This window comes from Bidens hawaiensis, unplaced genomic scaffold (genome assembly GCF_021521415.1).
Source record: "Bidens hawaiensis isolate Kalapana, Puna unplaced genomic scaffold, B.hawaiensis_p1.1 tig00024856_1, whole genome shotgun sequence".
NCBI lineage: Eukaryota > Viridiplantae > Streptophyta > Magnoliopsida > Asterales > Asteraceae > Bidens > Bidens hawaiensis.
Window position 1 is genome coordinate 79,069 of NW_027493946.1, and position 72,089 is coordinate 151,157.

Consider the following 72,089-nt stretch of genomic DNA (forward strand, 5'->3'; position numbering starts at 1 on the left):
CGCCACTCAGCAAAAGCGTCACTGAGATATTCGCCACTGAAGAGCTCCCGTGGCCAAAGCCTCCAATAATCCGACATCGTCACGATGCTGATCGGAGCAAATACTGTGACTTTCACAAGACAAAAGGCCACAACACTGAAGAATGCACCGACGTAAAAGACATGGTCGAAGCATTTGTCAGAGATGGGACGCTCGCGCACCTAGTGGCGCAGTAAAGGCTGAGCAGGCAGGTGCGTGTAGAACCCCAGCTGGGGAAAACACGATTCAAAATTACAGCTTCAATATCGAGACTACATGTTGGGTAAAGAACGAGATCCCGAACCAGGTGCGTATTGGCTCGATGGCACTCCCATCCCAACATGATGGAAGGGAGCTCATTTACACAGTTTGCATGTAAATCAATTCCAATTTGTAAAGAAAAGGGCAAGAGCCACTTCTAATGGAATTGATTCTCTTTAAGAACATCGAAGCTGATGATTTTACATTTATACTTTTCTGAACACTAATATGCCGGTTTTCACCGCATAATTACGTGAAGTCATTGCGTGGGAAGGCGGTCCTACCCGCACGAACCCAATAACGTGACAAACCTTCACGCAGGTCAGTTGAAGAGGAAAAAGTTCAGCACCCAAAAATGAAAGTGCCGGTCTATCCGCACCAATCATAACGAGGAAACTGAATAATAACCTATCAACAACCGCGCGTCGAACGGTTAAACTATGCAACACTGGTGACGGCATTCACATTACGTGAAGTCGTTGCGTGGGAAGGCGGTCATACCCGCACGAACCCAATAACATGACAAACCTTCACGCAGGTCAGTTGAAGGGGAAGAGTTCAATTATCCCATTAAATGAAAGTGCAGGTCTATCCGCATGAATCATTAAAGGAAACTGAACACTAACCTATTGACAACCGCGCGTCGAACGGTTCAAAACAAATTCCTAAAAGGATGAGGAAAACCTACACGCAGGTCAGATAAGGGTAAAGTTTTGCCATCCTACTAAGTGCAAGTGACGGTTCTACCCGCACAATCACGAAAGAGGAAGCAAAACTTCACACCTATTATCAACCACGTTCGAAGGTTAACTTATCCTCAAAGGATGAGGAAAACCTACACGCAGGTCAGATAAGGGTAAAGTTTTGCCATCCTACTAAGTGCAAGTGACGGTTCTACCCGCACAATCACGAAAGAGGAAGCAAAACTTCACACCTATTATCAACCACGTTCGAAGGTTAACTTATCCTCAAAGGATGAGGAAAACCTACACGCAGGTCAGATAAGGGTAAAGTTTTGCCATCCTACTAAGTGCAAGTGACGGTTCTACCCGCACAATCACGAAAGAGGAAGCAAAACTTCACACCTATTATCAACCACGTTCGAAGGTTAACTTATCCTCAAAGGATGAGGAAAACCTACACGCAGGTCAGATGAAGGTTAAAGTTTAGCCATCCTACTAAGTGCAAGTGACGGTCCTACCCGCACAATCACGAAAGAGGAAGCAAAACTTTAACCCATTATCAACCACGTTCAACAGGTTAACTTATTCTAAACACTTGGAAAATTGCTAATTTAAACTAAGTATGCAAGTCATAAGTTTATAAAGCAAGGAACCCAAAGAAGAAAATAACAATCTTATACGCAAAAAGATTCATATTTCACAAATGAATTATTACAATGGCCGGGTAACTACCCGCCTACGAAAAGAAAATAAATACATCCGTACAAGACTATCCTAGCAATGGGAAGGGATCTTCGGATCAAGCCTCAGGGCCGCCTCCACTTGGACCCGCTCCATCAGAAGAACGGGGCGGTGCGAGGAAGGCTTTAAGGACGGCTAACCCATCATCAGCAGCAGCTACTTGGTTCACCTTCTCCATCACTGGATGCGGGAAGGCAGCATATTGATTTACTGCTTGGTCATATATGGCTTCAGTGTCAACATTGTACAAAGGGAAGTTGGAAGGCGGGAAGCCTTTCTCAACGAACCCTAGACCAAGCAGGAAGCCAGCCCGTTCCCCATCCTCGTGAGAAGCGTTGAGGGCTGCGCTCATCGCATCGTCGTAGGATGTCTCTGAGAAGACACGATGCACAACCTACAAAGAAAATACAAGTGTCAAACACCTTTTCTATGAACAAAGGAAAGCGTGAAGACGTAAAGCTAAAATACCTGAGGCAACGCTTCTCGAAGAAGCCATTCCTTGGCAACCAGGGCTTGGGTGCAGGCGCGTTCAGCTTCGCTTTTATTGAGGTTGGCAAGTTGCACTTCCTTTGCAGCAGCCTCTTCAACGCCCTTAAGCTTCCGCTCTGTGTGGTCAAGCACGCCCCTCTGGTTCAGGATCTCTTGGAGCTTCTTGGCATCTTCCATGGCCAAGGCATCATGAGCACGTTGGAGAGCCTCTAATTGGGCCTTGAGCTCCTCGTTCTCCATGCGTAAAGGCTCAGCAACGGCTTCAGCCTTGGTAGCCCTCTCAGTCGCGTTCCTCGCAGTCTCCTTAGCCAGCCGAAGCTGTTCGTTAACAGCTTGGGCAGCCTTGGAGCGGGCCTCGAGTCGCGCTTGAACTTCAACCTCGAGGGCCTTGAAAGCCTTCTCCTTCTCCGCAGCAGCTGCGGTCAATCGTTGGTTCTCCTCCCGAAGAGCACGCGCCTGAGATACATCCTTGGCGCGAGCTGCTTTCAACTTGTCGTTTTCACGACAAATCAGCTCGACGCGCAGCTGCATCCGGGCTTGGAGAACCCGAAGCTCATTGGTTAGCCTACCTTCCTGGTAGCTAGCCATGGCTTCCCCCAACGCACCATGGGGAGCAGCGTGGCGAGCCCATTCCACGCACTCCACAGGGGTGCGAAGGGTTGTTCCTCGGCGTATGTTCCATCGCGGAACATACACTTCATTGGAATCCGACACTGCAAAAAACAAAAAAGTAGTTAGGAAAAGATGATAAAAATAAGTTAAAAAGGGCCAAAGGAACCCTACGCACCTGTAGGGTCTATAACAGGCCGATAACCGCCGAACCCATCACCTGAACCCAAAGGAAACCCATCCAAAAGGTCAGGCAGATGGGAAGGTGGCAAGGACTGGCGTGTACTCCCATGCGTACCTGATGGGCCGGCCATCGGTGCCGGTGGCGGGGGCATGGTGGCAGCCGCCGCAGTCGCTGCCGCAGAATCCGCAGCAATCGTAACCGCCGGCTCGGTGAAGGACGCCGTAAAAATCGCACTCACGGCCGGCGGTGGCATAAACTCGGCTGGAACAGTCGGCTCAGAATGAGCAACTGAACCAGCGGGACCAGGCGCAGGCGCCTGTGTCGACACCTCAGGTAGGCTGACCAAGCCTACCGTCATCGGCGGAGAGGTACTACTCGGTACTTCACCCTGGAATGCGTCAACATCCACGCCTGCACAAGAAGATAAGTGTTAATAAATTTATGAAGTGATAAATCTACAAAAAGAATGTACTTACGGGTTTTCTTGAGCCTGAACGTACGGAGGGGCGGGGACAAGCCCGATGGGGCCGGTCTCTTGACGCCGGTCACCGTCGTCGTCATTGGTTCTCCGGAGGTAACAGACGTAGCCTCCGGAGCGGTGGTCTTCTCACCACCGGGGTTCCCCGCCACCTCTTCACTATCTGACTCGGTGTCAGATAGAAGCACCGGATCAGCCGTGGAGGCCACCTTCTCCTTTCCCTTCCCTCCGGCAGCCTTCTTCTTCCGCACAAGGGGAGGACCATCTGCGGATTCCTCAGAACATGACAGGATGTAAGGATTTCCAGCAGTGGGTACAGCATTGAGGGGTTGAGGATAGAATATCGCCTTACCTGGCCGCCGGTGGCTCAGGATCTCTTGGCCCGGCGGATAGACCTCCACAAACCGATCCGCCGTTTGCTCCAGGATGGGCAACTCATTGTCGTCCAGAGCACGAGTGCCCACCCGCACGGGACTGTCAGCTTCCCGCGGGAACAGGAGCGACTCCAAATTATTCCCCTCTGAAAGAAAAAGAAACAGTTAGAAAATAAACTAATATCAGCAAGAAAGACAAGACATACCATAAGGAATAGAGTTCAAACCGTATTCGAGAAGGATAGGAAACCGAGACGCCACCTTCCATACCCGGCTCATCCCCAGCAGCACCATCCCGGACTCCGCAAACCGGTAAACCAGAGATTGGACCCGGGATATCTTCGCGAACCATTCCGCCTCCTGGTAGCTGGAAGCGTGAAGGCTCGGAAGCGCTTGACCCTTCTTGAACTTCATGGCAATGGGGATGGCGCGGGCAGAGATGTAGAAGAACTCCCGCTTCCAGGATCGGAGACTGCGCTCGGTCACGCAGATCTTCAAACCCTTAATACGGGTTGTCAGGGTGTACCACCCCTGGACGCACCTCCAAGTATAGAAGGTCATCAGGCGGTCCACGTAGGGCTCAATACCCAGAATCCGGCACACCCACTCGAAGTGCCGGATCTTGGCAATCGCCATCGGATGCACCTCGGTCAGGTGCACACCGTGCCTCTCCAGGACACGGTACATAAACTTTGTCAAGGGAAACCTAAGGTTCCCATAGACAAAGAATGCAGCATATACCCCGATCTTGCCACTGGGGGCATCGTACACAGTCTGGTGGGATTCAGGAAACTCAGGCTCAAGAGACTCAAGCATGAACTTCCTGACGATGTACTGGTACTGATCGACAGGTAGAGCACACTGGCACTCGCCAGCAGTACTCCTATCATCGGCTACAGCTTCAGCATCATGAGAAGACATTTTGCAGAAAGAGTGATTTCGGGAAAATGCTTGCCTGAAAAGGGGAGTATTTGCCGGAAATCACTAAGAAGAAGAAGAAGAAAGGTGAAAGTGTGGATTACAAAGAGGCCTCTCCCCCTTTATATACTAATCGCAATTAATGCGGTGAAATTAATGCGGAGGAGAGAGAAATCGAAGGTGCAATGAAACTATGACACGTGGCAAAAAGCAGGCTGGCAACAGCTGTTGACAGGACGTGTGCCAGTAATTTCGCGGCCACGCGCCCGAAAAATTGCGCCCACGCGCCGTAAAAAGCGTCTGGAATGACCATATAATGTCACGTCACCATAACTTCCTGCACGTCCTGACACAGTCAGAAGAAACTGTCGCACGACGTTTCAGAGGTTTGGACTGTTCCTATCTTTCCACCAACCTTTCGAATTTCAAAATTCAAAATTTAAAAATATTAAAAAGTAAGCGGGAAAATACCCCTTACCTTGGCAAACAAGTAACCGTAAGACGGATGCGGGTACAGTGTTAAGGCAAAACCCTTCACATACCTAGCACCCGCAGGGAATTGAAGCCAAGAAAACCTTGGCGAACAAGTAACCGTAAGACGGATGCGGGTACAGTGTTAAGGCAAAACCCTTCACATACCTAGCACCCGCAGGGAATTGAAGCCAAGAAAACCTTGGCGAACAAATAACCGTAAGACGGATGCGGGTACAGTGTTAAGGCAAAACCCTTCACATACCCAGCACCCGCAGGGAATTGAAGCCAAGTACCTCGGCAACCAAGTAACTATAAGACGGGTGCGGGTACAGTGTAAAGGCAAAACCCTTCACATACCTAGCACCCGCAGGGAATTGACGCCAGGAATACCTTGGAAGTAAAGTAACCGTAAGACGAGCGCAGGTACAGTGTAAAGGCAAAACCCTTCACATACCTAGCGCTCCGCTGGGAATTGAAACCAGGAAGGATCTTCTGGGCAATGCTTGCGGAAACGGAAATAACATCCCCGCATAGCGGGAACGTCGAGAACTACGTTGTTTGAAGCTCTAGGATGGAATTGGTGGTTTTAACATAATTGATCACTATGTTCAAAACTACCAAAACCTCATGGAGAATCCACACAAGTGGGACTCAACGCTCCTGACTTGCGAGGAGGTTACAGCCTACCCGCATCATACCCAAAGACCAAGCAGGAAACTCGGGAATTTCTGCAAGTGACAAGGACTTCCGCGGGAAGAATCCCCATGGAAAACCTTAAAAAACCCTTTTCAAAACCCTCTGCTTAAAGTCCAAAAGTTCACCTCACTTTATTAAACACTCATGAGAAGAACATTGGACTGGGGGGACTTGAAGAGGTAGGTCCCAGCAGAGCCTAGTTGGACCCGCAAGACTCACCTTGAAGAGGGACGTCTGCGCAGAAACCAACTGGATCCGCAGGACCAACCATGCTCAGAGACGTGACGTCCTTACGCGCAGTACGCAAGCTGGTCCCGCAGGATATGCCTCCCGATGGTGAAGGACTCCGCCTGTCCCCGCAGCCTCGGATACAAGCCATCAGGGAAGGCCACCCGCGCAGCAGGGCTACACGCACAAGGCACTTAGCTCTCAATCACTCAGTGTCACATGAAGGAATGAGCGAAGCCGGGAACTATCCCGCACAAGGGCGGGAGGGGGAATACTCCCGCCCAAATAAGCCAGTCCGTACGATACAGGAAGATCTTCTGTACTGTACCTGACGAGGTATGGGAAAAAGATCTGACTAAAGATATGACAGCTTATTGACAACAGTATGGCGAGCAGCATGCTCCTGCACTGTATGTCACTATTAGCCGCTGCCTACTCACCAACTACTGCCATACCACGTGCGTAGCCGCCAGTTGGTGGAACAGGAATAGTATACAGCAGGCCTGGTCACTATCAGCCGCTACCTACCCACCAACTACCAGCAGGGCACGTGCGTAGGCTACTGTTGGTGGAACAGGAACACTGTTGCAGCCGGCCATACCTCTTTGGAAACCTACCTTCGGCTATAAATACCACAAATGGTATGACTATCTCATCTTATCATATCTTACGACATTATCATCATATTATACCTGATATCTGCTCTAGCAATCTCTTAATATACTTTTATATTTAAAGAGCAATCTAGTCTGATTCTCACGCCGGAGGGTGGTCACAAGGAGGAACCCCCCCCTTCTCAGTGACGAGCTCACGGTGTCTGTTTTGCAGGTTATCAGAAGAACCATCTTTCAAGGGCCTAACCCCTCGTGGGAAACATCTCTCCAACCCCCAGGTTACCAGTAATCTGTCCGGGGTCCGGTTAGTGTTTCTTCAACAATATTACCATCTTTGAACATCAAAAGAGCCATTGCATCTGATCCTTTTTCAGAAAGTCTTTTGACTTTTCTTCAAATCACCCAGGGCATTAAAGCTGACTTGGACCCTTCACAAGCGTGAAGGATGCGGGGTCTCTTCACACGCTACTAACTGAAAAAGGCATGAAAAGGGTGAAATTATTTTCTCGGTTTAGCGAGTGGGTGAAACAGGTAAGATGAAGTTAATAAGCGTATACCCAATAACCTTACATGTAAATCACCATCATATTAACTAACATTGAAGAGGGACGTCTGCGCAAATACCAACTGGAAAGGCTACCCGCAAGACTCACCTTGAAGAGGGACTGGGGGGACTTGAAGAGGTAGGTCCCAGCAGAGCCCAGTTGGACCCGCAAGACTCACCTTGAAGAGGGACGTCTGCGCAAAGACCAACTGGTTCCGCAGGACCCACCATGCTCAGAGATGAAGACCTTACGCGCAGTACGCCAGCTGTTTGCGCAGGGAAAGCCTCCCAATGGTGAAGTACCCCGCCTGTCCCCGCAGCTGCGGATACAAGCCATCAGGGAAGGCTACCCGCACTAATAGCAAGGCTACACGCACAAGGCACTAACTCTCAATAATTCAGTGTCACCTGAAGGAATGAGCAAGGCGGGAACACTCCCGCCCAAATGAGCCAGTCCGTATGCTTCTGGAAGATCTTTTGTACTATACCTGCCAAGGTATGGACAAAATAGACAAGATCTGACCAAAGCAGCCCATGAACCAATCACAGGGTGACAGCTCACCGACAACAGTACGAGGAGGAGCATGCTCTAGTACTGTTTGTCACTATTAGCCGCTGCCTACTCACCAACCCTTGTCGTGGCACGCACATAGCCTGCAGTTGGTGGAAACGGAACAGTACACAGCCGGCCTTGTCACTATCAGCCGCTGCCTACCCACCAACCAGCATGGCACGTGCGTAGCCCATAGTTGGTAGAACAGGAATATTATACAGCTGGCTGTACCTGCTTGGAAACCTACCTTCGGCTATAAATACTCCAACACCTTGGAACGGTATGATCATCTTGTATCTTACCTTCACTAGCTATTTCTCTCAATATATACTTATATTCAGAGCAATCTAGTCTGATTCTCACGCCGGAGGGTGGTCACAAGGAGGAACCCCCCCTTCTTAGTGACGAGCTCACGGTGTCTGTTTTGCAAGTCATCTGAAGAACATCCTTCTTTGCCGGACCTAACCCTCGTGGGAAACATTACTTAACCCCCAGATTATTCATAATCTGCCCGGGGTCACTTAGTGTTTCTTCATTGGCGCCATCCGTGCATAAAAGCTAGAAATAATTCTCAGTTTTTTCAAAACTTCTGAAAAAATGGTTAACGTTACTCCGGTTCCAAGGCCAGTAAGTGACCAAGAAACCCCGGTAACCACAACCCCAGTTACTGGGGGGGACACCGGTGGTTACACAAATTTTACGAACACTACCCCGGTTACCCAAGCCGGGGCAAGTGCAGTAAACAATATTTCACTGGGTTCACTGATGCCCAGTTGGAGAAACAGACGAGGCTTCCTCGCCAAACACTCGATCAAGTTAAGGCGTGGGCCGAAGCACGTCAGAAGGAATTCCAAGCTGAGTTGGATGAACGCTTGCGTTCCCTCCAACAGGCTGACGAATTCGGAAGCACTCGACAACAGCTCAACATGAACAGTGAGTGCGAGTACTCGGACGATGATCGGGAGGAATCCGACACTGACGCGAACCCTCGCCATAGGGCGAAAGGGAAGCGTAAAGAAACGGACTTCCAACCAAGAAGGAATTTCGGAGAAACCTTCAAACCAAGGAACGCGGGGGGAAACCCATGCGACTTCTCCAAAACCTTTAGACCAACTGCTGCAAATGCGGGAACATCCAAGTTTGCAAGGGACATTGCGGAAGCAATCGCTCCGAGAAGTGCCAAACAGATGTCCAACATCGGCACTTATGATGGTCTATCCGACCCAGATGATCACTTGAACAGATTCATTGCGGGGGCAACCGTCAGTAACTGGACGGAACCCACGTGGTGTTATATGTTCCAGATGACGCTGGTTGGAGCGGCCAGGGCGTGGTTTGATCGTTTACCGGTCCACCACATCTATGATTGGGCGGACTTTCAACACAAGTTCAGCCAACACTTCAGTCAACAGAGGAAATATACTGAAGAGCAGTGGACGATCCTCAACTGCGTGAGAGAGGAAGATGAATCTTTACTAGACTTCATCACTCGCTTCAACTCCAAAAAGCTGAGTCTGGGCAACATAAGTGAAGATCTTGTTCGCGCCGCTTTCATCCAGGGCGCCGAATACCCAGAGCTTATCCGCACGTTGACGGGTAAGGACGGCATGCCATCCACATGGGATGCCATCATGACGGCGGCCAAGCGCTTTGCCGAGACGGAGAAGCAACTGGGTAGGGATCTTCCCCAGAGTACACACCTCTACACGCAGAGGACCAGAGAAAACAATGTTCGGATCGCCCGGCAGAACAAAAAGAGGAAGCTAGGTATTTGGCAGTCAAGGGTAAACTTTGACACCTCATCCAGCTCTCGCCCTCTTGTTGGCGGAAGGGATAACACGCACCCTTCAAGCCGAAAACACCGGTGGACGCCACTCACCAAAAGCGTCACGGAGATATTTGCCACCGAAAAACTCCCATGGCCAAAAGCTCCAATGATCCGGCAGCGACCTAATGCGGATCAGAGCAAATCCTGTGACTTCCACGGGACAAAGGGTCACAATACAGAGGAGTGTACATCCTTGAAGGATATTGTTGAAACATTCGTCAAGGATGGAAGACTTGCACACCTTGTGGCATCAATCAAGAATGGAGGAAGGAATGATAACCGGTATAAAGGCAACGGACGAAAGCCCATTAACATCAGCATCCACATGGTTCATGGCAACATCAGAGGAAGAAAACGACGAACGACAGAACCATGCGAATGGAAAGAAGCTGAGGTGCGCTTCCCGCGAGTGCCTGGAGGACCCAGCATGGAAGGCCCTATCGTCATCCAAAGCCAGCTGGGGCATTACATAACTTCCCGCAATCTTGCTGACAACGGCGCCTCGTCAACGGTTATGTACAGGCGGTTCTTCGACAAGCTAGACGACGAAGACAAAGAACGCCTGGAAACGGTTTACGCCTCAATGGAAGGGTTCGACGGCAGCACAAACACTCCCCTGGGTATCCTATCTTTCCCCGTCATTCTCACGGACGGGAAATACTCCCGCACAGAAGACGTGGACTTCGTCGTGATGAGGAAGCCACACATACGACATTCTCTTCGGGAGAGACGGGATGGCAAGATTCAACGCCGTGGTATCTTTAGTCCACGGCATGATGGGATGGCCAACTGCTGAGGGTGTAGCGATGATCACTGGTATCCCCCAGGTATGCATCGCATCTGTCTCATCTAACCCAAACCAAAGATGGCTAAACCAACCATCACCGAACCAGAAAAATGGGCCCTCAATGGCAAATACCCTGACCAGGCTGTTACCATTGGCCCAACAATCACTGATCCTACGTGCACCTTACTCAAACGCATACTACAGAGAAACGCTGACATCTTCGCGTGGACACCAGCTGACATGACTGGTGTACCTCGAAGTAAAGCAGAGCATAAGCTCAAGTGTGACCCGGCTTTTACGCCAGTCATACAAAAGCGCAGAGTAATGGGTCGGAACAGGCTAACGCGTGTAGAACCCAAGTCAAGGAACTCCTTGACGCGGGCATCGTACGCGTTAGTAGATATCAAACATGGGTTGCAAATCCCGTTATGGTACCGAAGGCTAACAAACAATGGCGCATGTGCATAGATTTCAAAAATTTAAACAAAGCATGCCCCAAAGATTGTTACCCGTTACCCGAAATTGACCACAAAGTGGATTCATTAGCACCGTTTCGCCTTAAATGCTTCCTTGACGCATATAAGGGGTACCATCAAATCCACATGGCTGTAGATGATCAGGACAAAACCGCATTTCGGACGCCCGATGGCACATTTTGTTATCAAATGATGCAATTCGGACTTAAGAATGCAGGGTCCACATACCAACGCCTGATGGACAAAGAGTTTCATGCCCAAATTGGGAGAAACTTGGAAGTCTACATAGATGATTTGGTCATCAAAAGCCCTGAGCCAGAAGCGATGTTGAAAGACATCGAAGAAACTTTCAACACTCTCAGAAGGATAAACATGAAGCTCAACCCGAGCAAGTGTTCCTTTGGGATGGAAGAAGGGAAGTTCTTGGGAGTCATTGTTACTAAAGATGGCTTCAGAGCGAACCCTGAAAAGGTCGAAGCCATTATCAAAATGGAGTCACCTACTACCATCAAGCAAGCCCAGACACTGAATGGACGCCTAGTCGCACTTAACCGCTTTTTGTCAAACCATGCGGATAGGTCGTTCCCATTCGTGTCAACATTGAGAAACTGTTTAAAGAAAACGCACTTCCGCTGGACACCAGAAGCGGAAGCAGCTTTTCAGGAAATTCGGTCACGCTTGATCGAACTCCCAACGCTCACAGCACCAGAAGCGGGGGAGGAATTAATCATATATCTTTCTGCCACAGATAGAGCAACCGGGGCAGTCCTGCTAGTAGAGCGAAAAGGTATCCAGATGCCTATTTACTATGTTAGACGTGTCCTAACAGACGTAGAAACCCGGTACTCCACCCTGGAAAAACTAGTCTTAGCACTTGTACAGGCTTCACGCAGGCTAAGACGATATTTCCAAGGTCACCCAATCACCATTCTCACCAACTTCAAACTTGCAAACGTTCTAGGCAAACCCGAGTTATCGGGACGTCTAGCCAAATGGGCAATTGAGTTGGGGGAATATGCGATAAAGTACAAGCTAAGACCAGCCATAAAAGGCCAGGTCTTGGCCGACTTTATTGCAGAAGTCCCCGCTTCGCGGGAGAAAGAGTGCCAGGAGGAGGCTCAACCCTCCCCAGCACAAGACATCAATGATGTCTGGCAACTCTACACTGATGGAGCAGCCAGCAACGAGGGTTCAGGCGCAGGGTTGAAACTAACCAACCCAGCAGGCCAAGAATACACTTACGCTATTCGACTGGATTTTCCAAGTACGAATAACTAAGCCGAGTATGAAGCATTCTTGGCCGGGCTGAGAATTGCGCGTAAAATGGGAGTGAAAAACTTGGACGCCCACGTGGATTCCATGTTAGTAGCTAACCAAATAAACGGAACGTACACGGCCGTGAACGACACAATGGCCCTGTACCTCGCACAAGCAAAAACCCTTATGCGCGATTTTAATGATTGTAAAGTCATACACGTCAAGCGTAGCGAAAACAAATCTGCGGATGCGTTAAGCAAGCTTGCATCATTAGCCTTCACCCATTTGGGAAAGGACATCCGCATTGAACTCCTTGAAGCACCATCAGTCCCGCACAAGGAAATTTGTGTCATCCAAACCGGCACAGAAACGTGGATGACACCGATAATAAATTACCTTGCAGCGGGTATACTACCAGAGTAAAAAACACAGGCAAGAAAAATACGTTGTAAAGCATTAAACTATCAACTCATCGATGACATCCTTTACAGACGTAACTTTCTTGGCCCACTCTTAAGATGTGTGGACAACCAAGATGCTGACTACCTCCTAAGGGAAGTACACGAAGGCATCTGTGGAGTACACGCAGGTCCACGCGCTGTTGTAGCTAAGCTAAACAACGCGGGATACTTTTGGCCGGGGATGCATACGGATGCGCTGGCATACATCAGAAAGTGTAGGTCTTGCCAGCTCTACGCACCCAACACGCATCGCCCGAAGAATGAACTTGTTCCACTCTTCATGGCCATTTCAGAAGTGGGCCATCGATGTGACAGGCTCATTTCCTACAGCAGCAGGAAACGTTCAGTTCCTAGTGGTAGCCATCGACTACTTCACCAAGTGGATAGAAGCAAAACCCTTAGCCCAAACAACCGCAAAACATATTAAAAAATTTATTTGGGAATTTATTATTTGTCGTTTTGGACTTCCACAGACTTTGGTGAGTGATAACTGCACCAACTTTGCTGACAAGAAGCTACAAAAGTGGATGGAAGAACTTCAAATCACCCACACCTTTACCTCAGTGGCACACCCTCAAGGTAACGGTGAGGTGGAAAGAGCAAATAAAAGCATCGTCGAAGGCGTAAAGAAAAGACTCCTGGAACACAGATCCGGCTGGGTAGACGAAGTTCCACACGTCCTTTGGGCAAACAGAACGCTAAAAAAGGCCAGTACGGGAGAAACCCCGTTCAGCCTCACTTATGGCACTGAAGCCATGGTCCCAGTCGAAATTGGTTTGCCCTCACCAAGGGTCTTGATTCAGCCAGAAGACAATGATGCGGAAAGACGGTTAGACCTTATGCTAACCGAGGAACGCAGAGACTTAGCCGCAGCGCGTGAAGAAAACTACAAGCGACAAATGCAAAAGTACTACAACACGCGGGTAAAACTCTGCAACTTCAATGTAGGAGACTACATATTGCGTAACAACGAGGCTTCATACCAAGAGCGCCCAGGAAAACTGGCACGGTCTGGGAAGGACCGTACATTATCAAAGAAGTTTTGGGAAAATGCGCATACCGGCTCGAAAGGCTCGATGGCACTCCTATCCCAAGAACATGGAACGGAGCTCAATTACGCAAATGTTACATGTAGATCAATTCCAAACTTGTAAAGAAAAGGCCTAGAGCCACTTCTAATGGAAATGATTCTCTTTTCACATTGTGTTGATAGCCTTACCTTTATACTTATGAACTTCCCACACTGATATGCCGGTATTCACCTGTCACACCCGGCCCTAAACGGCGGAAACAGCCGGGTGCGCGCGAGTGGGAATTGATAATCAAGCACGGGTCATTGCAAACATTCAATTAAATTTTCCATTGCGCATGAAATGTCTAGTACAAAATACATTACATTGTTTAGAATTACATATAAAAACATCCACATATGAAAAACGTTGAAGATTTCCGCGCCATATCCCCTTACACGGCGGGAACAACCACGCGTGTGGAAGGGATAGAACTAAAATCTTCCAAAAACCATTTTTATAGATGTTCTGCGTGAAGTGCTCTATGTGTGACTCATTGCGCTACTAATTATCACCTGAAAGACACGTAAAAACATTTGAATCAGTATAAACTGAGTGAGTTCACAAGTTTTGGTGACTTGATAAATCGTATTGCATCATATCCTTGATAAAACCATATTGAAACATATTTCTGATAACATCATTAAAACATATGCTTGATAAAGCCGTCCCGCGGGTTACGCGCGGACATTTCTGAAAACCGTGCTCGTCCATGCAAAGTGGCGCTGCCACTACGAGCTAAAACAATAACGTCCCGCGGGTTACGCGCGGACGTTGTGCTCGGAAAACTAGGCGCTCGTCCATGCAAAGAGGTGCGACCCCTACGAGCGGGCTTTACAACCAGTAGTACTACCCCATGACCATACTAGGCACTCGTCTATGCAAAGAGGTGCGACCCCTACGAGTGGGTTGATCAAACACAGTAGTCCCTACCCTTAGAGTTCCATTGACGAAGTGATCACTTTCTAAATCTTGCGCACTCACATTGAAAACCAAGATAAACATCATGAACAGATAATCGTTTGCATTGCTTGTAAATATACCATGATAAAACATAATTTAAATACGTGTCCCTCGCCCCGAAAATAGTTTAAAAACAGTGAAAATAGGGGCTGTGAGACTCACCTGTAATTCTTAAGTGATGGTTTAGAGAGAGATTAAACGAGATTCGGGTTTCCTGATGTTAGCCTCGAAATTGGAAGTCTAGCGATGGAACTGGAAACAGATGCTTGGGAGATGGTTAGTGCAGAATTACAGGTTTAAGAGAGGAGTTTGAAGTGTGTTTGTGTGATATTTTTATTCAAGAATTGATACTTATTTATAGGCAAATTCAAGGGAACACAATCCCTTGATTTAGGGGATTGAAATCTTATTTATATTGGGTGTAATGATGACAAGGTATGGGGTTTATTATTATTTATTTTAGGGATGGGGGTGATGGTCCTAGGGAGTGGTTATAAAGATTCTGATGGATTTGACAGTACATGCAGGACTGTGGTTGGTGAGAGTAGGTGCGGCTGACAGCTGACATTTCGTGTTACAGTATACTTTTCCTGGTACCGTTGTCAGTGTGCAGTCAAAAGGTAAAAATCTCTGAAACACGCAACTGGTTCTTTCTGGGCGGGGGTAATCCCCTTACATCTGAAGAATAGACTAAGTGTTTTGTGCGTGTAGCCTTGCGCGTATAGCCTTCTGCGTGAAGGCCATTTCCTTGAACGTTGTGGGTCCGGCGGCTCCAGTTGGTCTTCGCGCAAGCGTCCTTGTAACGAATCCTGCGCGTATCACTGCGCAGGCGTCCTTATAAGGAATCCTGCGGGTCCATCTGGCTCTGCTGGAACCAGCGTTCTCAGAGTTTATTAACAGGGTGAACTTTTGGATTTAAGCGAAAAGGTGGTTGGTTTCTGTGCAGGCGTTCATGCGTAAAGGGTTTAGTTTTAAGGTGTCCCGCGGGGATTCTTCCCGCAGGTGTCGCACATAACTCCTTTTTATTTGATGCGGGTAGGTGCGTAACCTTCTCGTAGTCAGGGACGTTGAGTTTCATTTGTAGATTCTCCATGAGGTCTTGGTATTTCAACATAGTGATCAGTTATGTTGAAGTCAATTCCATCTTGGAGCTTCAAACAAACTAGCTCTCAATGTTCCCGCCAGGCGGGGAGGTTAGTTCCCTTTTTCCGCGCGCGCATAAATGATTTGGGTCTCAAGTAGGAAATTAGGATATTGTTTGAACATAGTTTTACTTATTGATTATTGAAGAGGTATGCAGCCCATTAGACAGAAACGACATAAAATTAAGTTATGAAAACACAAAACCTGTGCGCGTGGCGCACATAACATATGCCCGCGCGGATCCTAACATGGCGCGCATCGCATCCGCGCATGGCGCATATAACATATGCCCGCGCTGATCATAACATGGCGCGCATCGCATCCGCGCATGGCGCATATAACATATGCCCGCGCTGATCATAACATGGCGCGCATCGCATCCGCGCATGGCGCATATAACATATGCCCGCGCTGATCCTAACATGGCGCGCATCGCATCCGCGCATGGCGCATATAACATTCACAATCTCCTAATAATTAGGTTGATTACTTGGTTTATGGGATTGGGAAATTACCGGGTGTCACATCACCGCATAAATATGGGAAGAAGTAAGTCGTTGCGTGTGGAAGGCGGCAAAACCCGCATAAACACATAAAACGGTAAAAATTTCTAAGGAAAACCTTCACGCAGGTCAGCTATAGGTGAAGTTTGGTCATCCCAATAAATGAAAGTGACGGTCCTACCCGCACAATCATGATAGAGGAAACTGAACATTAACCTATTGGCAACCGCGCGTCGACAGGTTAACTTATTCAAAACACTTAGAAAATTTCAAAGGAAAAGATGAGGAAAACTTCCACGCAGGTCAGATATAGGTAAAGTTTAGCCATCCTACTAAGTGAAAGTGACGGTCTTATCCGCACAATCACGAAAGAGGAAGCAAAACTTTAACTTATTATCTGCCACGTTGAAAAGTTAACTTATCTAAGTACTCAAGAAATTGCTAAGTTAAAACAAAATATGCGCGAAATAAACAAGGCAAGGCATTAACAAATAATCTTTATTCCATCAACATTCAAACATTACAAGAATTGCTGGGTACATACCCGCATAAAAAATTAGAAGTCTACAAACATAAAAATCTACTCTAATGGTGGAAAGGGATCTAAAGTATCAAGCTTTAGGACCACTCCCACTTGGACCCGCACCATCAGTAGAGTGTGGCGGTTCAAGGAAAGCTTTGAGGATAGTTAGCCCATCATCAGCAGCAGCAATCTCGTTTACCTTCTCCACCACCGGATGCGGGAAGGCGGCATACTGATTCACTGCTTGGTCATACGCAGCTTCAGTATCCACATTGTAAAGAGGGAAGTTGGAAGGCGGAATGCCTTGTTCAACAAACCCTAGACCAAGCAAGAAGCCAGCCTTTTCCGCATCCTCATGAGAAGCGTTGAGGGCTGCGCTCATCGCATCCTCATATGATGTGTTCGTGAACACCCGATGCACAACCTAAAATACAGAAGTATATCAAAAACTCTTAAAAGGAAAAGCGTAAAGAAATTGTGAAACTGCGCATACCTGAGACAACGCTTCTCGGAGAAGCCATTCCTTGGTAACCAGAGCCTCCTGGAGGGCAGCTTGAGCTTCATTACGGGCGCGTTCGGCTTCGTTCTTTGTAAGGTTGGCAAGCAACACATCTTTGGCTGCAGCCTCTTCGACGCCCTTTAGCTTACGCTCAGTGTGGTCAAGCACCCCCCTCTGGTCCAAGATCTCTTGGAGCTTCTTGGCATCTTCCATGGCCAAGGAATCATGAGCCTGTTGGAGCCTCTCTAATTTGGCTTTAAGTTCCTCATTCTCGATGCGTAGAGGCTCAGCAGCAGCTTCAGCCTTGGTGGCCCTCTCGGTTGCGTTCCGTGCAGTTTCCTTAGCCAACCGAAGCTGTTCATTAACAGCTTGGGCGGCCTTGGAACGGGCCTCGAGACGAGCCTGAACTTCAACCTCAAGGGCCTTGAAGGCCTTCTCCTTCTCCGCAGCAACGGCGGAGAGCCTCCTGTTCTCCTCCCGGACAGCCCGCGCCTGAGCTACTTCTTGGATACGAGCTGCCTTTAACTTGTCGTTTTCACGACAAAGCAGCTCGACGCGCGGCTGCATCCGGGCTACGAGAATGCGGAGCTCATTTGTCAACCTACCCTCCTGGTAGCTTGACATTGCTTCCCCCAGCGCCCCACTTGGGGCGGCGTGGCGCGCCCACTCGACGCATTCCACAGGCATCCGAAGGGTTGTTCCTCGGCGGATGTTCCATCGTGGAACATACACTTCATTGGAATCCGACACTGCAAAAGCAAAAAGCAGTTAGGAAAAGATGATATATATATATATATATAAAATAAAATAATAAAAGGCCAAAATAACCCTACGCACCTGTAGGGTCGACGACAGGCCTGTAGCCGCCAAACCCATCACCCGATGGGAAGGAGGCAAAGATTGGCTTGACGCCCCAACCCCGGACATACCTGAAGGACCGGCCGTAGTCGCCGGCGCCGGAGGAGGCATAGCGGAAGCCGCCGTGGTAGAAACCAACGGAGGTGAACTCACAGGAGGTGAACTCACAACCGCGACCGCGGCTGTGGAAGAATCCACAGAAACACTCACCGCCGGCTCAGTGAAGGAATCAGTGAATATGGCACTGACAGCCGGCGGAGACGTCGTCACAGTTGGAACAGTTGGCTCAACCGGGTGAGCAACTGAACCAACAACTGAAGCAGGCGCAGTTGCCTGGGTCATCGCCTCAGGTAGGTTGACCAAACCTACCGTCATGGGTCCGAAGGTGCTCCTCCCCACTCCACCCTGGAATACGGTAGCATCCACGCCTGCACAAAGAAGATATATAAGTATAATGGCGGAAAGATATGCAGTTAAGTTAAAGGAAGTATACTTAGGGGTCTTTTTGAGCTTGAAGGTGCGAACGGGCGGGGACGAACCCGATGGAGCCGGCCTCTTCGTACCGGTCACCGTCGTTGTCCTGGGCTGCTCGGAGGTGACAGCCGTTTCAACCTCCAGAGCAGTGGTCTCAACACCACCCGGGTTCCCCGCCGCCTCTTCACTCTCGGTCTCCGACTCAGACCGGTTCACCTGGTCGGCAGTGGAGGCTACCTTCGCCTTGCCCTTCCCGCCAGCAGCCTTCTTCTTCCGCGCAAGAAAAGGACCATCTGCGGATTCCTCATCAGAAGATGACAAGATTAGAGGAATTCCAGCAGAGGTTTCAGCATTCAGAGGGCGAGGGTTAAATAGTCTTTTACCTGGCCGCGTGGCGCTCAGTATTTCGTGGCCTGGTGGGTAGGCCTCCACAAACCGATCCGCAGTCTGCGCAAGGATGGGCAACTCGTTCTCGTCAAGAGCACGAGTACCCAACCGAGCGGGACCGTCAGCTTCCCGCGGATGCAGGAAGGACTGCAAGTCATTTCCCTCTGAAATAAAAAGAAAAACAGTTAGAAAAAACCTTAAATCAACAAAGAAGACGGAGCATACCGTAAGGGATAAAGTTCAAACCGTATTCAAGTACGATGGGAATCTGTGGCGCATCCGCCCCAGCATCCTTCCACACCCTGCTCATACCGAGCATCACCATCCCGAACTCCGGAAAGCGGTAAACCGGAGTCTGGATCCGGGAAATCTTGGAGAACCATTCCGCCTCCTGGTAGTTGGAGGCGTGAAGGCTGGGGAGAGCTCTCCCGTTCTTAAATGTCATCGCTATAGGGACGACACGGGTAGAGATGTAAAAGAACTCCCGCTTCCAAGACCGAAGACTGCGCTCGGTAGCGCAGATCTTCAAACCCTTGATCCGGGTGACCAGAGTGTACCAGCCTTGGATGCACCTCCAGGAGTAGAAGGTCATCAGGCGGTCGACGTGGGGATCCACGCCAAGAATGAGGCACACCCACTCAAAATGGCGGAACTTGGCGATCGCCATTGGGTGTACCTCCGTAGGTGCACACCGTGTCTATCCAGAACACGGTATACAAACTTCGTCAACGGGAACCTAAGATTCCCATAGACGAAGAAGGCGGCATATACCCCTATTTTGCCCTTGGGGGCATCGTACACCGTCTGGTGTGGCTCCGGAAACTCAGGCTCGAACGGCTCGAGCATGAACTTCCGGACGATGTACCGGTAAAGCTCGATGGGAAGAGCACACTGGCATTCGCCAGCAGTGCTCTTGTCGTCCTTATCGGACGTAGACGTTGGGTTCTCGACATACAAGTCAGACTCCTCAACGGTAGCTTCTGGATCATGAGTAGACGACATGTTTTGGAGGTAAAAAACGATTTCAGGAGAATGCTCGACAGAAAGTTAGAGTATTCGCCGGAAATCGCTTAGAAGAAGAAAGAAGTGAAAGTGTGGATTACCGTGAACCCTCTCCCCCTTTATATAGTCATCGCAATGAATGCGATGAATTTAATGCGGAGGAGAGAGAAAAGAGCTGGTGCAATGAAACTATGACACGTGGAAAAAGCAAGCTGGCAACAGCTGTTGACGGGACGCGCGCCGTAAAATCCGCACCCACGCGCCCGAAAAATCGCGCCCACGCGCCTGAAAAAGCGTCTGGAATGACCATATACTGTCACGTCGCCATAACTTCCTGCACGTCCTGACACTGTCAGAAGAAACCGTCGGACGACGTTTCAACAGTTTGGACTGTTCTTATCCTTTCACCAACTCTTCGAATTTCAAAAAGATTCAAAAAGATTCAAAAGTAAGCGGGACTATACCCCTTACCTTGGCAACCAAGTAACTATAAGACAGGTGCGAGTACAGTGTCAAGGCAAAACCCTTCACATACTTAGCACCCGCAGGGAATGGACGCCAAGAATACCTTGGAAGTAAGATAACTATAAGACGAGTGCGGGTACAGTGTCAAGGCGAAACCCTTCACATACTTAGCACTCGCAGGGAATTGAAACCAAGAAGGATCTTCTGGGCCATGCTTGCGGAAAGGGAAATAACATCCCCGCATAGCGGGAACGTTGAGAACTAGATTGTTTGAAGCTCCAGGATGGAATTGGTTCTTTAACATAATTGATCACTATCTTTAAAACTACCAAAACCTCGTGGAGAATCTACACAAGTGAAACTCAACGCTCCTGACTTGCGAGGAGGTTACACACCTACCCGCATCATACCCAAAGATCAAGCAGAAAAGTCGGGAATTTCTGCACGTGACATTAGGGAAACCGCGGGAAGAATCCCCACGGACAACCTTAAAACTAAATCCTTTTCAAAACCCCTTGCTTAAGTCCAAAGTTCACCTCACTTATTAACAATTCATGAGAAGAACATTGGACTGGGGGGACTTGAAGAGGTAGGTCCCAGCAGAGCCTAGTTGGACCCGCAATACTCACCTTGAAGAGGGACGTCTGCGCAAAGACCAACTGGTTCCGCAGGATCCACCATGCTCAGAGATGAAGACCTTACTCGCAGTACGCTAGCTGTTATCGTAGGGAAAGCCTCCCAATGGTGAAGTACCCCGCCTGTCCCCGCAGCTGCGGATACATGCCATCAGGAAGGCTACCCGCACTAATAGCAAGGCTACACGCACAAGGCACTAACTCTCAATAATTCAGTGTCACCTGAAGGAATGAGCAAGGCGGGAACACTCCCGCCCAAATGAGCCAGTCCGTATGCTTCTGGAAGATCTTTTGTACTATACCTGCCAAGGTATGGACAAAATAGACAAGATCTGACCAAAGCAGCCCATGAACCAATCACAGGGTGACAGCTCACCGACAACAGTACGAGGAGGAGCATGCTCTAGTACTGTTTGTCACTATTAGCCGCTGCCTACTCACCAACCCTTGTCGTGGCACGCACATAGCCTGCAGTTGGTGGAAAGGGAACAGTACACAGCCGGCCTTGTCACTATCAGCCGCTGCCTACCCACCAACCAGCATGGCACGTGCGTAGCCCATAGTTGGTAGAACAGGAATATTATACAGCTGGCTGTACCTGCTTGGAAACCTACCTTCGGCTATAAATACTCCAACACCTTGGAACGGTATGATCATCTTGTATCTTACCTTCACTAGCTATTTCTCTCAATATATACTTATATTCAGAGCAATCTAGTCTGATTCTCACGCCGGAGGGTGGTCACAAGGAGGAACCCCCTCTTCTCAGTGACGAGCTCACGGTGTCTGTTTTGCAGGTCATCTGAAGAACATCCTTCTTTGCCGGACCTAACCCTCGTGGGAAACATTACTTAACCCCCAGATTATCCATAATCTGCCCGGGGTCACTTAATGTTTCTTCAAACATCATTTCATTTTCATCTAGCACAAACTCACACTTGTGTTTAATTTTGTTATATTATACATGAGTATACAACTTCTAACCTTTATAGCCATCCTATGTGTAAAGAAATTTCACATGATCTACTTTATTTTCACATATGAACAAATCCTTTTTGAAAGGACAGTGGTGTACAATTTTTTTATTTGTAGGTATATATGCATATATTTTTTAATTTATTACAATTTGTGAGTACTCGATGCTTTTTTTTCCCGTATAACGTTGCTACAACTATCACGAAACTTATTCTTTTGATTCTAAATATAGTAAAAGATCGACGTATATACGCTTTTCTCATTCAAGACGCAAGCAAACAACCATTTAGCAATTTAAGCATCCATAGGGCCATAACAACACTTTGAAAAAATCACACACGATTCGGAGACAATTTTTCACCATTCGTGTACATTTTTTTTTGCTTTTCTCATTCGAGTATCAAGCAAACAACAATTATCCCACTAATCTAAATTCCAAGCATCCATAACACACCTTTGAACAAAATCAACACAGTTCGATCCCAACAAGGATTATTTCCTAAACAAGAAACGAAAAGACGTGCCATAGATAGAGAATTTAATTCCGAAAGTTCTGTAACAAATATCGTCATTTCTTCCATACTGATATTTAAACTCATTGAGGACAAGTCAAATCACAAACCATTTTCTTAGTTGATTCCGTGAAATCATAAACACTAGTGGGTGTTTATATCAACTTACAAAAGTTGAACCTTTTAGAAATGATGAAAAAAGTATAATCATAATGCTTATCTAATTGTAAAACAAAAGGACCCATTTGACAAAGATTAATTTTATAGGGACCAAAAGTGTAAAAATTAAAAATAAAAACTTAACGGCCGTTTGTTTCTCCGTTAACCACTAACATTTGCCATATGTTCACTCTATAAAAACCCCTTTATATTCACTCAAAAATACATCATCAAACACCAAAGAGTCCAAAAGGTTATGGACCTCAATGGATCATCTTTCTCTAGCTTGAAATCATACATAGTTGCACTTTCGGACCTCCCGCGTCGGCTCAGCCGACGCGCGGGTTGCGTCTCAACCACGTTCGAAGAGACCGGGCAAATTCGGTCTCGGTCCGGTACCGATATGCGGAGAAACCTCCGTTGGTACGATTTAATTTGTTTCGGTATTGGCGGAATGGTTGGGGCGGGCGTTTTTGTGACTAGCGGTACCGCTAGTCACGATAAGGCGGGTCCCGCAGTTATTCTATCGTATGCCATTGCGGGACTTTGCGCGCTACTTTCCGCCTTTTGTTACACCGAATTCGCCGTTCACATGCCGGTTGCGGGCGGGGCGTTTAGCTACATACGCGTCACTTTCGGTTCGTTCGCATTTTCTCGATAATAATAACTAAATAAAAATCACCAAAAATAGCCATTTTGAACAATATATTTGACAAGACAATCTGTTGACTTTTGTTAACTTTTGTTTTATTAGACTGAAGCAGATTTCTATCTGACGCATTTGTAAATATAACCATAACTTTTATTTTTATTTATTTATTTATTTTTTTTTTCAGGTGAATTCACGGCATTTTTAGTCGGGGCAAACCTCGTAATCGACTACGTGTTATCGAACGCAGCCGCGGCTCGAAGCTTCACGACGTATCTAGGAACCGCAATCGGGGTCTCAGCCGAAGCAAAATGGCGAATAACCGTCTCATTTCTCCCCAACGGGTTCAACCAACTGGACATCATTGCGGTTCTCATTATATTAATCCTTACTCTCATTATCTGCTACAGGTTAATGTTATAATAACAAGTCAGACTAGCGACACAACTTGTCGTCAGTTTTTATTCTGTTTCAATATAAAGTTGATTTACAAATAAATTATAATAATAATAATAATAATAATAATAATAATTCTGACATCAGTTATTATTTTATTTATTTCCAACAGCACAAGAGAAAGCTCAGTACTAAACATGATATTAACCGGAGTCCACATTCTATTCATATTATTTGTGATTATTATGGGGTTTTGGAAAGGCGATACGAAAAACCTCACGAATTCGTCGAATCCTAGTCACCCGGGCGGGTTTTTCCCGTTCGGGGCTTCGGGTGTGTTTAATGGGGCTGCTTTGGTGTATGTAAGCTATATTGGGTATGACGCGGTTTCGACATTAGCCGAGGAGGTTAAGAACCCGATAACCGATATACCGATAGGTGTTTCGGGTTCGGTTATTCTTGTAACAATTTTGTATTGTTTGATGGCTGCTTCAATGTCCATGCTTCTTCCATATGATTTGGTATGCATAATAATAGTTTTTTTTAATTTGAATTCGTGTACTAATGACAAAAACAAGGTCTTTTAACTACCAAAAGGTCCTGTGCTTTGAGTCCGGATAAATAAGTGTTATTTTCAGTTGTACTGTATGCTTATTGTGTGGTACTTTTGTGAAACTATTTATAGAAAGACCCTTCAAGAAACTATTTTATTTTTCTTTCTTGAAAGAGACATTTTGCTTTAACCGTCTTATAAAAGCACCATTGTCTTATCTCAACTAAATTTTGTTGGGTACATTATTTATATATTTTTTTAAATTGTATAATACTTTGTTAATATTATTATAACCCTTTTACTTGGACTATGTTTTTTAAGTTATTTACTTTATTTTCTTAATAAAGAGGTCAAATAAATGACATTTAGTGGATATAAATATTCCAAGTAATTATTATTATATAATTTTTCATTTTAATTATACCGTGCTTCTGATAGATATCAAAGTCAGCAGATATGAATTTTATGTTTTTAACATGTAACATCAAGTTCAATTTATGATTTATGTAACAAAAGATTTGTTTCCTTTTATAGATAAATCCAGAATCACCATTCACACGTGCGTTTGATGAAAAACCTGACGGATTAAACTGGGTATCAAATGTTATTGGAGCTGGGGCTAGTTTTGGGATACTAACGTCGTTGTTGGTGGCGATGTTGGGCCAGGCTCGGTATATTTGTGTGATCGGGAGGTCAGGTGTGGTCCCGACATGGTTTGCCAAGGTTCACTCAAAAACATCGACGCCTGTAAATGCCTCTGTATTTTTAGGTAATTTTTCTATATCAGTTTAAACAATATATTAATTTTGATAGCGATGTGTCGATAATGAAATTTCATTATAATGTTTTTTTTGGTTTATTTGTTGCTATCGTATTTTTAAAAGGATGACATATACATGATACGTATTGAAATATATTTTTAATAAATTATGATTAAATAAAATATTGATATAAAGTATTGCTTTTTATAGAAAGTTAGGCCGTATGGGAAATCGGTCCCATATGAACCGTTTCCATTGGGGGACAAATAGTCTTGTTCGTACTAGTCTTGTTGGGAACACAATAGAATAATAATAATAATAATAATATATTATTATTATTATTATTATTATTATTTTTATAGGTGTGCAAACCGCGCCTTTTAGGAACCGGGAACTGGATAGGAACCGGTTTCGATTGTCGTAGGCCCAGTTCGGTTTATATTTGAAAAACTGAACCTGGTTGATGATCCGCTAGTCAGGTACACCGGGTCGGATTCGGGACCAAGTTTTATACCCTCTAGTTATGACTATTTTAAATTTTAACTTAAAAGTATTTTATAGCAAAGCATAAAATAATAATAATAGCCATCTCCACTTTGGTGGGATGGTAAAGGTTTAGGCCTTTGGGTGAGAGGTCCAGGGTTCGATCCCTGACAATGGCGGTTTATTGTAAATAGTAGGAGGCAAGCTTAGACATTAAAAAAAAAAATAAAATAAAATAAAATAATAATAATAATAATAATTCAATGGCCATAGATTACTTAGAAAATCCTAACAGTTGAATGCCCAATAAAATTAATTAAATAAGAATTTGTTATATGATTGTTGACAAAATTTATGTTATTTAATTAGTGATTTGTAAATGGGAGGTTGGCAAACCGCATTTTTTATGAACCGGTTTTGGGTTTAGTCAAGAACCAAGTCAGGTAGGAATCGAGGTTTTGTAGGGTTTTTATCGAGTTTTGAACTGATAAAGATGAAACTGGTTCCGATGGTCCGGTTATTGAAATTTGGTTTGTACCCACATATTCAGAACCGGGTTTAAACCCACCTCTAGTTTTTACTATTTAAAATTTTAGATTAAAGTATTCTATAGTAAAGCGAATAATAGTTTAATGGGACATAGATTACTAGAAAATCCTAACAGTTGTATGCCCAAGGAAAAATAATTAAATATGAATTTGGTATATGATTAGTTAGGCATGTTCAAAACGGTTTGGGACTAGGAACCGGAACCGGTTCCTAACCGGTTCCTATATTCAAAACCCCCTTTTAAACCGGTTCCAGGCTCGAACCGGTTAGGGAACCGAACCGGTTCTCCCACCCTCGGACCCCTAACCTATCTAACCGGTTCTTACCGGTTCCTAACCCGGTTCCTGTTCGATCCAACGGCTATTTTTGACCCCAACGGTCAAAAAACGGCCAAAAAAAACGATTTCCAACGGCTATATTCGATCCAACGGCTAGAACCGGTTAGGAACCGGTTCCGGTTCCGGTTCCTACCCGCCCCCACTCAGAAATGCAAGAACCGGTCACGGATCATCGGGTTGAATCAGATAGGGTCCGGTTCCTACAAAAAACGGGTAGGAACCGGTTCGGGTCCGGTTCGGGTCCACCGGTTCGGTTCCAGGAACCGGTTTCGTTGAACATCTCTATGATTGGTGACAAATTTATGTTTTTTAATTAGTGATTTGTAAATGGGAGGATAAGAATCTTGAAAAGGAAGTAAAGATTGACGGGAAGAAATAAGAATTATGATCATTAACTTGTTATCAAAGCATATGCTTCAAATCTAATCTAGTCTCGTGAAGACTTTTCTTCTAAGAATCATGTTCTAAAGTTGTGATTTTGGTAAATGTGATCCTCAAATCAAATCCTATCCTATCTCTATCATGTGGGTCTTGTGAATTTTCATTTTTTAAGACCACTAATTTAAATTCAAATTTTTTTGGAAGTCTTGACTTTATACTTTGACTATTTTGTTGTCTTTAACTTTTATTCATCACAAGTCAACTTCTTGAAGGACTTCTTGATCTACTTAGACAATTATGTCACGTGTTTTCATTTGTTTTTCTTACTATTACACTTGATTGATGATTGATATTATGATATTAACCTTCTTTCCTTTTCATATATGATGCTAGAAGTAATAATAATAAGAAAAAAAACTAATCTATCTTATTATAATTTTTAGGAATTTTTACAGCAGCGATAGCTCTTTTCACTGAGCTAAACGTCCTCCTCAACCTTGTCTCCATTGGCACGCTTTTTGTATTTTTAATGGTCTCTAATGCAGTCATCTACAGAAGATACGTATCAGTGGGTACCACGAGCCGATGGCCCACTTTGTCGTTCCTCTTAAGCTTTTCATTCACTTGCATCATATTCACCCTACTATGGTGGTTAGGACCGCCTGGAAAACCCAAGGGCTACATGCTAGGTTCGTGCTCTATAATCGCAGTGGGGTTAGTTAAACTGTTCAATCACATGGTTCCTCAAGCAAGAAAGCCTGATTTTTGGGGGGTTCCGCTTGTGCCATGGATACCATGCGTTTCAATCTTTCTCAACATATTCTTGTTGGGAAACATCGATGCTCCTTCTTATGTCCGTTTTGGGTTCTTTTCGGTTGTTATCGTGCTTGTATATGTTTTATATAGTGTTCACTCTAGCTATGATGGTGAGGAAGAAGGAAGTCTTTGTCAAAAGAATGTTGAAATGGTGAAGGAATCTATTGATATAGAGGTCCTTACTCTCAAAGTCCAAAGTTAACACTTTGACCTTTTATTATTATTGTTTGTTATAGAGCTATGAGTAAGAATAGAATCAGATTTGGTGGGCAAGTTGTACATTGGGTGGGTTTGGCACCTTTTTGTATATAAATGTAACTTATTATTCCATCAACTTATGAAGATGGTTCACATGACATAGGGGAACATTTTAGGTATTGTTTATGTTTAAACTTGACTGCCCCTATACATTCAACTCTTTGTGTATCTCATTTTGGCTTAAGTTCAAGGTTTTAATTATTTATTTATGTTTTGTTTGCACTATGACAAGCCTACTTAGATTCCCTTATTTTTAATTGTAACCAATAATGAGGGATATTAAAAAAAGTTGCGACTAACTCACCCATCCAAATCAAGTTAAATCGGTTGGTCAGGGTTATGAGTAATTTAGCTTGGTTTACCGTTTGAAATAGGGTTTCCATGGTTTAGCTTACGGCTTGCGGTTTGGAACCGATCGTGTAAACGAACAATCAAGATATTAATGAAAATAAAAAGAAAAAGCATTCTCTTGATGTATTTTATTAAAAGATAATTTTCTTATTCGGATTTTATGAATTTGAACAATTAAAATGAGTATTAACTATTGAGTTGACATATTTCGTCCTCTTTGGCATTTTGTTTTCTTTGTAAACCCTTTGAGACTTCAAACGTAAAACGACTTGACTTGCATTTTTAAGCCTACGCTTTTGCTGAACTTCCCTTGATATTGAACTATTGAAAAGGGTTTGATTCCGTGTAAAACACGGACACTAACTACCGAAACCGAACCGTTTCTATCGATTTGGCTAGCCAAGTAGGCACCCTGGCTGGTTTGTTGTAGTTTATTAATAAAACCGTAGTTACCAGTTCAACATAGAAATTATGTTATACACAATCGATACCGAACCGTGAGGTCCGTGAGCATAACCATGTCCAACAAGATTCGCTCGGCCCAGTCCACTCTATTAAAAACAACCCAAACTCTTTCCTCCAAGTCTCCAACTAACTTACATACAATTTGACTTCCTTTCTCTGTTGACTTTTCTTTGACTTTTTGGCCAACAAAAAGTTTTGTAAAAGTCAACTATTACGAAAAGTCAACCATAGCCAAATTTCATGGAAAAAGACAAAAATTGTCCATTTTGACGCATCCATCAAAATCCGCCCGGTTTAAAAGTTTCTATTCTAATCGATGACTACAACCCGATTTTCACTACCCTAATAGCACGGGATGGTGTACCCTAAGAGGATGCCTTACATGACTTAACAATTAACATACATATGATATAGTGCATTATACTTTAAACTCCGCCCGGTTTAAAAGTTTCATGGAAAAAGACAAAAATTGTCCATTTTGACGCATCCATCAAAATCCGCCCGGTTTAAAAGTTTCTATTCTAATCGATGACTACAACCCGATTTTCACTACCCTAATAGCACGGGATGGTGTACCCTAAGAGGATGCCTTACATGACTTAACAATTAACATACATATGATATAGTGCATTATACTTTAAACTACTAAAATTAAAAACCAGATTAAGAGCATGTTTGGGATAGAACATGACTTAACAATTAACACGCATATAGTGCATTACACTTAATTAGTTGTTTCTTAATCTCCAGTTCTAAACTCTAAACTATTAATAACTAAAAACAGTCTTGCTGACCATAACCACCAAATTCAAAAGAAATAAACCATCAAACCGAGCATATATCCGAAGGTGATATCAAACTCTCGACGTATTCCACAGATTGCAGCTTCCCTTTGTGACCAAAACCCGTCAACGAATTCACCTCCTTATACGAGTCTTTAACCATGTCATGGATAACGAGTTCTTTTGCAGACATACCCCTTAGCAGTTTCCCGTCATCCAAAATACACAACGCCCCGAAAGAAAATGAGTGATTAATTTCGAATGTGAACAACGACCCAAACCAACATACTAACCATGATTTCCCGAAGTCATGTTCGTGCTCGTTCATCACCCTTAACTCGTATCCGTCATCAAGCTGAGAGCAAACCATGCAAAGCTGTTCGTTGTAAGTACCCAAACGATACAACCAGTAATCGTCCGGGATTTCTATCTCCGAAAACACCATCTTCTTCAAATCAAGAGCCACGATCACGGGAACACCACGAGTCTCTGTCTTTGCATTCCAGTACAAAAACCCGTTCACAAACATACCCGAATAGCTGCCTGTAAAGCAATAGTCCCCGGTTAACTGTGACGGTGCGCTCCACGACCAAGTTTTAAGACTGAAAACTTCATAAGATTTTAAATGGAGGATTGAATCGTCTTTTAATCTAACAATCTTTAAATCATCTCGGGTTGTACCGTAGCCAAATCCATACACATAATTGTTATATGCACGAAACGACGGTGGATCGGGAACCGTCTTGAACTCTCCCGACAACGGGTTGTATAAAATCATATGGCGATTATACTGCCTGCAACTGACGACGATCGTTTTACAATATTTAAGGACTACAAGGACTATCCCGTTGAATGACCCAACAATGGTTACCTCTTCATAATCTTCTCGGTTAATTAGAGGAGGGGACGGCTTGAACATCGACTGATCCCGACTGTCTATCGCATGAAAAGGTAGACTGGGGAGAAAGAGCATACGTCGTGATCGCAACTTCATAAACTTAGGATCTGAAATCACACGATGCCAGTGCTTTGATAAACATGTTAACCGCACAATGGGCTTTGTAGGCATTCGAAGAAATATTTCCCGCATGATATGTTCAGGTAGGTACTGTGAATCAGCCATTGATGATTGAGTCAACTGAAAGAAGAATTTAAACAGTCAATTTATAAACATGCATCATGAATTCAAATCTATTCAAATGCTAATGTATGTCTGATATAAATGTTAATATATTAACTTAATGCATTAACTGTTCTGTTATACAGTTTAAAAAAGTTCCACCATGACAGCTGAAAAATACATGTAAAGATCTTACATTTACTGTAATATGCACAAATACCACAGATAAAAACAGTTATAAAACGCATAAATACTAGAGATATATACACAGTTACAATATGCACAAATATTACAGATATATAAGGTTATAATATGCACGATACCAGAGATATATATGGTTATAATATGCACAAATACTGCAGATATAAACAGTTATAATATGCACAAATACTGCAGATATACACAGTTACAATATGCACAAATACTACAGATATATATGGTTATAATATGCACAAAATACTACATATATATAGGGTTATAATATGCACAAATACTAAAGATAAATACGGTTATAATATGCACAAATAGTACAGATATATACAGTTATAATGGGGGTGCAAATGAGTCGAGCTACTCAATCTCAGATCGATAAAAAGCTCAAAACGAGCAGAACTTTTTCAAGCTCGAATACTACAAATACATACAGTTATAATTAGGGGTGCAAACGAGCCGACCTACTCAATCTCAGATCGATAAAAAGCTCGAAACGAGCAGAACTTTTTCGAGCTTGAATACTACAGATATATACAGTTATACTAGTGGTGCAAACGAGTCGAGCTACTCAATCTCAGATCAATAAAAAGCTCAAAACGAGCAGAACTTTTTCGAGCCCGAGACTCATATTTAGTTATCGAGCCTGGGCTCGAGACTTGTATAGGAAGCCCGTTTAGGCTCATCAAGCCTTGTGTATTTTTTAGTTTTTCCTCTTTTGGGCTTCTATGTATTAATTGTACAACCGAGCTCGAGTCAAGCTTTAGCTCGTTTAAGTTATCACCCGAGCTCGAGCCAAGCTTTAGCTCACTTAAGGTACCACACGAGCTCGAGCCGAGCTTAGACTCGTTAAAGGTTTTTTTCCAAAATAATTAAAAACGTATAGAATAAATAATAAGCGAGCCAAGCCCAAGCTTGCAAAAACAACTCACCAATCGGGCTCTCGTAAGCCAAAATAACTCGGGCTCGGCTCGTTTACGCCCCCTCATTCTTAATACTACTTACAAGACAAATACTACAGATATATACAGTTATAAATAGGGGTGCAAACTTGTCGAGCTACTCAAGCTCAGGTCAATAAAAAGCTCGAAACGAGCCGGGCTTTTTCGAGCCCGAGCCTCAAATAAAGCCACTTTAGTTGTCGAGCCTTGTATAGGAAGCTCGTTTCAGCTCGTCGAGCCTTAACAAGCCTTCTGTATTTAGGTTTTTCATCTTTTAGGCTTCTATGTATTAATTACGCATTGTACAACCGAGCTCGAGCCAAGCTTTAGCTCGTTTAAGGTACCACACGAGCTTGAGCATAGACTCTGTTAAAAGGCTTTTTCCAAAATAATTAAAAACATATATAATAAATAATAAACGAGCCAAGATCGATCCGAGCCCGAACTTGAAATAACAACCCATTATCTGGAGCTCTTGTAAGTCAAAACGACTCAGGCTCGGCTCGTTTACACCCCTCATGAATTCAAATCTATTCAAATACTAATGTTTATCTAATTCTAATCAAATAAACAGATCCTAATTACTTTAGATTATTGATCTTACAGCAGAGATATGTCAAAAAGAAGTCTCATGAATATTTGGCAAATAAGCAAATAGAATACTTGTTTAGAAATGACTCTTAAATCTTTTAACTTAATGCATTAACTGTTCTGTTATACAGACAGCTGAAAAATACATGTAAAGATCTTACATTTACTATAATATGCACAAATACCACTTATATAAATACTACACAAATACAGCTATAAAATGCACAAATACTACACAAAAATACTAGAGATATATACACAATTACAATATGCACAAATACTGCAGACATGCACGGTTATAATATACACAAATACTACATATATATACAGTTATAATATGAACAAATACTAGAGATATATACAGATATAAGTAGGGGTGCAAATGAGTCAAGCTACTCGAGCTCAAATTGATAAAAAGCTCGAAACGAGCCGAACTTCTTCAAGGCCGAGCCGAGCCAAGCCTGAGCCTCAAATTTAGTTATTGAGCCTTAACGAGCCTTCTGTATTTTTATGTTATTCCTCTTTTGGGCTTTTATGTATTAGTTATGCATTGTACAACCGAGCTCGAGCCAAGCTTTAGCTCATTAAAGGTACCACATGAGCTCGACTCATTAAAGGTTTTTTTTTTCCAAAATAATTAAAAAAAGTATATAACAAATAATAAACAAGCCTAGCTCGAGCCGGAGCTCTTTTAAGTCAAAACGACTCGGGCTCGGCTCGTTTACACCCCTCAGTCTTAATACTAATTATTATATAATATGCCCAAATACTAACATTTCATAAATTCAATACCTGTGAACACCAAGAATGATGAACAAGAACCCTAAATCTACCGATTCTACATTCTGCTGCTGAACACTTGTTATAATTTGATAAACGGGTTATTGTTTTCAGTCAGATAAGTGAGGGGTCAAGACTATCAATTTCATTCAAAGGATCAAGAATTAACTAACAGGCAAGGGTGAACTCTTCTTTTTTGGAACAGCCAATAAAATTTTCAAATGGGCTAACGTCACTCGCCCGACAATGCGGGGAGATAAAACCCGTTCAAGGATCCAGCTAGTGAAAGCCACATACTCGTCTAGTCTTCCGTAATCACCTGTACCTCAGAAACTAAATGATAAGAACAGGAATCGAACCTGAGTCACATGAAACACCAACTCTCTCCCTAATAAACGGTCAAAAGTACTATTTGTAGTGAAAAGAAATAATTTTATTAAACGAGTCATAGAATGGAAAGCTCCAATAGCGATAGGATCTTCGAAATAGTTTAGAGGGTTAGACTCTCTAGCCGAAAATGAAATAATATCAACTTTGTCGGCAATTGCATCGTCAAAAGCCGCTAAAATATCAGAATATGCACACCCATCATGATAACACATCTTGTAAACGGCTATACGTGCCGAAGGTACACCGCCTCTAGCTGTTCTGTTAGCATAACCTAACAAACTTGCATTGTTTACCACACGTGCAGCCACGATGGAAGCAATGTGTGTGTCATCGCCATCGATGTCTCGTGCTGACAGCCCTTTGTGTTCGGCTCTCTCCGTGTTATAGTATCTTGCCCCGATGAGTTTGCTGTCATGCAATATGCCTTAATCAGAGCATCTACAACAATAAACTCATACAAACCGTCACATCATCTCCATATCATATCATAACCTTTTCTCAAAAACCCCGTTTTATTCCACAACAACAAAACTCCACAAACTCCATTAAAAATATTAAATGTGTATATAATTAACATATATATATATATATATATGCTTAAGTTCAAAAGAGAAGTGGTCTTAATTTGAGAAATGAGAGAAGTCATTCCAACCAATCACATAATTTCATTTTTATTTTCTAAATTATTAATTAAAAGGGCATATTAGTCACATATCCAATTTTCATTTATAATAACTATTAGTTATTAACAGTAAGTTACAAAACAATTCATTATTATTTAATTTTTTTATTTTAAACTAAAATTGTGAAATTTACCTAACAGTGCATTTTTGCCATGAATCTTAAAAGTAAATGGTACCAAGTCTCAAATATTATGTTTAATATCGAGAACACTGAATATGATAAATATATGTGAATTAGATTATTATGTTGTATAAATTAACCTACACAACCCGTAACTTCCATATGCAATAAAAATATCAACTTACACCATAAGCCAAGTTCCTCCACAACATACATAACCGAATACATACCGGCACTCTGTGAGAGGCTACAAAGACAAATGGAAAGAGACTTGGACAAAGAGTGGGCTGAACGCGAAAAAGAGCGGGCTGAGCGCGAAAAAGAGCGGGTTGAACGCGAGAAGCTGCAAAAACAGGTTGAAGAAATTATGAAAAAACTTGCCGATAAGTAGTTTGTTGACTGTTTGGTATTTTGACATGTTAAACTTATGTTATTTTGTTTGGTATTTTGACCTGTTAAAACAAATGGTATTGTATTTTGTTTGGTCATTGTAAAAGAATCAATTAATTTAAATTGTGTTTTTGTTTTTCTGGAATTTTAGCCTTTTCTATTAGATTTTTTGAAGAAATAATTTAGTTTTTTTTTTGTCACAAAAAAATATAATAAATTAAAAATTAAATTTTGTCGGAAATTCATCTGTAAAAATCAAACAAAAAAAATTATAAAATAATTTTTTTATCGGAAGTTGGTCTGTACATTTAAAATTGTCTTATATTTAATTAATATGATTTGTCGTAAAATCGTTGGAAATAAAATCAAATTAATTGTTCTTATGACTTAATTTTATGATTAATAAAACTATGTTTTGTGACTAGTTTCTCGCTAAATGGTTGGAATAATCTATGAATCTGGTCCTTGGTAGTTTGTCGCAAAGGTAGCGACAAACCACAATTGTCGACATATTGTGAGAAGATTTGTGGGAAATTACTCGGAAAAGTTTTTCCTAAGAGGTTTTTTCCGACAAACGCCTTTCATCGGTATTTTCTCGCTAATCATTGTTTCCAACAATTTACCCAGGAATTTTTTTGTCAGAAAAGGTCCAGTTTTTTAGTAGTGTTTTAGACATTGGTTAGACAATATTTGTGTAGGTTTTTTTAGGGTAGCATATATGTGTAGGCAGGGTGATGTAAATATCTGTGTGGGTATATATGTAGTTATTGCTGTATTTGAATTTTTTTTTTGAAATTGGTTAGTATATAGTTTGTTGTTGGTACTAAAAGATGGAGGAGTTTAGACGATGTGATATAGTATGTCATCATCATCGTACTCAGTATATCCCACCAATAGCAGAGCTATTCCTACGGGGTAGATGTAAGGCTGTTTACATCTTACCCTTCTCAGACCCTACCATAGCTCTGCTATTGGTGGGATATACTGAGTACGATGATGATGACATACTATATCACATCGTCTAAACTCCTCCATCTTTTAGTACCACCAACAAACTATATACTAACCAATTTCAAAAAAAAAAAATTCAAATACAGCAATAACTACATATATACCCACACAGATATTTATATCACCCTGCCTACACATATATGCTACCCTAAAAAAACCTACACAAATATTGTCTAACCAATGTCTAAAACACTACTAAAAAACTGGACCTTTTGTGACAAAAAAATTCAAGGGTAAATTGTTGGAAACAATGATTAGCGAGAAAATACCGATGAAAGGCGTTTGTCGGAAAAAACCTCTTAGGAAAAACTTTTCCGAGTAATTTCCCACAAATCTTCTCACAATATGTCGACAATTGTGGTTTGTCGCTACCTTTGCGACAAACTACCAAGGACCAGATTCATAGATTATTCCAACCATTTAGCGAGAAACTAGTCACAAAACATAATTTTATTAATCATAAAATTAAGTCATAAGAACAATTAATTTGATTTTATTTCCGACGATTTTACGACAAATCATATTAATTAAATATAAGACAATTTTAAATGTACAGACCAACTTCCGACAAAAAAATTATTTTATAATTTTTTTTTGTTTAATTTTTACAGATGAATTTCCGACAAAATTTAATTTTTAATTTATTATATTTTTTTGTGACAAAAAAAAAAACTAAATTATTTCTTCTAAAAATCTAATAGAAAAGGCTAAAATTCCAGAAAAACAAAAACACAATTTAAATTAATTGATTCTTTTACAATGACCAAACAAAATACAATACCATTTGTTTTAACAGGTCAAAATACCAAACAAAATAACATAAGTTTAACATGTCAAAATACCAAACAGTCAACAAACTACTTATCGGCAAGTTTTTTCATAATTTCTTCAACCTGTTTTTGCAGCTTCTCGCGTTCAACCCGCTCTTTTTCGCGCTCAGCCCGCTCTTTTTCGCGTTCAGCCCACTCTTTGTCCAAGTCTCTTTCCATTTGTCTTTGTAGCCTCTCACAGAGTGCCGGTATGTATTCGGTTATGTATGTTGTGGAGGAACTTGGCTTATGGTGTAAGTTGATATTTTTATTGCATATGGAAGTTACGGGTTGTGTAGGTTAATTTATACAACATAATAATCTAATTCACATATATTTATCATATTCAGTGTTCTCGATATTAAACATAATATTTGAGATTTGGTACCATTTACTTTTAAGATTCATGACAAAAATGCACTGTTAGGTAAATTTCACAATTTTAGTTTAAAATAAAAAAATTAAATAATAATAAATTGTTTTGTAACCTACTGTTAATAACTAATAGTTATTATAAATGAAAATTGGATATGTGACTAATATGCCCTTTTAATTAATAATTTAGAAAATAAAAATGAAATTATGTGATTGGTTGGAATGACTTCTCTCATTTCTCACATTAAGACCACTTCTCTTTTGAACTTAAGCATATATATATATATATATGTTAATTATATACACATTTAATATTTTTAATGGAGTTTGTGGAGTTTTGTTGTTGTGGAATAAAACGGGGTTTTTGAGAAAAGTTTATGATATGATATGAAGATGATGTGACGGTTTGTATGAGTTTATTGTTGTAGATGCTCTCATTAAGGCATATTGCATGACAGCAAACTCATCGGGGCAAGATACTATAACACGGAGAGAGCCGAACACAAAGGGCTGTCAGCACGAGACATCGATGGCGATGACACACACATTGCTTCCATCGTGGCTGCACGTGTGGTAAACAATGCAAGTTTGTTAGGTTATGCTAACAGAACAGCTAGAGGCGGTGTACCTTCGGCACGTATAGCCGTTTACAAGATGTGTTATCATGATGGGTGTGCATATTCTGATATTTTAGCGGCTTTTGACGATGCAATTGCCGACAAAGTTGATATTATTTCATTTTCGGCTAGAGAGTCTAACCCTCTAAACTATTTCGAAGATCCTATCGCTATTGGAGCTTTCCATTCTATGAAGAATGGGATTCTTACATCTAATTCTGCCGGAAACGATGGACCTGATCCGGGATCGATTACTATTATGTCACCTTGGGCGTTATCGGTTGCTGCTAGCAGCATTGACAGGAAGTTTCTAACTAAGCTTGTGTTAGGCAACAAATGTGACTTATGAGGTGAGAAAAATTATATTATTATTATTATTATTTGAGTTTGATTCTAATACAAATTAAAATAGCATGATAACTATGAGAAAAAACACTGTAATTATATATAAAACATAGTGTAATAATAGTGTAGTGTAATTACAACAAAGTGTTATTATAGTGCAGTGTAATTAAATTACTTGATTTTCAATTTATTATTATTTACTGTATATATGTGTAGGGACCTACGATAAACACATTAAATGGTGGGATATATCCGATAGTTTATGGTGCATATGTGCCTAATCTATATCTATATTATATATAAAACATACAAGGAAGACAAAACGGTAATTTATCACTATTTTGTCTTTATGTAAAATTAAATGCAATTCACAATCTCCGGTATTATCATTAACTTTCTGGTGAATTTCGACTACAACCGTCTCCCTCCTTTCTTTGACTTCAGTTGCAATTTGCAATCAATATCTAATTAATTTAATTAAATCATTTCGTCTTCATCACAATTAATATAGATAGTGCACCCTCTGGGATACTTATATCTCTTCCAGGCAAACCTCTTCATCTAAACTCAACAATCGGTTTCTTTCTTTGTTCCTTCGAAACCTATTTATTCATCAATTTTGTTACAGTCTTTATGTTATACTTTGTCCTGCTATCTTATGCACCCCTTGTGAAAATGCTTGAATGAATTTGCAGCATCAATTTGATCATACGCTATAGAATGTCTTCAATTGATTATTTTGTGCAATAGTTTACTGCAGCATGTATGGTCGGTTATTCAAATATTCATATGTATATTTAGTTATTTATGTGTTCTTTTATACAAATATAATTCTATACAAGTGGAAAAAGGAGTTCATATGCTTCTTGAAGAGATTATTTGTGTAATTTTTGAAGAGTTTATGCATTCTATGGTAATCGACTGCTATTTCAAAAGGTTGTCTTTTTGCTAAATCATAGCTAATTTTTCTGAAGGCATATATTACCCAAGCATGTATTTGTAAGTATATAAAAATATGTACTTTATGAATCATGTTATCCTTAATTTTTTTTAAAAAAAAATTAAATAAATCCTGATTGTTTTATTTGTTTATATTTATGTTTAAAGAGTTGTGTGCAAGTGTGGCACTTAGTGAATGGGAGAAACATGCAGGGTCAAAAGTTATGTTACTTAGAATGAATCCTTTGAAGTATGCATCTTTGGTAATCTGTTTTCAATCAAGAATTACTTGAGTTAGTGATATTGTTTATGATAAAATGCTTTGTTCTTTGTTCAAGTTACTTGAATTAGTGTATAATTACTTTTTGGTGTAAAATACAAACATGCTACAACATACAATATAATACCCAAAATTTATATTTTAACCACGCTAATAAATAAATAAATAAATATAAAATCATCAAGTAAGGTGAGGAATTTTAAAAAGGCCTAAGTTGAGGCTTTACAGTCTCCTTAGAATCAGATTTAGAGTTCGGGATATTGCAACTTGTTGGAATAAAGCTTATATTAATTAATACCCGGAATTTGATAAAAATAACAAATAAACTATATGAATAAATATATTAACTGAGATGTCATGGCAAACACATATAACAAATTGTGATTCATGAAATAACATATATAAACTAAACTTGAAGATAAGCATGAAATAATATTTGGAAATTTCGAAGCCCTCGTTTTGACCTTGGCGTTATAAATTCATGAATCCTAAACAAGTTCCATCAAACCCTACCACTTACTCCCTTACCACCGATAGTATACCACCATTTTTCCTCCTTGCAATCTAGCTGCTTCTGTTTTCGCGACACTAGGTAACTAAACGAACCCACTTGTGATTTTGATTTTTTTTATCCTACCTGTACGTCTTATTATTATTGAATACGATTTTTACAATGCTCAGTTCTAAATCCCAATAAGCGCATCGTTGGTTTCTTTTCGATTCAAATAAGGTATGCAAGAATCGCCCTACCTATTTACTCCTCAAATTCTTGTTCTGTGAATGTCGATCCAAACGATTATTAACATGTTTTGACTGCATGAACAGCCTAGTTGCTGGTGCAAACCAACACCGTTCGAGTTCCGCGTTCGATCGGTTCTGTTTAGAAAAACCGACTAAGTCACCGTCACCGAACGACACGTTCTCGTGCGCCACCGACGACTTTGTCCGACATTAGAGGTAATAATTTTATCCTCACTCAGCCGTGTCTTGACATGAGTTGTTTCTTTCTGTTTAAACATGAACCAAATTCCGGCGACTGAGAAACGTAGTTGTCCACTGTGAAGGGGTGTTTCCTTTATTATCATGCTGGAAGTAAAGTTCGTCTTTTCAAAGTATCATGTTTTAAAGAATCTTTTTTATCAAACCCACAAGGAGTAGTAAATAATAAAAGAAAAGAAAATTTTAACAGTCAGTTTGGGCTCGGGCCGATGAATAATATCGACTGTATTAAATACATGTATTTTAATTTTTTGTATTTTAGAAACTGTATAAGTAGTAAACCCCATATGGTAACAAATTGAGTTGCTGCTTGACTGAGTTCATCATGTATCGCCGCAGCAAAGCGCGGGCTCGCTGCTAGTATTAAGAATGGATCTACATCAGATGACTCTAGGTAATATGAACGATTATATTTACAAGACATCAACTTAACAATTGCAGATCCTGCATAGCAAATTCCTTAGACCCCGATTTGATACATAATAAAATTGTGGTATGCGAGTTTCAAGACACGGTACATGCGTTAAAGTCAGGTGCAAGTGGTGTCGTGATCGAATTTCCTGATTATAGCACTGGCGATTTCTCTGAAAGTTATCCTCTTCCCACAACATACTTGAGTGGCAAAGATGGAAGCATGGTTCTAACTTACATAAAACTCCACCAGGTAAGTATATACCAAATGCGTGCATTGCTAATTACTTGTGTACAATCCCCAAAGTACATGTAACAAGATTTAATTTTGTTACTGTGTTGGATATATATCAAAATGATTAAAACTAAATAATTTAGAGTGTTTATCTTTTAAATATATTTGTTTCTTTTTTATTTTCAATTATTAAATAAATATGTAAAGTACAATACTACCCTCATGTGCCTTGCACATGAAGGCCAGATTTAACGAGAAAAGTTAACTGGGTTAGGGCTAAAGGACATAACGTGATAGGGTTTTTAAATACAAAGGATGTTTTTTGTCATTAAGTTTGTTAAAGAATAACCACTGAAAAATGGTACAAACATAAATGACCACTTTTGATATTCTGTCTTTTATATATTTTACACTTTTGATATTCTGTCTTTTATATATTTTATGTGTAGTCTGATATAACCGCACCTGGAGTGGACATTTTAACCGCATGGTCAGAGGGTACAACCGTCAGCAAGCAAAAGGGAGACACACATGTTGTCCCGTTTAATATTTTCTCCGGGACGTACTTCCATGTCGTGCCCTCACGCCACTGGGGCGGTTGCTTGCGTTAAATCATTCCACTCGACTTGGTCCCCTGCTGCTATAAAGTCGGCCCTTATGACTACAACCACGCCAATGAGCCCTACCAAAAATACCGATGCTGAATTTGCTTATGGCTCAGGCCCATCGACCCATCAAGGGCCGTTCACCCGGTTTGGTTTATGACGCGGGTGAACTAGATTACGTGTCATTTTTGTGTGGCCAAGGTTATAACTCCACCACTTTGAAAATCGTCACTGGGGACTCAAGCGCTTGCTATGGGACCACTAATGCAACCGTGTGGGACCTAAACTACCCTTCTTTCGCTTTATCGTCTAAACATTCACATAGAATAACCCGAACCTTTAGCAGGACGGTTACTAATGTGGTGTCAATAGGTTCTCCATACGAGGCCCGCGTGGTTGCACCATCCGGGATGGTGGTGAAGGTTAACCCGAGCAGTCTTGTGTTTAAAGCAGTTGGTGGAAAGCAGTCGTTTGTGATGACAGTTAATGCGAAAATTAAAATCGAGAGCTCTTTCGGGTTTGTTGGTTTGGAGTGATGGGGTTCACAAGATTACAAGTCCGATAGTTGCGTTTCGTAATCTTAAAGTACATCATTAGTTCATCGTTTTATTTTGGTTGAAACATGACATTTTTTCTTATGTTTGATTTGATTTTGGATCTTGATTTTGTAGTGAAACATGACACGTGAATAAATAATGTTTTATTTATAAGTGTTGATAATGTTAGCAAGAGAATATATTAAATCAACAAAATCCAAGTAATTATAAGTCGATGAATTACCAAACCTATATTTATATATAGAGGAGAAACACAATGGAATACAGTCATAATACAATTATAGCACTAAATACTTTGATTGTTAAATGATGATGATGAGCACATGACTTGCGCCCATTCAGGGAACCGCAACACTCGGTCTTAAAATACAAGTGAAACTAATTTATCATCAACACTCAAATACAAGTAAAATTGCGTTCCCTCATGCAACACTAGCACTTCTTTGTTCATGCACATGAGTGGCAACAAAGAGGTTGAGGAGATCGGCCTTTTTCAGTTTTAATTTTCTTTTTGTTATCTTGTTTCATTTTTCTTTTCTTTATTTTAAATTAAATTATGTTATATTTAGCTATTTAGTAACTTGAATAAAATTTTAGGGTATTAAATAAATTAAAAATTATTTAAGTTTTTGGAAACTTTTCTTTTTTTTTTTTAATATTTTGATAAATTTCAATTTACAAATGCGATTTTGTAAAGCATGGGATCCATCTTTGGCAAATGTCACAACATATGGCAAGGCACTGTGTAAAGTCTCATTAAAAAATCAGATTAACTGACACATAAATGAAAAAACCGGTACACCGAACCTAACCAAAAACGATCGACCGGTATAAATTTTTCTTTTTTTTTGAAAACTGAAATTAATGAGTAGGTTATGGCTAATCATATTTACATTCCCGATAAAACCAAACATAACTGAGATTTAGTAAATCCATTGTTAATTGAACCGACCCATTATGCAACATCTACAAATGTCAAACGGTAAAGCTTATTTTTTTACAATCTTAGATGTCTAACACACAACTAATTATTACACAGTTAAAATATTCACGTCTAAGCTTTCAACCCAATTATGTTGTTTTGAGACATTTTAATATAGCTCAAACATTTCATGGCCAAATCTAATCAATGGTAATCGACTATAACCCGAATCAACTTGTAAAAATGATAACCATAACTAACTTGTTATCATTCTCCAGCTATCTGAAAACTCAGTTAAGTTACGATTTTGGTCAAAATCGACTCAAGCTGACATAATTAGCATGACGGGGACACATATCTTTTCTTGATTGGCCAGACTTATCGAAAATCTTATTGAGAAATATCAAAAGAGCTATTTTAGTAAAGTCAAACAGTCAAAGGTTATTTTTGTTAACTAACCAGGTAAACAAGGATATTCCACTAATCTTCCCTCATCGACAGCTCATGACGTGCAGGATACTTGATTAACATTATCAAATGGGTGAATTTTGAGATAACCATGAGGTTAAGTTGGATATATATATATATATATATATATATATATATATATGTATGTATGTATGTATGTATGCATAAACAAATTTCATTACTATCTGCTTAACATCTTCTTCGAATCAATGGCGTATCCCGTATCGAAACTGTTCCTGTTACTCACAGTTACATACTCTTTCATCTTTAGTGACACATTAGCTGCTGACTCCAATGATCTCAAGGCATTATAATTTCTCTTTCATTATCAAATGTGTTTTTAATCGTTTTCGATGTTTTGGTTAGCATGATAATATTATTTGTGTTTGGCAGACGTACATTGTGTACATGGGTGACCTTCCAAAGAGTGAATATTTATATTCAGTTAAAGCACACCACACCAACATACTTCAAGAAGTTACTGGCAGGTAATTAACTATTATTTACGTGAATTAAAATGTGCTCCCTTGTATATATATTTAACAACACGTACTAATATCTTTGATAATGTACTTTTGGCAGCCGGGCATCGGAATCTTTACTTTGGAGCTACAAGAGGAGCTTTCGTCGCCAAGCTGACCGAACACGAGAAAAACCAACTAGCTCGTGAGTTTTTTTTTTGGAACGCCATATGTATTATAAACATGGACCAAGTGTCTGTCCTAGAGAACTAGGCCAAAAACTCCGAGACAAAACCACATACAAATAACAAAGAACCGGAGCATTCGATCTATTTTTCGACCAACTAAACTCGTGAGTTAATTGTTCTAATTTAGATAATTACAAATTAATTTCCTTGATGGTTCTAAAAAAAAAAAGATATGAACAGTCAACTGTTGAAAATTAAGTTTTTAAGTAATGTTAAGCATCACAAGTTAATTACATAAAATCTTACTTTTTATGAAAAAAGTTTCATGAATAAAATTAATGTAATATAACCATGCATATTATCGTTTGCATGTAGGCAAGGAGGGTGTGGTGTCAGTATTCCCAAGCCGCAAAAAGCAACTACACACAACAAGATCATGGGACTTCACTGGCTTCCCTCAAGATGTCAAAAGAGCACCTCTTGAGAGCGACGTCATTGTCGGCATGCTTGACAGTGGCGTCTGGCCGGAATCCGATAGTTTCAAGGACGATGGATTCGGTCCTCCACCATCCAAATGGAAGGGGTCATGTGATTCCTCCAATTTCACTTGCAACAAGTAAAAACACTCAATTCGTTATTAATTCGATTGTGCCAACTATAGATAAATCTTCTGACCGTTTGACTAACAGTTTTCAAAGTTAGACCCATCGATGATAAGAAACTAAGAATATCCGTTTGTATATTTTTCAAACGGATATTCTTACAAATAGTTTTCAAACTTTGACCTTTTTTTTCTTATTCTTACAAATAGTTTTTTTTTTTTGGTGGATGGCTCTTTGATGGTTCAATATTATCTGGTTGTTAACATTAGTTATGGCATATTATACGTTGTCTGACAGCAAACTCATTGGAGCAAAATACTACAACACGGAGAAATCCAATCGCGGAGGGTTTTTGTCAGCAAGAGACACCCAAGGTCATGGCACACACTGCGTCCACCGTGGCTGGACGTGCAGTTAACAATGCAAGTTTGTTAGGTTTAGCTAATGGAACAGCTAGGGGTGGAGTTTCGTCAGCACGTATAGTTGTTTACAAGATATGTTTTCCGGATGGCTGTGCAGATGGTGATATTTTAGCGGCTTTTGACGACACAATTGCCGATGGAGTTTATATTATTTCACTTTCGGTCGGAGGGTTTGACCCTCTAAACTATTTCGAAGATCCTATCGCCATTGGAGCTTTCCATTCTATGAAGAATGGGATTCTTACATCCAATTCTGCCGGAAACGATGGACCTCTTCCAGGATCGATTACTAATATGTCACCTTGGTCGTTATCGGTTGCTGCTAGCAGCATTGACAGGAAGTTTCTAACTAAGCTTGTGTTAGGCAACAATGTGACTTATGAGGTGAGAATTATTATTATTATTATTATTATTATTATTATTATTATTATTATTATTATTATTATTATTATTATTATTATTATTATTATTATTGCTGCTGTTGCTGTTGTTGTAGTCGTCTACTCTTAACTGTATACATGTGTAGGGACCTTCGGTAAACACATTCGATGGTGCGGTTCATCCGATAGTTTTTGATGGATCAGTGCCTAATATAAAGAAAGGATATACATCAGATGACTCTAGGTAAAGTCATCAAACTTATAGTGACAGAATGTTGTCCAAAATAATTAAGGACATTCATCAGAGCCATTTTGCATAGCAAAACTAGCAGAATGTTGTCCAAAAATTTTAGTTTTGATTTTATATACATAACATTTAGGTATCAAAAACTAATAAATACCGGCAATCGCAGATTGTGCCTGCAAAATTCCTTAGACCCAACTTTGGTACATAACAAAATTGTGGTATGCGAGATTCTAGACATTAATGTAAATGCGTCAAATTCGAGTGGAAGTGGTATCGCGATCAAAGTTGATAATTATTTCATTGGAGATTTCACGTATAGTTATCCTCTTCAAACAACATACTTGGCGGCAAAGATGGAAGAGCTGTTCTAAGTTACATAAACTCCACTAAGTAAGTCTACCAAATGCTTTGCTAATTACTAGTGATTTCAATGGACAGTTTTAATTTTTGTGTTTAATTAAACACCAACTGCAAGCATCCGAAGAAGTTACGAAAATGTTGACAAAGCCGCCCCAACTGTGGCTTCTTTCTCGTGGAGAGGCCCGAACATAATCACACCCGATGTTCTCAAGGTACATGAGATTAAATATATTATCTAAAAAGAAAAAAAAAATACTATGTAGTTACTTGTGTTAACATTTTATATATTTATTATGTGTAGCCTGATATAACCGCGCCTGGAGTGGACATTTTAGCCACGTGGTCAGAGGGTACAACTGTCACTGGGGAAGAAGGTGACACCCGTATTGTCCCGTTTAATATTATTTCCAGGACTTCCATGTCGTGCCCTCACGCCATCGGGGCGGCTACTTATGTTAAATCATTCCACCCGACTTGGTCCCTTGCTGCCATAAAGTCGGCCCTTATGACTACAGCCGCACCAATGAGTTCAATAAAAAAAAAAATGCTGAATTTGCTTATGGCGCTGGGCATATCGACCCGTCCAAGGCCATAGACCCAGGTTTGGTCTATGATGCAGGAGAACAAGATTATGTGTCATTTTTATGTGGCCAAGGTTATAACTCCACCGCTTTGAAAACCGTCACTGAGGATTCAAGTGCTTGCTCCGCAACCATTAATGCAACCGTGTGGGACCTAAACTACCCTTCTTTCGCTCTCTCGGTTAAACAATCTGGTAACATAACCCGAACCTTTGTTGAAATATATTTTCCTTTGTTGTTTCATGTTATATTTTAAGGATATTGGATCTGGGCCAAGATGTGTATGATTGTGGGCTAAAGGCTTGTGTCAGACTCTGGACATATTGGGCTCAAAGCCCATGACTTGAAGAGTATATATCGTCTTCTGTCATCTCAATTAGGTGTGGTTCTTTATGTTCTCGAACATTCAGTCTTCATCTTCTCTGCTCATCAAGATACTTCTCTACATCATATGATTGCTATCTCGCTCGTTACTATCAATCTTCTTCAGGTTTTTAGTTTCATTAACTGATTTTTCTTAGGTTATCTACGTGAGAGATCTTTCATCTTTATCTGAGTTAGGGTTTCATTGAATCAATGATTTGTTTTGTTCTTTGTAATTCTGGTTATCACTTTCTGTATCAAAAGCCCGTACATGTTGTCTCGTCTTGTTTTCTGTTTGCATTATTTGCTTTCTTGTAGCAGCGTTTTTTGGATAAACAGTTGTGGTTTGGTAATAAGATTTTGATTTACTATTTCTGACAACCTTTAACAGGACGGTTACAAATGTGGGTGCAACAGGTTCTTTATACAAGGCTCGTGTGGTTGCACCATCGGGGATGGTTGTGTAGGTTAACCCGAGTAGTCTCGTGTTCAAAGCAGTGGGTGAGAAGCGATCGTTTGTGGTGACGGTCGATGCGACAATCAAATCGAAAGCTCTTTCGGGTTTGTTGGTTTGGAGTGATGAGATTCACAAGGTTACAAGTCCGATAGTTGCGGTTTCTTGAAGAAGATATTTAGTTCATTGTTTTATTTTGGTAGTTGATCTTGATTCTGTATTAAAAAATGACACGTTAATAAAAAATTGTGTTATGTTATAACGGTTGATACGTGTTTTACGTCAGTAATCGTAGGTGGGATTTCATCTTCACACTACATCGCATCGTGTTTTACGTCAGTATGTTTCTTTAATTTCGTGCGTTTTGTTTTCGTTTAGGGTTAAAGGTGTTTATTTTGTAGGCTTGGTTTCTCTCTAATTCACCATTTATTTCTTGAAGACACGGAGCACCAGCTGGAATGCGATGCCGTATCGGTTCAAAACAGCATCATGTATTTTGAGCTATACAGTATAATTTGGGGCTATTTTTTCTCCACATATTTCAGTTGATTGATTTTTGATTGTAAACTAGACTCGCATTTCATGCTGATGCTCCCCAATATAGGATCTATTTAATTGTAACATGAAATTGATGCATGTAACTCGGTAGCATGTATGTTAAGGGCTTTCATGTTTATGCGAGACCGCTAGCAAATTGAGGAACTTAGCAGCCCATTTGAACGAAATTCAAACTACAATCTGGTTTGGTCATTACTCTTCGTAGGTGCTTGGGTTGCCAAAACTATAAGGTATTTGTATCTCTCATTCACAGTAGCTGCAAATTTGTACATATTTACATTGCTTATTGGTTTTGCTTTAATTTGCTGCCTTAATATGAAAAGGTTGTTAGGCATCTTAACTAAGTCCATGCTGTTTACCTAGGGATTATATTGATGGCACAAGTGGATTCTTCAAAAAAGGTACCGTTACATTTTGTAAGTGATACGGTGGCTGTTTTCCTTACGAATTGCTTTCTTCTTTAAGGTTTGTGGCTTCTTAAATTACACTTTTAGGATGTATTCAGGTGAAATTAAAGTTGCTTGAATTAAGATTTTGGATAGTGTTTTTTGGGTGCACACCATATGTTCGATGAAATGTCATTTGTCTTTGTTGTTGTTAAAGGTTATGGCATGTGCATTTTCTTTGAAATTGGGATTCTTGAATTTAGTGATACCTTAATATTTTTATTATTTGGTTTTCTATGGTCGTGGTAGAAGCAAGACGATTGCATTTTCTGCCGTATGTGCTTAGATTACGACTGTTGCAGGATTCTATTTTGGAACACCAGGCGGCGGGAGATCAATCAGCCAACATACACAGATGGGTAATGCCATCTTACCATGATGATAATCTTTTATGAGTTTTAGGGCCAAACTGGACTGAACCACTTTTATGTGAAATTGCAGGTTCTTAGGAGGATGTGAAACCCAGACGCATAAACAAATCAGTTGGAGCGATTAATTATAGGTAAACTTTCGCCGACTTAGGTTTCAAGTGCATATTTTTTCTGTTACGATCTAGAAATGCAAAACATAGCTAGCAAATCTGCAACATCTGTGCTTAATAATTAAATAGATCTTTGTCACTATAGACATTTCTTTAGTAGAACAAAATTTATAGGATAAGTTGAGGTGGCAACAAAATTTGCAATATGCTAGGTAAGATATGATCAAAATTATAATTGCTTGAATTCATTTATACTTGATTAAGTAAAATTAGAAAAAGACGTTTTTCAAATTGAATCCTAAACATTATTTGTCGGTTATTGCAAGCAAAAACAAGATAGCAGTCAGCAAGCGAGCTTCCTTGGCTTCTTTTAAAAACCGATCAGATGCAGTGTTGGAGGGAATATATTTTGTGAGTTGATGGTCATTGGACCTTTTATATTCTTTCTACAAGACGAATGTGCAAGTCATCTTTATATATGTATAATGTGTATGTAGCAAACAATATTGTATAAATACAAAGGTGGTCATGTTTTTCTTACCTGCTTCTGAGTAATTATGTTAACCAACAAATGCAAATACAAGCTTTAATGGTGTAAATGAACTCTGATCATATCAACGAATGTAACTCAGCTAAACTACTAAGCAATTATCTTTTATGACTGAGTTTAGATGCTGTTACGGTTTCACCCCAACCCCGCAACGCGGGGGGTCTAAATACTAGTTTTCTTTTATTTTTTATCATTACCAAAATAATTAATAGACACTGTGTTACCATCTGTTTGTTCATGTTATTTATAAGTTACTCATAATAAATTCTAATAAGGAAAAATAACAAATAAGTTTGTATCTTTAATGCACCGTAACCTGAAATTCAAAAGCATACTTAAAGTACCCACTATTTTACTAATAAACTCAAAGAGCTAAATATAAAAATTATGCACGACTTAATCATTCGTTGGTCTCAATGTAATTAGAGTGTTCCATTTTAGCTTGTTGTCTCTTGAAACCATTGAACTTACACATATGGTATGGTTTTTAGAGACAATACCTGGACCCGAAACCGAACCGAGTATTGCCAATAACTAATTTTTCAACAACCGGTTATACCCGAACCCGATTCCATGCTCAGAATCAAGCATTTGAAAAGCCCGATTTGTGCACCTCTAGGTCTAAAGTTCTAATAAAATACATGGCCGAAAGATGTGAATAATGAAAATGGGCTGTGGGCCGTGAAGTGTGATGAGGTCATTATCAAATTCGGCCCATTTTTAGTTTTATGAATATATGGTTTTTTGTTTTTTTACTATTTATTAGTTATTAATAGTTTAGAACTGAGAACTTATCATCATGTTTTTTTTTACTTTGAGATGAGATTTAATTTGTGGTTTTTAGACTTTGATAGTTCAATGTTTAATGCATTATAGGTATGAAAATTGTTGCATCATTGCCGACAAAGATGTGCAACTTCGAGACCGATCGATTTGGTAAGGATAAGAACTCGTATTTATTTCCGAGTATCAATTTGTTTCAAGCAGTTGAGTATGAGCCTGAAAAGTACCCACGATTCGAATTCAAGCTTAGGCAGGTTCGGCTGACTCAACTTATTTATATCCCTAATTATAAGTATATTATCTAAAATCAATAGAAAAGTAAAATATAGTATCCAAAAGCCAATGATCCCTAGTCCAAATGGTTAATGTGAGACACCGTAAGGCTTCATTCAAAAAGAGAGAGATCTCTTGTATAACTTTTGGATGACGAGAAGCTGCTGGTGTCAGAAGCATTGGATGGCGAGAAGCTGCTTATATCGGAGCATTAGAACGACATGCCATCTATGACATGTTTAAAACTTCATATAAGGATGTGAACGTACCTTTACCAATTTTAGGCAAGCGGGGAGTCTGCAATCTGTGGAACATGTCAAGAATTCGACATCACCTTCGGATATATGCTCTATGTGATCCTTTAAACCTTTTGAACTAAGTGGTTGTGTTCAAAAGACTATGAATATATAGTTCAAATTGGAATCAAGAAACAACTAGCTAGTTTGTGCGTCATTTTTTTAAAGCATTGTTACAAACTTGGTGTATAAGCAAAAAACAAAAAAAAGGAAAAAACTAACAACACTGTATAAGCAAATTGTTTATAGATAATCGTCGGAAATGAGGGCTGGCCCAGTTGGTGTGCCAATTGCCCGATTGGGCGATCGTTCGTACAGAGCCCATTAATATCCCAGGGGCTCACAACTTTAAAATCTTCGACATATAGTAGTTAAATTAATAACTAAACTCCTATTTTTGTCAATGTGGTTTGGACATGTCGTATTTCCTCCAAAAGGTCTTTTTTTCTCTTCTGTCTATCTCTAGGGCTTCTAAAGCTTGCCATTTTGATCCACTTCGTTAACCGCGCCAATATTTTTCAAATCAACCAAATGGTAAACCATTTAACAACAAAATAAGCGAAAAAAGATATTGAGCACGTTTCTCTTGCTCACCACAGGAAATGTAGCAAAATTCCTGATGAGGATGAGGATTAAAAAGAGGAAAGAAGATGTTGAAGGAACATACGAAGATACGAAAAGTGAAAAGGAACCAATTTTGTTTGCTCATTCTTCTAACGTTTACTGATTTATAGTGAGTAAAACACTAATTTATCTGTGTAGTTAAAATTAGGCTTAAAACAATGTTTAGTTTGTTTACCATCTCTTTACACACACTTATAGAAATCTCCACATATCTATTATTCTTAGATACAACCGTCATATTGCTTAGCATCCGAATAACCAGGGGAGGACCTAGGTGGTTTTTGATGCCGATACAGTGTCAAAACTTGGGTTAAGTCATAGGGGTGACCGAAGTAATTGAGGGTGATCGCGCTTAATATATATTTATCAATATTTTCGGACGAAATCATGAAAATTTACCTTACTGGGCGAAAAAGGCGGTGATCAAGGACACCCCGCACCCTCGTAAGTTGCGCCCCTGCGCGCGTCCCCACCCGATATATTTATTTACTAGGTTATAGCCCGTGTAATACACGGGTAGTTAAAAAAATTACAACCAAAAAGTTATATTTAATAACATATGTAAGAACATATAGCTTAATTAAAGGATATGTGAAAATCATGTTGCTTTAATATAATAGTTATATTTTTCAATATATGGACTTAAACACGACCGTATCGCATGCCATTTTGACACCAACCTGTAAGAATTTGTAACATCCCGGTTTCGCGTAAACGTCTTTGTACATAAATAAAGGAAAGCCCCTTAAATTAAGTTTTACATCAAGTTGTCACTTGGATGAATCTAGAGGGTCCGTAACAAAACTTTGGTTCACTAGCTTAAATATCAGAATGTAAGTGACTCCATGCCCTACTTATTAGGGCTTGTGTCCGTGATCTCCGATGGGCAACTCCTGAAGGCATTTGACAATCATCAGGTAATAGTCATCCTTCGCAGATCTTAATCCGATCTACCGTGTCAACGATTGTTCATCAAGTGGACTTGAAATCCGTGGATTACTCAGGTCCTTAATTTGGTCATATATAAGAATTAATCTTCATTCTAAAATGTATAGATATGTGAATTATCAGTTGTTGAATTTGCTTCTGTCTTATTTTCAATCTTGTTTTTAACCCTATAAATGCAAAATAGATATAGATTTGATATTATCTGTGCATGTTGTAGTAGAGTATTTGTGCATATTATAACTGTAGTATGTTTGTAGTATTTGTGTATATATAATTGTATATATATAATTGTATAAGGGTATAGATTTGTTGTATTAATTTGTGCGTATTATACTTGTATATATTCGTAGTAGTTGGGCATATATAACACTGTATACCTTTGGGTCCATATAAAAGTAAGTCGTTGAGATTCAACCAGAGGTCGTATAATTAATTTATCGACTCAAATTAATAAAAATTTTGGGCGCAATCTGAAGATTTCAATGTGCTCATCGGCACCACGACAGAAAAAAATATTTGATGAAATTTAACTTTGGGTGGCAAGGTGTAGCTTTGTTATGAGACATATATGTATATGTGTAGGACCTCTTATTTAAGAAGGTTCGGTCCATGGATTTTCCTTCCTTTTGCCGGAGTATTTGTGCATATTAATTATAACTGTATATATCTGCAGTATATTTGCATTTTATGACTGTAATATTTGTACATAAAATATAACTGTATAAAATTGTGGTATTTTTACATTTTTATTATAACTGTGTATATTTGTAGTCTTTGTGCATATTATAACTATATACATCTGTGTATATGTGCATATTGTAGATGTAAGATCTTAATTTACATTAAGTTAATAAGTTTAACAGTCATTTGTGAACAATTAAGTATTCTATTTACTAATTTCACCAATCAGTAGATTAATATCTTTTCTATAAGCTTAATAATATAAATTGTTACACGTAGGTTTTAATCGCTTCATCAAATTCGTTAATGTACAAAAAGGAATGTTTTAGGATTTGTGCATTTGCATTTCGTTGCTTTAATGATGGACATGTTTGGTCATTGTTGCCCCTTGCAACCGCTCCGCACCTACAAAACAATAAAAACAATCCAAGTTATAAACGAGCGTCGCGCCTAAAAATGAAATATAAATATGATATATGCATGATATGTAGTGAAAAATGAATGTTTAAAGTATTATAAACGTGCCTAAAAATGCAACTAACCATTATTGTAATTAATGGATTTTATACGAGCTTTGATTGTTCATCAGAATCTTCATTACTTCGAAAACAAGCATGTGCGAATAGATATGGATTTGATGTTAATATGTAGTATAACTGTACTATATATTCTATTCATCTTTAGTATTTGTAATATCTGTACATATTTAATATTTGTTAATCTTCATCATACCTTTGAATATCTTCTCTGGAAGTTAAAAGTAGGTTTCATCAATCCATTAATGTACAAAAAGAAATGATTTTAGATGTGTGCATTTGCGTATGATCATGTAATCCTTTAACTAGTTAACAAAAATCTTATTATATATATGTTTAGGACTCATTTATTTATTTATTATTAACTTGTCATAACTCATATTGCAGATCACTTCCTAATTAAATTGTTGATCTCCAGTAGCAACATGAAGCTAACCTTCCGCATGAGGCAGCGTCGTCTTCGCAGTCATGCAAGGCGAAAAGGTTATCAAATCGAGTTCTTTCTTTAACGTTAATATCTTTGTTATCAGATTAATAATATAAAGTAATTAGGATATCTTTAGGATTATACATTTTCCACCATTATATGTTATTGGTAGCTTATTAATATTCATTCAACGCGTTAATTAAATTTGTTCATTTTTGTTGTCTGCTGTTTAGATTTCATGAGAATCACAATCACTATATGTACATGTTTCTAATATACTTTTCTTGTCTAGATATGGTCTTGTAGCTAGTCCGGTCTGCCTAAAAACAAAATTTTTCGTTCGATTTAGATTTCATGCTTAGATTTCATCAGAATCATTGTTGTTTAAATTCCCCTTTCAGCTCGCAATCAATCAGCAATGACGGAAGCGCGATATCTACCTGAACATATTATCCAGCAAATATTTCTTTGAATGCCTACAAAACCCTTGGTGCAGTTAAAATGTTTAAAGCATTGGAATCATGTCATTTCAGATCCTAATTTTATAAAGTCCAGAGCACGACGGGCGCTTCTTCTCCCTAGCCTACCTTTTTACGCCATAGACCGTCGAGATGAATCAATGTTCAAGCTTGCCTCTTCTGAAATTAGCCTAGAAAATTATAGAAATATTACCATTGTTGGCTCATTCAAGGGATATTCCTTTTAGTCCTAAAATATCGTAATCATAATCGCCATATGATCCTTTACAACCCGTTGTTAAGAGAGTTCAAGACGGTTCCTGATCCACCGTCATTTAATTCACTTAGTACCTATGTGTATGGATTTGGTTATGGTACAAACAAAGATGATTTAAAGATTGTTAGATTAACAAATGGTTCCAGCATAGATTCAAAATCTTATGAGGTTTTTAGCCTTAAATCTTGGTCATGGAGCACGCCTTTAGAGGTAATCGGGGACTATTCTCGTTTTAGCGATTATTCAGGTACGTTTGCAAATGGATTTTTGTATTGGCAAGCAAGTAGCAATACAAATAACCGTCATTTGCTAGTGGCTCTCGATATCAAGAAGATGGTATTTTCAGAGATAGAATTTCCGCAGTTTCGTTATTCGGTTCGTCTGGGTACCTACATGGGCCGGCTTTGCCCTCGTTATTTTTTGAATGGGTACGAGTTAAGGGTGATGACTGAACATACATTTGGGAAATCACGCTTAGTGTGTCGGTTCGGATCATTCTCAGGCTTAAGATGCATGCTTACATCCTTTTGATGATCAGGATAATTCATGTATTTTAGATGATGGAAAACTGCTTATCGCGGTACCAGGGAAACCCGTCTTCTATGACATGCTTAATGATTCATACAATGAGGTGAATGAGTTGATGAAACTTTATCGAGTTGGGAAGATGCAATGTGTAGAATATATCGAGAGCTTGATATCGCCATAGGATATATGCAATGTTTGATCCTTTGTTGTTTTTTGAATTTAATGGTTATGTTCAGCAAGACTATGAATATATAAGGTTGTCAATTATTAATAGTTTAGAACTGGTTATCAAGAGAAACTATAGTTGGTTTTTATGAAGTTTGTACCGAGATTAGATCCTATATAATGTTGTTTAATTTTAGTAGTTCAAGGTATAATTCAAATTGCTGCTATATTGGTTTTTATTAATCTCAACTATCTCATTTGGTCGATGTCGGTCTCAATTAACGAATTGGCTGTTGACGGTCCCAACTTTTAACGTATTTGTCCCGACAGTCTGCGACTAACGGAATCCTAACACCGTTAGTTGCAGGTCGTCGGAAAAACGTTTTTGTCAGAAAGGTCACATTTTTTTCCAGAAAACACCACCCGAACACTGCCACCACCACCAATTGACTCATCACCGACCAACCGCCACCACTTGAGCACCACCAACCGATTCCGATGATGGTTATAAGGTTCCGACAACCTCAATAATTGGGGATTTTACTTGAGAAAGGTTCAGAAAGGTCCGATACAAAGTTACAAAGATGTTGGGACAAAGATGTTTGGGACAAAAATGTTGAGTTTTCCGGAAAAATATGTGAGTTTTCCGGAAAAAAAATGTGAGTTTTCCGGTCAGCGACCTGCAAGTATTAGTCACGGACTTTTGGGAACAAATACGTTAAAAGTTAAGACCGTCAGCAGCCAATTCGTTAGTTAGGACTGACAACGACCAAAAGGAGATAGTTGAGATTAATAAAAACAACGTACCTTTATTTTATATAAATTGATACGTAGGGATGGATATCTAAAGTTTTAATAAATAAACACATGGCAGGAGATGTGATTAGAGGTGCACAAATCGGGTATTAAAAAAATCGGGTTCGGGTATGGAACCGGGTACGGGTATGACCGGGTATTGGAAAACCGGGTATTAGTAATAACCGGGTCAGGTTCGGGTTCGGGTATTTGCATGAAAAACCATACCCTATGTACCGGGTCCGGGTCGGGTATTGAACCGGGTTTTCATTACCCAGGTATTTGAATACCCTATTTTCGGGTATTGAAAAAACCCATTTTCCGGGTATTTGAATACCCTATTTATAGGTATTAAAAAAACCAATATTCTGCAGCTTCTGTTAACAGGCCTACTTTTGTTTTTTTATTATAACTCCATTTTTTACATACAAACTTCAAAGTTCATTCAAACATATGTAAATAACTAAACAATGATATAAAAAAACATATATTTTATGTGTTTTAAATTGTTGTTTGATATATCAAAAGACGTTGCTCTAAACAAAATATTTATATCAAATATATGCTTCAAAAAAGATCCGTTGAAGAACGGCTATAGTCTGTGGGTAGCCATACAACCATTGTCAAGTGTCACACAGACAAATGTGCACAAACACTAATATTATGTATGCAAAAATCCCGGTTCGGGTATGCAAAAAACCCGGGTTTCGGGTATTATCGGGTTTATATCGGGTACGGGTTCGGGTTTCAGCATTGAAAGTCATATCCTATCCGTACCCTACGGGTAGGGTCGGGTTCGGGTTCAGGTATAATAAACCCGGGTTTAAAAAAAACTGGTTTCGGGTTCTTTGTGCACCTATAGATGTGATCACGTGAATAATGAAAATGGGTTTGTGGGCCGTGAAGTGTGGCAAATTCGGCCCATTTTATTTTTATGAATATATGCTTTTTAGTTTTTTACTATTTAGTTATTATTAATAGTTTAGAACTAACTAATTATGATAATTTTACTTTGAGATGAGATTCAATTTGTGGTTTTTGACTTTAATTAATAGTCAATGTTTAATGCACTATAGGTATGAACATTGTTGCATCATTACTAACAAAGATGTGCAACATCGAGATCGAGTTAAAACTTATAAGGATAAGAAGTCGTATTTATTTTCGAGTATTAAGTTGTTACAATCGGTTGAGTATGAGTCTGAAAACTACTCACGAATCGAATTCAAGCTTAGGCAGATTCGGCTCGACTCGACTTATTTATATCCCTAATTTATAAGTATATTAGCTAAAAACAACCGAACAATAAACTAGTATCTAAAAGCCACTGATTCCTAGTTCAAATGGTTAAGGTGAGCGAGGCATTGAAAGACTTCATAGAGAGGTATCGGGGTCAAGTACTGCCTATGACTAAATAGGGGTTATGATTGTTTTTTTCTAAAGGCGATATCTAGTACTCAGAGAATGAAGATGATCAGGGGACCAGTGGTTTATCAGCGATTCAAATAGTCGTTAAATTAAACTAATATCTACAAAAAATAATTGAGTTATTATAGTAGTATTATTTTTTGATGATGTGCAAAGACAAGCGTGGAGCAAATCCCAATGTAAATCTGGCGTATCACTGTGTGTTTAGTCAATTGTCTTTTAGTGCATTGTACTTGTACTTTAGTTTTTATCCATAAAAGAAATATTTTATTAGCATGTCCACAAATGTTTATTTAGTCATTGGCTTGTTGCTCCTAAATAAAAAATATATGTAATTTGTATTAACGTATAAAGTTAACAGATGTCATATAGTGGGTTTCCTAAGGGTGTCCTCCAACCTTGAAGAAGAAAGATGATCAGATGTGTTAGTTGACAATCAATAATCTAAATTAGTTGTTAAAACAAAAAATATGTTATGCTATCTTTTTATTATTGTAATTAGTTTGAGACCCGTCTATTATACGGGTAATTTTTGAAATTACAATATTTAATAAATAATCGATATATAAGAAACAATAAACATATTAAACATTATTAGTACACAGTCGTTGTATAATAGCTTTAAAACAACTTTAAAGTAAAAGATTACTATAAATATCAAATATTTGAAAAAAAAATAGGAAGTAAATATTAAATTAACAAATTTTAAAGCATAAATTTTAAGAATGATAAATATTATTTTACTATTTTAAATTTGTTAAAAATGATGAGGTTTAATGCGAGAGTAACAAGTGGCAAAACTTATAGCTTTTTATTAGAGGGTATAGATATAGATAGATAGATAGATATCAAATATTTGAAAAAAAAATAGGAAGTAAATATTAAATTAACAATTTTAAAGCATAATTTTAAGAATGATAAATATCATTTTACTATTTTAAATTTGTTAAAAATGGTGAAGTTTAATGTGGGAGTGACAAGTGGCAAAACTTATAGTTATTTATTAGAAAGTATAGATAGATGGTGTTTTAGGTTAAATTAGGTATTTAAAATTGTGCTCTACTATTTAGGCTTTTAGCTTTATATATGTCATTGCAAAATAATAATTAAAAAAAACAACATAGCACCGTTTTCACATCGTTTATTATTTATAAAATATTTACAAAATGACATTGTTTCGACATTATTTTTAAAATCCTTCGCTAACTTCATCTGTTGCTAAGTCAAACTAAATGCTTCTATGCCATTTATTATATAGAATCAATGTTTACCTGTTACAACGTTTATCATGATTTCAGACGTGTTAGCCAAAAGTATAATATTACAGCCCACCAATCTAACTTAATGGTCTGACTGGTACCTATTAATCCAGACTCATGATACAAAGATTTTTAGATTTTACTTAAGGCTGTTATAAAACCTTTAATCCTCTTTAAATTTGTCAACGCGGATTTATATGTATATAGGCTAAGGGTAATGGGGTTTGGTTGAGCCCAAGTGAACCAACAACTTCATGATGCGTGCCCCTAGACCAAGCCTCAAATGGTGTAATGGTCCAGGTGAGCCGGGGCTTGGTTGAGTTTTTTTTTAATACTATATCCTAAATAAATATTAATACATAAAAATAGCGTTTTTAATTTTTTTTCGTCAATTCCTTCCGAATACGATCTTTTTCTTCCTCCATTATCGCTTGGTCGGATGGCGGTAGGTGGCTAAAGTCCTTGGCTAGAAATTCCAAACTCCTCATCCGGTTTCTATTATGTTTAGCTTGACCAATCGACTCGAGACCAATTGACATTCTAACAATCTCTTTTCCGAAGTCGTGATCGGCGGTTCTTTTCCCACGTTCCCTACCCGGGGGGCGGCTAGAGCCTTGCTCTTTCAAATCGCCCTCGGACAAGTTTAGGTCGAAGTTAATTTGAGTCTCCGAGCCGCTAGAAGAGACGTAGGAGCCGGACTCGCTAGTTTTCGTACGTTTAGCCGATTCTTTTCCGACATCCGCATCCAAAGTAAGTAACATAATCCATTTCGAGCACTTCTTAAGCGCGTCCCACAAGCAGCGCTCGTCAAACGTCTTTACCATCCCGTACTTCCTTAACACCTCCGCTTTCCACTTGTCGCAAGTGAATTGAAAAACTTGAAGATCATCGGACCCACTCTGTCGCATTCGGTTTGCATTTCGGTTATGTAGGTTGGTAAATAATCCTACAAACTTACGAATATCGGACCACTGACCCGATATCATATTATCGGTTCGGTCCCTACTCCCCACTTGCTCATAAAACAATTCCCGAACTTTGCTCCAAAATACTCGACGTTTATGAAAGTCGGCTATAAAAAAATAACAAAACTTGAGTAAATTGTAAACAAAAACTAAAAATTTAAATTAAAAAAAAATGCACCAAAAAATAATTACCCTCGTTTCGATCTTGAGATATCTCAATCCAAGCTCTAGCCAACGCTAATTTTTCATCCTTTTTCCAAGGAGTAGACTTTCGCTTCGTCACAGCCGGTGTCGATGAACCGCCCGCTTCTCCGGTTTTATTCGTTTTCTTACCTTTGTGAGAGCGTTTTGTGGGTTTATCCGGTCCCGGTTGTGTCTCCGAAACGGAAAACTCGGGTTGTGTATCCGAGTTTAAAAAAGTCGTGTTTTGAGATGCCATTAGATCTTGAAAGGCCTCGTCAGACATATAGTCCAACCCCTGCATCTGAAAATTGAGCGTTGTAGTTGAAATTTTCCGAACCTGACATGATTTTTTAACAAACTTTGGAAAATTAAATGAGAGATATTAGTAGAAATATTGAGAGAAAGAGAATGAGAATGAGATGGGTGATTTTAAAAAAAATGAATTGTGATATTTATAATAAGTTTGAAATTTTTTTTTATTATTTTAATAGCCCAATGGTCACCCATCAACCAAACCAACGGCTATATTCTCCACGCGGACTGCCCCGCGCCGGCCAACCGCGCCCCCATCCTCGCCAGGATGGTAGCGGTATTCACGAGCCAGGTGGCCACGCCGGGCCTCCGCGCCCCCCATCCATGATTCCACTACCCTTAGGGGGTGTTTGGTACAGAGAATGGAAAAAGAGAGAAAATAGAAATGGAAATGGAATTGTAGAGAAAGAGAATTGGTATGGAGAATGAGAATCATTTCTCTTGTTTGGTACACGAGAAAATAAACAGAGAACTCTTCCATACCCAACCCCACCTCCACCTAACCTGATACCACTCACCACCGCAGCCCCACCACCACCAGCACCACCACCACAGCCCCACCACCACAGCCCCACACCACCAGCACCACCACCACAGCCTTTTCTTCAACCACAGCCCACCACCACCGGCTGCCGCCACCAAATCCCCTTCTTCAACCACAGTACACAAGAAATTAAAAAGATTCAAATTTTTGGAACATAAAATATAGAAAAAGGAGGCTCATATCTGTCATCACTGCCTCTTTGGAGATTTTGTGGGGGTGGTTGTGGTGGCGATGATGATGATGATAATCAGAAGCCACCTGCGACCACCGCCGATTTCCACCACCACTGTCACCCACCTGCGACCACAATCACCCGACCATCTGAAAACCCTAACCTACCACGAACCACCACTTGAAACCCTAATCTCCGTTCACCCGGACCACCTGCAACCTACAACCGGTTACCATCTCTGTGTTCACCACTGCGAACGGCGGAGACGGGGTGGTGGTTGCAGACTTGGAGACGGGGTGGCGGTTGCAGACTTGGAGACGAGGTGGTGGCCGGAGACGAGGTGGGGACATGCTATGAGGAGGCTGCTGAGAAATGGATTTCTCTTTGTTTTAAAGAGAAATGGAATTCTCTAGTTTTAGAGAAATAAAAAGAGAAATAGAAATGAAAAGTGGAAAACAAACAAAAGAAATATTTCTAATTCCATTTCTCCCTAATCAAATCCCTCTACCAAACACCCCCTTAGGATTTACAACGATGACAACCTTTTTTTGATGTATATACCGTTTTTTCTCTTTCTAATATATATAATACATAAAGAATTAAAGTCAAATACATTCAAGAGGATCTTTGTCTTGGATTTAATTGTAATTTACAAAAGACATAACAAGCGAGGCATGAACTGTAGTGTCTATTATGATTGAGTTAAGCCATATTTGTTAATGATGTTTGACATCATATGCACATGCTATTATCTTGACTCGGTTAATGATTAGAACTTAATTTTTATTTTATCAAAGTCTAAGAAACTCGTTCTCAGGGAAATTAAGCCGTGATGTCATAATATCATAACGTTATATTTACATGTCATGTGAAAACAATACTATATATAAATTTTGGAAATTTTGACATGATTCATGTTGGAAATCAGATCCAAGAATACGAATACGAAATTTAATCTCAACCAAGATCTACTCTTTTTGTTTATTATAATTTTTTGACACAAATTACTTAGTTTTAACCATTTGTTTTATACTAAAATAAACCATATTAATTTGACTCAAAACATAAACTTGGCATATTCAAACTCAAACTTCTAGACATTCAAACAAACTAGATATAAATTTACGAAACATTTAAAAACTAAACAGTTAATTAATTATTTTAAACTTTAAAAGTACTCATTCAACTTTCACTTTCTTTTAAAATCGGCATGTAAACTTTATTGATGACAGATTTTAGGGTTCCTCGTCACTTGACATACCAAAGTACATAACCAAATTACGTTTATCAAAGTGGATTACAAATGTTATAAATTCAACCATTCAAGGGATGCATGGTACTAAAATTTTTTGAATAAAATATTAGATGTGGATATAAATATGAATATGCATTTTAACCACTATAATCTTCGTACTTGTGGATCAAGCGTGTTAAAAATGTAGTAACTTTGAACTAGCTTGTAAAGTCTTTTATGAAATTAAGTTCGAACCCATGATTTTTAATAATTTATGATAGTTACAGATGACCTTCTCACCTAATGACATCTGATGTTTATCCCTATTAAATGATATGTGTTTGAGTTTCACGAGATTTTAAGTATGTTTATGAGTGCGTTCTATTAATGTGATAAAATAACAAAAAATGATAATTCACATATTCTACAATATGCCAGCCTATAATCATGCCCTAATCCAAGCTTCTCTTATTAAAAGATTATTTATATTTATCGTAATTATTATTAAAGGATTTGTCTCATCTTATTATAATTGCAATAACATATTCTATGTTTGTAATAAAAAAAAATTTAACTACTTAATGTGACTTTTTTCAAGGAAACATACGTTAATTATGCTTTCTATCCAATTAAATCTTTAATATTTTGATAAACTTTCTATTATATATATAACAATTTGAAAGGTTTACGGAAATTATAAATTGTACAGCATGTTGTTGATGTAGTATCCACCTTAATTGCTATATCCTGAATGATGTACACATGCTTCCAACAAAATGACATATCCTTTTTGAGTTTTGACCATTTGTGTCCATGCACTATTACTTATATTCAATTTTCTATATAAAAATAAAGACTTTAATCAACTTAAACAAAACATGTATTAATTATATGGTGATTATTTTACTTTTAGTTCTGGTAACCAGGAACGACCCAATTCACGTCTACTTGTCGTCATAACGCCCGGTATTACCAACCTTTGTTTTTTGTTTTAATTTCGGTACAGTAACAAATGTAACTGAGACCGGCTCAATTCACGTCTACTCGCCTCCGTAACGCCCGGGTGAACATATGTCGATTAATTTTACACATGTTATCTTTTATATCTTGAGTACCCCAGACGGCTAGACCACATGTCGATTAATTTTTAAGTTTGATTATAAAATTCTTCGTTACATGTATGTTTTAAGTCGTGTTAGCATTTTTGAATGTTTACGGGGTTGTTTGCTTTGTCACAAACCCTAAACAACATTCAAATCGACCGCCCCCCGCAACGCGGGGGTTCAAAATTCTAGTTCTATATACATTTATTAATTTAAGTTTGATACTATAATTGCCAACATAGACTTTTCTGAGTATAATATTATTTATTTAGTTAATTTCCGGTAGGTCTTAGAATTACATTTAAAATTCGATAAAACGGCATGAATGTGACATTTCACTAACTTTATATATAATTAACTTTCCGATGGATCTCGACAAATAGCATGCAAATGACGCAATAATTAACAAAAACTGCCGACCATGCACAAATTAATATATTTTAAACGGTATACATAATTTAAACAGTATATCATTATTTTAACAATTATTTTTATCTCTATTGTTATCTAGCTGGTAAAAAGAAAAAAAATTAAAAAAAGTTGATGCATAATTAATATCAAATTGTCTAGAGAAAAAACATAGTGGAACACAATAATAAAAGAAACTAGTGTAAAAAGGTAGGTTAGTAAAAGTAATTAATTTATATCAGAATCCCATGGCCTTAAGATCAAAGATCACGAGCTAAAAAAACTTTTTTTTTTAAGTTTACGATTACTTTTATATTTATTTTTATTTTTTAATATATAAATTTATATAAAATATAATATCAACAAAACATTTATGAGGTTAAATTATTTAAATATACCTACTGTTTTCTTTTTGAAATAACTATTCTTATATACCTTTCACATTAAATATTTTGTAATTAATAGTACACACTCCAAATTGAGTGTTTGGATATGAGAGGTGCATGCATATATTGCATTAAATAACCAACATATTCCTCATGCCTCTTAGTTATTAAATACACATACCAAAGCCTCACCACCTCCATTTTCTTTCCACCACTCTCTTTTCCTGTGATCATCATTAATACCTCTTCAACAAATAGAATCAAGAACCATACACAACCCCCTTCTAAGCCATTAGCCATCAACAACATGAAGCTAATTCCTTCATCCCTATTGTTGTTCAACAAAAAGAAAGACACATGGTTGTGGCCTTCATGTAAAAACCCCAAAACACTTTCTTTTAGAGCCGGTACCGGTTCTAATAACACAATGTTCAAGACGGTTAATTCCGTCTTTTTTGACCCCAAGTATGCTTTACATATTGAACCAGAAGTCGAGGTGACTACACCCGACTCCTGTTTCACCAACTCCTCAGAATCTGCCAGTATATCAACTGAGTTTGAGGAGTGGTTGAACATGAACGAGTACTCCTCAGTAGAGACTATCGTTCGTGGGGCCAGGTCCGAAAGACTGTTTTTCGAGCCTGGCCCCAATACCAGCTCAATTCTTGAGGTTAACAAGCAATGCATGGATTTAAAAGTTGGTGGTAGTGGTGGTGGCGATGCTGATGTACCGTATAAAGAAAGTGTGGCAATGTCGATTGAATCGAATGATCCACAAGGGGATTTCAAGAAATCAATGGAGGAGATGGTGGAGAATCATGGATTGAAAGATTGGGAAAGCTTAGAGGAGTTGTTAGGGTGGTATTTAAGAATGAATGGGCAAAACCACCATGAGTTTATTGTTGGGGCCTTTATTGATTTGCTTGCTGAAATCTCTAGTAGTGGCGTTGGCAAAGGCGTGGATGGTGGGACCCACAAAGGTGCGAATTCGTCTTCGGATCATTCGACAGCCTCTTTTACTTCTGTGGCCTCTTCTTTCACTTCTTCAGTTTGTTCTCCTTTGTCCAAAGGTGGTGGTGAGAAGGAGATCCAGAAAGAAAAACTGAAAAAAATAATAATTAATAAATAAAGTTATTACTCTTTTAATTCCTAGGCTTGAAGGTTTTAGTTATAGTTATTATATATAGAATTGAATGATACAATATTGTACTTGTATATAACCTAGATGTTAAATGTTAAATAAAACATTGAGATATTGAATTTGTGAAACAGAATGTTTTGTTATTATGTCTTGCTAGAAAAATCAAACTGAACTCAATCGTGCATTCAAAATCAATATTTTGCGCCTTTTTTTCATTTCCCTTTATAACTTCATTTTAGTTAATATGGTTTGGCTTAAATTCACTTTAATAAAAAAAAATTATGATATTGTGATTTGTATTTATTTTATTATTATTATTATTGTTATTATTATTTTGCCATTTTAGTCCAATTCATCAATGCTGTTAGAAAATTTTGTTAGTTCAAACGGCATTTCAGAAAAATCCGATCCTAGCTTAGGCTTTGCTCGTTTACAAAGCGAGCTGAAAAGTTAAACTTGAGCTTGGCTCGTTAAATTTTTATTTTGTTTTTGTAATGTTTTATTTCTTTTACACATATTGATTTAAAAATGACAAAAGAAAAAAATATTTATTAAAATACACATATTGTAACATTTATTATTTATAAGCTAGAGAACTTATAATGCTACATGTACTTGTTTTTTCTTCATAATTTTTTAAAAGATGGAGAGGTAATTCAAAATGTTACATCTATTATCTTTTTTTCTTTTGCATATTGTTATATGGTATAATAACTATTATTAAGATAATAACATATTATTATTACTATCTTACCTAAACTTCTCTTTGAGCTAACATATTTTTTTAATGGTGTTAATGAGTTTGACAAAGATAACAGAAAATTACAAATCATTATTTAAGATTTTAAATTAAAATGACAAATTAGGCCGAACCATATGTTTTTGATCATCATCATCATCATCGTATTCAGTGTATCCCACCAATAACAAAGCTATGATAGGGTCTGAGGAGGGTAAGATGTTGACAGCCTTACCTCTACTCCATAGAAATAGAGAGGCTGCTTCCAGTAAGACCCCCGACTCTTGATTAAAATATGTTTTTGATCATATGTACTATATAGTATATACAACTTAACTCTTGATTAAAATATTAGATGTAAAATATATAACAATTTAACAACTCATGATTATAAAGGAGCAATATATATTAATGCTATAATATTTGATACCTATGTCATGTCGCAACATGATGTAATTAAAAATGCAGATTTGCTTTTAATAAAATAATAAAAATTTGTTTCTAAACGCTAAACAAACTGTGCCAATTAATTTAAAACTATCAACGGTATGTAATTTTAAATTTCAGTTAATTTATTTATTTCACATTCAGCTAGAAATTGTATGTATATTCTTGTATACTCATTTGGCCATTTAAATGTAGGGTTATGGTCCTTATGGTAATCTCATTAATCTAATAGTCTAATAAATTTAAAATTTGGGCACTCTGGATCTAATATAAATAATTTCTTTTTTCTGGTAATCGATTTGATTTATACTAGATATACGGTTTGTTATCCTCACATAAATGTTGATTACATTATGAATTTTAAGATTTGTTCATAATTAATCACATAACAGGACAACTGATTCAAATAAGCAAGAAGAAGTCTCAATACGAATTGACTAGAATTAACAACAGGAAAAAGTTAATCAAGTTAGGGTTTCTTTGTTAGGAATCAAGATGAACGAAACGAAACTGAAATTTTACGAAATGAATGGGAGAGTCGAGAGAATCAAATTAGCTGTAGAATACTTGAATGACCTAATTCGTGAGCTTATAACCAACCTTCAAACGCTAACTAACTAATTACCCAAAGTTTTATCTACACCCCTCAACTTTCTTAAGTTGTAAAGAAAGAGCATAAACCTTCATTTAACCAAAATGTGAAAAATTATTATATCCCTTGAGCTATTAACTGTCTCCTTGACTTATTAACCGTCCTTAACTGATGATTAACGAACTTAAGACTTTGATTAGCTACTAAAAATGTGATCCTAGATTCCTAGTGCACTACCTACAAGAAGATTTGCTTATATATTGTTCAATAAGTGAATTAAGAGTAACAGTATAATAAAAAAAGATAAAATTTTACACAACGCATTTAAACTTTGTATGCTAAATTTTATATTCTTTTTCCACTTTCCAAGACACGTGAACATAATTTTTAATTTTATCCTATGCTAGAAATTATTTGAAGTTTCGTGACGTCCAATCAAGAGTTTAACTCTTGATATGAAATATGATTTCTAAGAAACAGCCAAAAATAACACTTTGTCCCTACGAAACAATATGTTTGATTATTACTATAGTCAATATATAATTATGCCTTTCCGCAAAAATAATGCATCGTCGCACTTGATTATCTTCGTGTCCTTATGCGTTTATACATGTGACGTCAAGTTATCATGCCACTTATGCCCTAAGGGACAAACGTGTTTCAATGGCTATGTGCTTGTACGTTCGATGAGCATCGTTGAGGGACACATTAATCGATCACTATTGATAAAGGTGGCAACGATGATAATCCGTCAGGGCATGGATATTGTGATTTTGTGACACATTACTTGGTATTCCTAAAGTTCGCCAACGGGATATTTGTGACAAATTGATGGTGGAGAATTATAACAATTGTTAGCGTGACAGTTTCATCAACGAATTATAACAATCGTCGGTGATCATCGGCCATCGGTATAGTACTATATGCGTTTCTATTTGTAGATACTTTTTATATCATGTAGATAATATTACTATTTGCATACACATCAAATCAAATATGTCACGTTAATAGTTGTATGCTGTTCAATGCCAACTTCCAAGATGACACTTGAGTTGCATGACATGACCAATCAAAAAGCTCTTGCAAAATCATTGCAACATTCTTGTTCTTTCATACAAGATTTTAACCCCGGAATTTTACATTTATTAATTAGATGTTGTCGTATTCATCTGGGCTTTTTTATAGCAATAACTTATGACATTCAAAAGAAGTATATAATACTATATTCTATAAATAATATAGCATTTGTTGACGTTACAAAAATTTCATTTATGTGAATAGAGAACATATATAATTGTTTAAAAAACCAAATTACACTAGAAAAACCAATTGAAACAAGAACTAGCCGATTGGATTGGGACCTTCTACACAACCGCCTTCATCCAGTCGATTACTCGATTATGAGCTAACCCGTTGAACCAGACCGGATCATCTTCATGTTTTATATATATGGACTTGAACTTTTTGTTAGCATTTCATTTCTACTCAAGAAAAAATTATAAATATAGTCATGTGTACTATATTAAGTTAGTTATATGTGTATATTATCTATGACGTTATCTGGTTTCAAAACCAACCCGACTAGTGAACCGGAAGGTTGCCCGAATCAATAACCGGTTCGATTCTTAAAACTTTTTCTAAATTATTTATTCTCACTTCCACCGGATTATTAACTTTTGTATCGTGCGATGAACAATCAACCCTAAGTTCAAAGGCTTCAACTTCAAGAGTTCAAGACTTCAAGTGATTATAATGGGCCATCTGCACTACATAGCCCAAACGTAATGGGCTTTCTTAAATACGAATACAAACTTCTAATAGCTTTTAGCCCAAATGAGTGGACCAGGTCCGATTATTGAAAAAAAGAAATATGGGGGCTAAACCTAGGAGTGTTAAGAAAACCGAATTTTGAACCGAAACAAAAAATCGATCTGCATTCGTATTAGGATGGATTGATCCAAATCTGAATTAGTTATTTGGATATTCGGATACGAAAGTTTAAAAATTGGATTGTTCGAATTATTCGGATTCCTGTTTCTTATGATGGATTTATTTAGACTACCTTTTGAACTTTAAAATTTAATTTTTTGTTCAAGACTAATTTGTATTTTTCGGTTTTGTATGTTTATTGTGATTCTAAACTAGTTAAATGCTATGAACCAAAAATTAGAAAAAATAAAATAAACAGGAACCAAAAACTAGGGACAATGCATTATTCGGTTTGATAGGATTATTCGGTTTTATCCAATCCGATCCGAATTGAATTAAGATAAATTTAGATCGGATAGGAAAATCTCTAATTTGGATCGGATTGGATTTCAGATAGGAACCTAAAATTTTCATATCTTAACCGGCATATTTTGGAGCACCAAAACCCGTTCTTTAAGACTACATAAACACTTTTCTTTGTTCTTTTCTTGAGTTCACTTCAATCTATCAAATGATCACGACATTCAAAATTACTTTTATTTCTTTTATACCCTTTATTATTTTCTTTAAGAAAATAAAGAAAAAACAAACTATAACACTTTATAGAAAGTGTAAATATTATTCCTATGTTCGATCTTCTTTGCTCTTGAATTTAAATCCTTACAAGACTCGTTGCTTTCCCAAAGCCAAAACATAAGAACAAAGATTCCTACATAAATCATAAAAGCCTAGCCTCAAAATAAGTTACATTTTAAATTTTTAAGTTTTTGTTACAATTGTAACACCTTAATATTTTATAAGTCTATGACGCAGTTCAGACATTTTGAACTTAACTTCATAGACAACACTACACTTTTGTCTTCTAAAATATCTTGTTCTACAATCTCCAACTAAGCATTGAAAGGAAAAGATACAAATATATATATTACGAGATAAGTGTAAAAAAGTTTGAACGGAGTTAAAAGCTGATTGACATGATGTCTGCACTTAAGAAGAGTGGTTCTTAGCGTTTCGGACTAAGCTAATTATGTACCTAACAGTAAGTTTTTTTTACAGTAATTTTGGTGATTTTCATATATTTACTGCAGTTTTTACATGCTATAAATTTGAATTTATATAAAAATAGAAACAATGATTGAGGAACTAAAATCAATGGCTAAAGGTTCTCCAATCATAGAGTAGTTTTATATAGCCGTTTGAAAAAGGATGATCTCACAATATATTTGGTCATGATTACAACGATAAAATAAAATTAATAAAGAATTAACTTATAGAAGCACTTTTCCGCTCATATAAACTATAAATAGTATCTATTTTGATACATAATATAAATAAGTAATGATTTTTAGAATTAAACATATGAATTTAGAAGTTGATACAAGAAGAAACTTGGCAAGTCATGTATAAACTTTTAAGTTTTAAACTGATTGATTATAGTTATTTATGATTGATTATATTTGTATATTTAAGTTTTAACCTGATTAATACTTTTAAATTATCTCCACGCTCAAAATTTTAAAGGGTTTCTAATTTCGGATACCGATTGTTGTACTTACACACACGTATATTATTCATTGTAGTACTTGTCAGTAACAACTATTCTTACGCGATATGACATAACAAATCAAGTAAGTGGATAGCGACTATAAATATACAAGAACAAATACCTCATCATAACTTTAATAAGATGATTTAAACAAGTTAACTATAAAAATATATTGATTTACTAGGATTTAAAGTAGCATCAATTAAGTTTTAATGCATGCTTATACCTAATGTGTTTATGGTGATTAAGGTATTAAAAAATGTTCTTTGATACAACTTTTTTTTATAAACTGATCATGTTACTCATTCTATAAAACATCATATTGATTATTCTAGTTTTTTTTTTTTGTTATTTTTATTTATTTATGTCATCTATATCCAAATATAGAAACACCCTCATAGATACATAAGTGGAGGACTGGAGGGTAACTAGCCACTGTTTTGTAGGGCATATTATTAGGGGTGTTAAAGGCAATTCAGCTTTTGTTTCTTTGTCTTTAATTGGCATGGTGTTTATAACCAAGACAAGCTTCCATACCACAAAGCTTTTGCAAAAAGAGAAAGTGAAGGGTAGCATTTTGCAAAATAAAGATAGTTAAGGGGGGACAAAGTTTCCACAACTTGTAGCTTTTGCAGTCTTTAAAAAAAGAAAGTTAATTACACATTGCACCCTTTTATATAAGGTCACTATCCAGATAAAGCTTGCCCATTTCTTTTTAATTTTAATTTACTTATTTACATTATCTTTTGCATGAAAGAAAGTAAGGAAGCTACAGTCTTGGATCTATAACTTCAAATTATCAGTCTACAGCAGTCCAACTTCTATTATTTTCTATATACTTTAACCTTTCTAGTTTTATGAGAGGGATAAAGTGAAGAGAGGGAAAATAAATTGAAAAAAAAATTATACAATGCTTATATAGTTTAGCTATCTATCTTTCTGATAATATTAATCACTAATGAATTTTAGTACCAAAAGAATTTTGGATAATTAAAGTATGTTACAATGGTTTTTCTTTTTAATGTTATACACACGTATATATGAGATCGTTTAATACAAAAATAATTTAAAATAAATAAATATATAAAATCACATAAAGACAGTATACCAATGATTTAAATTATATGATACATAAAAAGATTATCAATCTCATAATATTGTTCTCCTATGTCTTCTCTCCCCCCATCCACTACACAAAGTACACGTGTTTTTACACACTACAAAGCATACGTGTTTTTACAATTCTCTAATTAAATTATATGTATTTAACGTGATTTTTGTAGGCTTTGAATATATTGTATCACTTGCCACTGATTTGCAGTCATTATTTAAGAAAAATTTTCCACTTAATCTTTAGCCATCCAACCAGAGGAAGATTATACTAGACCCACATAA

General features: G+C 38.6%; 3 protein-coding genes and 2 pseudogenes across 3 annotated transcripts; 4 read left to right on the forward strand and 1 right to left on the reverse strand.

Moving 5' to 3' along the window:
* The first annotated feature begins 23,085 nt into the window (after positions 1-23,085).
* LOC143570238 (cationic amino acid transporter 6, chloroplastic-like) lies at positions 23,086-27,976 on the forward strand. Its single transcript, XM_077055936.1, has 5 exons — positions 23,086-23,479; positions 23,678-23,900; positions 24,059-24,407; positions 24,974-25,208; positions 27,395-27,976. The coding sequence occupies exons 1-5, from the start codon at positions 23,098-23,100 to the stop codon at positions 27,967-27,969; spliced, it is 1,764 nt and encodes a 587-aa protein (XP_076912051.1). The 5' UTR covers positions 23,086-23,097; the 3' UTR covers positions 27,970-27,976.
* Positions 27,977-29,666: 1,690 nt separating this feature from the next.
* Positions 29,667-36,849, reverse strand: LOC143570247 (F-box/kelch-repeat protein At3g06240-like). The gene is made up of 3 exons (XM_077055943.1): positions 36,722-36,849; positions 33,625-34,063; positions 29,667-30,761 (listed from the first exon to the last, which is right to left on the reverse strand). Exons 1-3 carry the CDS (start codon positions 36,847-36,849, stop codon positions 29,667-29,669), a joined length of 1,662 nt encoding a protein of 553 aa, XP_076912058.1.
* Positions 36,850-36,918: 69 nt separating this feature from the next.
* Positions 36,919-42,072, forward strand: LOC143570248 (cucumisin-like; annotated as a pseudogene).
* Positions 42,073-43,631: 1,559 nt separating this feature from the next.
* Positions 43,632-47,649, forward strand: LOC143570249 (cucumisin-like; annotated as a pseudogene).
* Positions 47,650-64,393: 16,744 nt separating this feature from the next.
* Positions 64,394-65,432, forward strand: LOC143570239 (transcription repressor OFP13-like). The gene has a single exon (XM_077055937.1). It carries the CDS (start codon positions 64,608-64,610, stop codon positions 65,427-65,429), a length of 822 nt encoding a protein of 273 aa, XP_076912052.1. The 5' UTR covers positions 64,394-64,607; the 3' UTR covers positions 65,430-65,432.
* The last annotated feature ends 6,657 nt before the right edge of the window (positions 65,433-72,089 follow it).

Excerpts from the sequence above, each read along its gene's own strand:
- LOC143570239 (XM_077055937.1), top strand. The coding sequence starts at position 64,608 with ATGAAGCTAATTCCTTCATCCCTATTGTTGTTCAACAAAAAGAAAGAC.
- LOC143570238 (XM_077055936.1), top strand. The coding sequence starts at position 23,098 with ATGGACCTCAATGGATCATCTTTCTCTAGCTTGAAATCATACATAGTT. Across the intron at positions 23,901-24,058 it reads ACTCTCATTATCTGCTACAG|CACAAGAGAAAGCTCAGTAC; the intron begins GTTAATGTTATA and ends TATTTCCAACAG. Across the intron at positions 24,408-24,973 it reads TGCTTCTTCCATATGATTTG|ATAAATCCAGAATCACCATT; the intron begins GTATGCATAATA and ends TTCCTTTTATAG.
- LOC143570247 (XM_077055943.1), bottom strand. The coding sequence starts at position 36,849 with ATGGAAAGAGACTTGGACAAAGAGTGGGCTGAACGCGAAAAAGAGCGG. Across the intron at positions 34,064-36,721 it reads ATGAAAAAACTTGCCGATAA|CAAACTCATCGGGGCAAGAT; the intron begins GTAGTTTGTTGA and ends ATTGCATGACAG. Across the intron at positions 30,762-33,624 it reads TGGTGTTTCATGTGACTCAG|TTGACTCAATCATCAATGGC; the intron begins GTTCGATTCCTG and ends TTCTTCTTTCAG.